Here is a 69,677-nt window from a genome sequence, read left to right on the forward strand (position 1 = left end):
ACTGTCCCTGGTCCCGCCTAGTGCTTGAGCCCATTTCCTTGGCCAGGCTGTTCTCTGTCCCCCCTAGTCCCTACCCCGGGCCCTTCCCGGTCCCGCTGTCCCGGTCCCGGTCCCCGCTCCCGCCAGAGCCCTCACGAATCGTGGGCGTGGCCTTCCTCAAGGGGGCGTGGCCATGGGCGTGGCCGCAGGGCGCTTTCCTCACCGCGGCGCGCCGCCTCTCCCGCTGGCGTCATCGCCGCGCGCCGCCGCCCTCCGCCATGTCCTTGTGGGTGTCCCGGCTGGGCCGGGCCGCGGCCGCCCGGGGCCGCTCCGCGCCGGACAGCGGCTCCATCCTGCTGAGGGTGAGTGCGGGCGGCTGGGTAGGGCTGTGTCCGGAGCGCTGTCCTGCTGGGGTGGGCGGGCAGCACAGCCCGCGGCCGGAGGTGCCTCTCCCCGGGGCTGGGAGCTGGGAGAGGCGGAGGAATGCGGGGCAGGGTGGAACAGAGGCCGGGGAGGGGAGTGCGGTGAGCTGCGGTGGCGGCTGTGGGCAGCGGTGCTGCGGGGAAAGGAGTGTTAGATAGGGATGGACGCCGCTGTGTGAGGGAGATCACTGCGCCGCTCGGAATGAGGTTTGTAGGAAGGCGCTCAGAAAGGCCCTGCCTTCACCTCATAGCTCTCAGGTGGGTCCCTCTTGCCACCTCTCAGAAATTGTGCAGTAGTTAAGGCTGGAAGCGGCGTCCGAGCTTTTCCCCACTAAGCCATGTTGAAATGAAGCTGTAACTCTCCTGAGAGCGAATTTAGTGTTATTACGTGCCCCAAACCACGCAAAATGCAAGCAAAACTCTAATGTGGGGTCTCTCTTGGGAGCTCTGGGTGTGATGTGTGTCTGGCCTTCAGAGTGGAAGTTGTTCCGTGTTTTCTGCCTTCTCAGCCTTTAATTTCATGAACAACTTCCCAGCCTAAGCACTGCTGCAGCTGCTCAGCTGAAATGACAGTGCCGAGGTTACTGAGCAACAATTCCTTGTATTAGATATATGAGTGTGTCCTGTGTGTGTCTTTAGCTAAAGAATCCCTCCAAATCTGCTGATTTCTGTGGGCTTTTCCTCCAGGCAAGAATCCACATCAGCCCTGAGCAGAGCCGGCAGTATGGGTGGCTGTCCTACATCCTGGGAGAAAAGACCACCAAGAAGTTCACAGAGCACAGCAAAGTCTTCACAGTGGAGGGGAATCTGTCTTCTGGGAAGGGCAAGCTGGCCAAGCAGTTGGCAGACAAACTGGGTACGAGTCACTGTGGCTGCTTCCCTGAGGGCTGACAGGGTTTGATGGTGGCTCTCGTGCAGAGGAAGCTCACCAGGGCAGCAGCTCCTGCCTGGGGAATGCTGGAGGGAGTGGAGAGGGTCTGTGGGTGGTGCTGGCGAGGCTTGTGGTGGGGATTTGTTGTGAGTGAGGCTTCAGTTCTGGTGGAGCCTGTGTGCTCCTGGAGAGCGTGGGTGTTCCGCGTGGATGTGCTTGGAGCGGCCCAGCTCTCCACGGGCTGGGGCAGAGCTCAGAGTTTGGGTTCTGCTGTGGTGGGCACAGGGGCTGGGGCTGTCTGGGAGCTGGGCAAAGAGCAGGAGCTGTGTGGAAGCTGGGCAAGGAGCTGGGGCTGTGTGGGAGCTGGGCAGGTGTCACTGCCTGGGGGGTCTCTGCACAAATTACCAACGGGACAGGGCTGCTGTGGAATGTGCCTTGAGCTGTTTTATTTTCCAGCATCAGTCTCATTCCATGGTTATGGCAATGGGAAGATGCCAGCAGCTCACAGCCCTGGCACCAGACCAAGAACTTCACGTTACAACTCACTTTAAAAGTTTTTTGACCAATCACACAAAGCAAAAGCACATCGTCAGTAGTTCTGTCCGACCACTAAGCACACGTACCTTCAGTCAAACAATATTGCTTATTTTGGATACAATACCTGCTTGTAAGCATTGAAACACAGTGGACAGAGCTCCATTATTAAGCTTAGAACTTCCTAATATCTCAGATATACTTTTCTGTAGCTTAATGAGTTATTCTAGCCAAGCATTAACACACAGACCCTTTTTCTATTTGTCCTTATTTTTTTACTTTTTACATAATTTTTCAGCCTACCAATCTCATGGCTACTGCTTAGCTCTCATCCCAGTTCTGCTGTCTCTGAGGCCTGCCTTTTGCAGCTTTCCCAAACCCCTCTGATTTTCTGGATTCCCACAGGCGACGAGCAGCTGTGCGCTCCTCAGCTGGAGAGGCGTTGGCTGCAAACAAACACAGCTCATTCCCGCTGTGGGTTCCTTTTCAGGAATGAAGCACTTCCCTGAGGCGGACATCCACTACCAGGACAGGCTCTCAGGGGATGGGCAGCTGCTGCCTGAGAGGTTCAGTGGTTTCTGCAGCCTGGAGAAGTTCTACAATGAGCCCAAGGCCCCCGACGGGCACTCGTACCGCCTGCAGTCGTGGCTCTTCGGCAGCCGCGTCCTGCAGTACGCCGACGCCCTGGAGCACCTGCTCAGCACAGGTTGGGCTCGGGGAGGGACTGTGGGGTTTGTGAGGCTTCCAGCATGAGGTGAGGGAGGAGAATCTGACCCCATGGTCTCAGAAGGCTGATGTCTTATTTTATGATATGATATTATATTAAAGGAATGTTATGTTAAAACTGTACTAAAAGAAAGAGGATACATCGGAAGGCTCAGCAGGAGTGAAAATGAAAGCTTGTGGCTGACTCAGAGTCTGACACAGGACTGTGATTGGTCATTAATTAAAAACAATTCACATATGTGACGGTGTTCACAGGGGCTTTTGGTTGAGGGAAGAGACAAGGATCTGACTCCATGTTTCAGAAGGCTTGATTTATTATTTTGTGATATATATTACATTAAAACTATATTAAAAGAATAGAAGAAAAGGTTTCATCAGAAGGCCAGATAAGAATAGAATAGCAAAGAGTGATAGCAAAGGCGTGTGGCTCGGGCTCTCTGTCTGAGCCAGCTAAGCTCTGATTGGTTATTAATTACAAACATCTAACGTGAGCTAATCAAAGATCCACCTGTTGCATTCCACAGCAGCAGATAATCAATGTTTACATTTTGTTCCTGAGGCCTCTCAGCTTCTCAAGAGGAAAAATCCTAAAGAAATGATTTTCCATAAAAGATGTCTGCGACACCCATGTTTGGATAAACAATCTCCAGACCACATTCTAGAGTAGCGAAACATGGAGAAGCTGAGGATTCTCATCTTCCCAGGAGAAGAAATCCTGGTGAAGGGATAGATGGTAGATCAGAGAAATTCCTGGTGTCTTGCAAACGTGGCATTGCAAGTACACTGTGTGGAAGGCAAGCTGGTTAACAGCAGGGATGATCTCCATGGAATTTCCCAGGAGTTTGGAGCGGCTGTTTGCCCACGCACTTGTCTGGAACTGTGGACATAGATGCAATAGATTTTTCAAGGAATACAACAGTAACCAAGGACCTTGCAGCTCCTTCTGTTCCAACCTGGAGCCTGTTCTCCCTTGCAGGGCAGGGCGTGGTGCTGGAGCGCTCTCCCTACAGCGACTTCGTGTTCCTGGAGGCCATGCTGAAGCAGGGATACGTGCACAAGAGATGTGAGTTCCTGCCACCACAGGGAAGCTGCTTGGCCATAATCTCTCACAAGTCTGGCAGTTAACTTTGCTTTAAAAAAGAAAAAAAACATTCCTGCTTGGAAGGAGGGGTTTCTTGAAGTGTTCGGTGTTCGAATGTTGCTGGGTTGAGCTGGTGTGGTTTTGGTGGCAGTGAGAGGACAGAAGATAAAGGGCATGAATTGAAATTCAAAGGGGAGTCAAACCCTGGAGCAATATCACCTGGGATCTCCCCCTTGGAGATACTTAGAGTGCTGTGGGTGGAGTTCTCAGCAGATTGGTTGAACTGGGTGATCTGGGGATGTTCCTCCCAACCTGAGGGATTTGCTTTGGGGTTATGGGCACTGAGCTCCTGCCTGTTCTTAGTAAATCTGTTCTTTGAGGTGGATGTCACTTTTCTGTACTGTCTCCTGTTTTTGCTGTTGGATTTAAGAGGTGTGTATTTGTTTTTTGCCACCTGCTCTAAGTTACTGGGTGACTTTGGGAGCTGATTATAATATGACCTGTGTCTGCATTGCTGAGACAGCAAAAGCCCAGCAACCCACAATTTAATACAAAATCCCAGTTTGGGTTGTACTGGAACCCTTAGGGAACAAACATCTTGATTTGAGCTACTGCTGCTTATTGTCTCTAAATGGTGGAGGAGAAGCTGAGATTCCTGTAAACCTGAGCCAGGAATAAAGTCCCTCTTTGATACAACTGGGTTGAGATTCTTAGATCTCAGTGCATGAAACTTCTCTGGAGATTAGTTTTTCTGTAAACTTCCTAAATTCTGTTTGAGGAAGAGCATTAAGCATGACCTTAACTTCCTCTGTGAGCCCAGAGGAAAAGCCTACAGATACAAACGTGGGGAATGTGATTTATTTGTGTTTTACACAGGCCTTGATCACTACAACGAGGTCAAGGAGATCAGCATTTCTGAGTTCCTGCCACCTCACTTGGTCATTTATGTGGATGTGCCTGTCCCAGACGTGCAGAAGAGAATTCAAGAGAAGGGCAAGGTAATTTGATCTCTGATTATTGCCTAATTATCTCTTTATTGTTACTTGTCTCTCACAATTGCTGCCTGCTAATGTCTGTGAGATCTGGGTGGTGGTGGTGACTCTGTGGGTATTCTCTTATGCTTGCATAAAAAAAAAAAAGGCAAAAAAAGAACTTTTTTGTGTGACTGCATCAATATGTTGTCATTTGTGGAATGAGAAATTGTTTTAAGAGCAGGTGAATTTTTATACCTGGCTGTGCAGCTGCCACTTGAAGAGCTGTGGGCAGGTGATGTGCTGCTTGCAATGCACTTTGAGGTGATTTATTTCCCATTCCTGAGTGCCAGGAGCCCAGCTGGGCTCCCTGGCTCCTGCTTCCCAGTTGACTGCTTCCTCACACCTCTGATGGGGTTCATCAGCAGGTTCACTTATCTCCCTGACATCCAGCAAATCACTGCTGGGTGACTGCCTTATTGAGCTGGTCTTGGCCCTGGAGAGCTGCAGGGTGCTTTTGGGGAATGACTAATCTGAGTAAGGTTTGTAATTTGGGGTTTTTTTTACCCTCTTTCTTTGATACTTAGGTGTGTGCTTGTGTTTGCAGATGTGTTGTGAGGATTCAGATATAACACAATTTGTCTTGCCTCGTTGAAAGGCTATGGGAAATGCAGTTTAACTCTGGAAAACGTGGTAGATTAAAAGATAGCTTTGATTTATTAGAAAAAAGTTCTCAGTTAAGAAGTTCTTCATGTATTGGGAGAGCCTGTGAGTTCTTAGCCCTTCTGAGCATGAAAATCAGTGGCATTTTTGAAACCTGTGGACAGAAATTGCTGATGTAACTTGTGCCTTTTTGGGTCAGTGGCAGTGCTGAGCTCTGTAGGAGTTGTTTGGGGAACACAGGGTAGATCAGAGAAATTCCTGGTGTTTTGCAAATGTGGATTTGCAAGTACACTGTGTGGAAGGCAAGCTGGTTAACAGCAGGGATGATCTCCATGGAATTTCCCAGGAGTTTGGAGTGGCTGTTTGCCCATGCACTTGTCTGAAGCTGTGGAGATAGAGAGGTGCAATTTTGGCCTCCTCGTGGAAAAGGTGGACTCAGACAATCTTCTCCTGTTTTCTGGGTGGCTTTTACAGCTCCCTGGAATGTGGAGTTAGCAGGGATGAATCAGTCCTTGGATAGCTGGGGGCTGCTCTAGAGTATTTCATGGCATGTAAGGAATTCCAAACACTCCAGATCACACTCTCAAATCTTTGGAACTTTCACTGATGTGCACGTGGTTCACTTGGATGTTTGGCTGCTTATCCCAGAGTGAGCCCTTTGGCAGGTGGTGGAGCAGACCTTGGGGTCTGTGCTGGTGGGAAAAGATAGAAATATAATTCCACAGCTTTTTCTGTTTGTTTCTTTGTAGCCATATGAGAAGAAGGTGTCTCCTTCCTATCTCCAGAGCATTGAGGATGCTTACAAGAAGACCTTCCTACCAGCAATGAGGTTAGCAAAGAAAAATGCTCTGCCTCTTAGGTCTTTGAGCAAAAATGGGTGCAAACCTTAAAATCTGTGCCAATATCAACAAATCATGTGAAGAAGCCCCTGTTGTGCTGCAGGGCACAGTAGTGTGCCCCAGTGAGGGGGTGCTGCAGTCACAGCATGAGAACTGAGTGGAGTTAACTTCTGCCAGCCCTGATGCCAGGAGCCTGATGCCAGTGCTGGAAGATGAAAATGGGTTCAGGAGTGGTGTGCACAATGCCGCAGCTATGGCTCTGTGTGTCTGCACAGCCTGAGGAGAGAGTGAGGCAATTCAAGCTTTTCTCAGGCTTTTTTGGAAGGCTTTAGGGCTTTTCTCTCCTCAGAAAGTCCTTTCGGTTGTCACAGAGTCCCGGAATGGTTTGGGTTGGAGGGACCTTGAAGCTCATCCAGTGCCACCCCTGCCATGGGCAGGGACACCTTCCACTGTCTCAGGTTGCTCCAAGCCCTCTTGGACACTGCCAGGGATCCAGGGGCAGCCACAGCTGCTCTGGGCACCCTGTGCCAGGGCCTCAGTGCCCTCCCAGGGGACAATTCCTTCCCAATATCCCCTCTAACCCTGCCCTGTGCCAGTGGGCAGCCATTCCCTGTGTCCTGTCTCTCATTGGTTTCCCCTGGCTTCCTCTATCTGGTAAGCAAAACCACGTGCCCTGTAAAGCTGGGATGAAACAGAGCCTCCCAGTTCTCCCAGTTCTTACAAAAGAGCTCTAGGAAAATTAAAACTGTTCCAAAATCTAAAAGCAGAATTGTGGTCCCTCATAATTCTGGGAGGGAAGCTCTCAACGGGTATCAGATGCATTAACTGTGAAATTGATTGTGAATGGGTTAACTGTGAAGCTGTGTTGTGGTGTGTGCAGAAGGCTGATATAAATCAGAGTGGATTCCCAGGTGCTTTGTAGCCTGCCAGTGTCCCCCTGTGCTTGCTCCATCTCCACAGGTGGGTCAGTGGGTGGCTCTGCCTGCTACTGAAGTGAGTAACTCGATGTTGAGCTTGTCACTCATGCAGGCAGGGCTGGGTGCTGTCACAGATGGCCAGTGGCCTCTCTGTGTGTCCCCACAGCCAGCACGTGGCTCTTGGAAGGGAAGGGGAAGCCTTGGGAATGTCATCCCCTGAGGGCAAAGTGCTACAGTCCCTGGTGGGAGCCAGCTGCTGCTGTTCTCTGGAGCACAGCCAGCCCTGTGTGCATCTCATGGTGCTCAGCCAGGCTGAACCTGCTGTGATTTCACCTCCTTGCCCTCTGTGTGGGCATGGGCAGTGCTCCTGGCAGGCAAACCTCAGCATCCTGGCAGGGTTTGGGCTCCCAGCAGCCTGGCACGCTGAGTGGGCTGTGTGGTGTTTTCTGAGACCCCCGTGGAAGGAGGGAATGATGAATCTGACTCCATGTTCTTAGAAGGCTAATTCATTATTTTATGATCTATGTTATATTAAAGAATGCTATACTAAAACTATATAAAGAGAAGAAAAAGGATACAGACAGAAGGCTGCAAGATACTACTGAAAACTCATGACTCCTCGGAGTCCAACACAGCTTGGCTGTTGTTGGCAAATAAGTCAAAACAATTCACATGCTGGATAAACAATCTCCAACCACATTCCAAAGCAGCAAAACACAGGAGAAGCAAATGAGATAATATTCTTTTCCTTTTTCTCTGAGCTTTCTCAGCTTCCCAGGAGAGAAATCCTGGGCAGAGAGATTTTTCAGGACATATGACTGTGACAGATCCGTGTCTCTGTGCCCTGGCTGTGGGGAGCTGGAAGTGTGTGAATCCAGCTCTGTGCACCTCAGGGTGGCTCTGTCTGGGGTAAATGCTGAGGCCACAGCTGCCTTTACTGTTTGTGTGCTGGCAGGGCTGCAGGGGCTGTGTTCATGCCCAGCTGTTACCTCTTACCCTGCCTAGTTTGATTCCCTGACTCCTGGTGATGCCCAAAGTCTGGTCCAAACAGGCTAGAAAGAGTTGTTATAGACTGCTGAGCAAACTCCTGCATGCTTTCCCTGTTGAAGTTTGTTTGCTTGCTCCTTGAAAAGCAGTTTGTTACTGGGGAAAACTCCTGTTATCTTGTGCTGTTCAACTGGAGCAGCCTGGTGCTGCCTAAAGTGGTTTACAGTGGGTTTTTGCTTTAAAATTGCTGCTTTCTTTCCAGTTGACTTGTTATGAATGTCTTTGATGTTTTTATGTTGGTGGTGAGATTTGTGAGCTGGGTGCTGTGGCAGGTTCTGCCTGGTGATTTGGAGCAGTGTTTGGGTTCTGTTTGCTTTTTCTCTTTTCCTGGAGCAGAGCCTTGAGATTGCTAATGTTCTCTTTCACATCCAGCACTGCTTCCACTGAGCAGCTGTTTTCTCTTGTGGAAAGCTCTGATAATCTGCAGAGTCACTGAGCAGCTGTTTTCTCTTAATGAAGCCCTGATAATCTGCAGAGTCAAATCAAGAGATATGGGATGAAGTGATTTGATGAGCATCCTTGAGGCAATTGCTGGTGAAGGTTGACCTCTCCCTTGGGCTGATATTGAGGAGAATCTCTTATTCCAGGTGCCTGCCCCATCCCTGGAAGTGTCCAAGGCCAGGTCCTGCAGGACCTGGAGCAACCTGGTGTGGTGGAAGGTGTCCTGGAACAGGATGAGCTTTAAGGTCCTGTCCCACCCAAACCATTCTGGGATTCTATGAGTTTCTCTCCATGCTCCTAAACTTTGCTGTGTGATGTTTGATTTCATGTCCACATTGGGCAGCTATTCCAGGGCCTTCCAGGTTTTCCAGCTGGAAACAGCTCTTGCTGAACATGTGAGGTGTGAAAGGTTCATGTAGGAGCTCCTGTTGTGGTTCTGCTCTGAAGGCAGCTGGCTGATTAAAAAAACCATCTTCTAACCAGGAAACATTGTCTTTTAAAAATGTTTTTACACTTACAGGCCATGCTGCCTGCATTTGTATTCATTCAGCTAGCTCAACCTGAGTAAATAGTGATAAATGAATGCGTTCTTCTCTTGAGGTGAATCACAGCTAGTCATGCACTTGCAAAAAAGAAAATCTACCACAGTTTTGGGTTGCACTGAAAATTTCACTTATTTTCAGGTAGATTGGGGCAGTTGTAATAGGGGCAAGTATCCACATTAATTAAATGAAAGCAAATTCATGTGTGTAGTTTTTGAATTTTTTTTTGCAGCTGAAGTTATGTTGATATCCAGACCATTTGCCCTTTAAAAGCAACTTTCCAGCAGCAAAGAAGGAGCTCACAGGTGCAACAGGAATTCTGTTGCAATAGCTAGGAGCCATCTAAAAAATTGCAATCATTCTGGTTCAGTGTTTATGCCTTTTAACTTCATTTCTGTTCCTTTTGGAGCTGGTGGGGAGGATGGGTAGAGCAGTTTTATCAGGGGAATTAAATGTCTGTGTTCTTTGCAGTGAGAGCTGTGAAATTCTGCAGTACACAGCAAGTGCAGCTGAGGATGTGGAGAAGGTGAGTTTTGCTTTTCTGGGAGTAAGTTTAAAATATTTCCCTTGGTTCAGTGAACTTTTTCCCTCATGGAGATTACTGGCAGGCTAACAGAAGCCTTTTGCTTGATCATTATTAACTTTCCTCTCTGTTGTTCCTTAGGGAAAGAGCACCAAAGTTTTTGAGACTCTGGACAGGTTTTGGGCCCTGTTTCCCATTTCAGTTCTAGGGATAGATGTCTGTTAAGAGCAGTAATATGATGTTGACTGGATAATAACAATCCTCCATGGAAGCTTGCCAAGGAATCATCCCCACTTGGGAGGAGGGAGAGCAGACTTGCACATGGGCTGTCTCCAAGGGCTTTTTGGGACTTCATCCTAGTGAGGTGGCATTTTTACCCTACTTGTACACAGTCCAAACTCCCTCTCTTGTGTTATGTGCAGTGTGATCTTGGCAGAGTGTTGAGTAATATATACATATGTGTGGTAGCCTGTGCCTCATTAAGCTTATTAGCATATTCAGAGCATGCATTTTAATATTTAACTGCCCCTTAACAGACTAGAACTACATTTTTGCCTGAAGTGTCCTTCAACATTCTGGTTATGACTGTGTGAAGCAGAAAATATTGATGAGGACTCCCCTGGTCCTAAAATTAACACTCCATTTTCCCCCATAGGTGCACTGCTGCTTGTCTCTAGGCCTTTTGTTCCCTTAATAAGGACAGGGTTGTGTGCCACATTCTGGGTCCTCTCCTGTTGTGGATGGATTTTTTTTTTATCATTATCATTAATCATTATTATTGTTATCATTAGTAACCTTTATTGTCAAGTGCAGGTTATCATCAATAACCTTTAATAAACCACACTCTGGGACAGTGTGGGTTTATACCCCTAAAAAAGGGCTGGTGGCTTCAGTGTGACAGCAGATAATAAATAGAAAAATTACACAAAAAATCAGGCTGATATGAACAAAAAAGCTGAGGTTGTGATGTGAATATAGAGAATATAGAGCAATTAATTTGCTTTTTCTGGGTAACAACATAGAAGCAAGGATAGGAGTTGAGGGCTGTGGTGTTTCAAGATGGATACTTGGTGAATGAAAGGAAAGTTGTGATGGGGGTTAAATGCCTGTTTTTTCCCTGTCCTTCTCTCTGGACACATCTCCAAGTGATCAGAATAAAGCTGGTTGTTTCCTCCTCAGATTGCTTTTGTAGTAAACCCCATTGCTAAAGATTTGATTTAATCCTTTCAATCAGGGTTTAAAGTCAGTTAAAGCTCTTATTGTTCAAGCAGTGGCTCTCCTGAGCTCAGCAATCTTTCCATTGCTCTAAATAGGCTCATCAGATGCACCAGTGGATCCTTAATTTGCTTGGACAAATCTGGACTTGGGGAAGGATTATTATTTGGAAGTTAAAGTATAATGCCACAGAATGATTAAGGTTGGAAAAGACCCTGTAAGATTATCCAGCCCATGATGTCATTGTTGGGTGTTGGTGGTAGATACTGATACTTGGAAGAATTCAGTTGTTTTTTCCCCTTTTTCTGCTCAGATTGCTTCCCTTTGGGATGACGCAGAAGAAATTTGGAAATAAGGGCTTTGGCTTGTAAGGTGTGTGTTCACACAGGTTGACAGAGAGCAGTGTTCATTAGCCCACTCCAGTCTGTTTGCTTAGGGATTTGGGAGCTGAATTTTTTTATGGCCTTAGAGTTTAATAACTTTTGGTTTGCTCGGAGCACACATACACAGCTTGGAAACGACTTTTTAAGTGTCCTAAAAAGGTCAGTTGGGGCTTCCTGTTGTAATTAACTTTGGTTGTGGTGGCTGAAGGGGTAATGAGTGCTGAAATGAGCTTCATTAGGATGTTTCACACTTGTTTAGCTTGAGGGTAAAACTGGGAATACAAAGTTAGCTGTATGTTTAATTTCTTTTAAAGCCTTGGATATTTGTTGATAATTCCTGGGGATTGGCAGGGCATTCCTTATTAATTAAGAATTTGTTCTTTTGTCCTGTTTGGGAAACTAATGCCATTGTTAAGGAGCTGCTGGGAGAGAGATCTTCTGATGTGATGTTAACAGTGAGCAAAACTAATTTGAATACAGATTCCTCTCCCCCTGTAGCATATTGTGAGCCTATTGTAGCAACTCTGATTAGTGCTGTGACCAGGTTCAGAGTTTCCAAAGCTTTGCTGTGGAGTGGAGAAGGAATTGCTTTTGTTCAGCTTGTCAATTAAATAATTCAAAGAAATAATGGCTGTTTGAACAAACTTAACTTACACCTCTTGTCCTGTTATCTTGGAGTTATGTTGTGCCTCAGAAGTGTTTATTCACTCATGTCCAAATAATTATTTCTTACCGTGAAAATTCTGCTAAGATCTTTATAGTCAGAGCTGCTTTGTAATAGCACTTGGTTATCATTTTTGAAGTGGTAATAGCTGGGATTTAGCATTTGCAGGGAATAATTGCCTTGCATTTAATGTAAAGAACTCAAGGATTTTTTTGTTGATCATTCTGTCACTTCATTGTGACATGTGCTCACCTGTCAATGGGTTGACAGTGTGCCATGAGGAATTTGGTCATGACCTCAGCTTTATCCTTCCCCCATGGAAAAGGTCCCTGGCAAGGGATGTTTGGAGCTGTAACAATCCACTCCTTCCCAGGTTGCTCCAAGGTGCCATCTCCACCTCATCAGGCACCTGAAGTGCATCTTCCTGACACTGGGGCTGAGCTTTCCCCTCAGCTCCAGGCAGCCAGGTGTGATAAGCAATTACCTCCTGGAGCAGCAAAGAGCTGTTTCCAAGTGGAGCCAGGCTGCAAGTGAAGCTCAAACCAGGGATTGATAAGTTTGGGGATGCTGAAGGAATGATTTGCTGAGCTGGCATTGTTTATTTGAAGGGTTCTGAGCTGTGAGTGTTACCTTTCCTTTCATGCATGGCTGGGTCCTGGTGGCTGGTGAAATCCTGAGCCCTTGGACTCCTCTCTGCAGCTCCTGAGTTTCCCAACCTGAAATGTGCCTTTGTTTCTGTGCTGTGACCCACACAGCACTGAGGCAGATGCCACACCTGCTCCCCTGCCTCAGAGAATGTGTTACTGGGAATAAAACTGACCAAACTTTATTTTTGTAACAAAAAGGAGTTAAATTTAGACTTAGCTCCATTTCCTCCTCGTTCTCCCTCAGGGGTGAGCTTGTACCTTCTTGGCTTTTCAGCCCCAGTTGGCAGGTTGAGGAAGAATGGCTTGGATCTGGTAAGAATTTGGCAGCAAGGCACCTCTCTGCCAGTGGATTCCCTGCCATCCAGAGCTGAAAACAGCACAGTGTGTGCCCAGTGCTCCTGGCAGGGTTGCAGCCTCCAGGAGTAGGACTGGGAGATGATAATGTTGTCTCTAGACATTGACCTTGTTACCACAGCTTCGGCAGTGAAGCCTTCTTCATTTGTTTAATAACCTGTTCTGATTATTTCATTGATTTTTTTTTCACCCCTTAGTGAGCTTTCTTTTCTGATTCCAGGTCGTTGAAGACATTGAGTACCTGAAGTTTGACAAGGGGCCATGGGAGGAGCAAGATGATGTTTCTTTCCATCACTTGAGACTTTTGTAAGTGTGACTTGTGTAAGATGTCATCCATCCACTGAGCAATCAGATCCCAGGGAAAATCGTCAAAACCATGAGTTTTTAAAAGTGGGGTTACATTTTGTAATATTGGTGCTTGCACTGGATTGTGGTGTAGCATTTTTGCTGTTGATTGTTGAGACAAGAAGCTCCAGACAAGTTTAGGAGTGGTTTTTGTCAAAGATTCTTCTGTGCCCAGTTGGAAGAGATCAGACTCAGACACTGGAAAATGACTTGTTGGAATAGAGTTTAATTTGATTTTAATAATTCTTTGCAAATGCATCATGTTGAATTTTTTTTATATAAAATACAAAGATGTGTATAAACAATATAGCTGCACTTTTAAGGCTGTTAATGCCAGAAGTGAGACAGGCTCCCCATTTTGCTGCAACTTCATCTCCATATTGAATGTGCAGGTGGAAATTTCTGTGTAGTTATATTTTTAAAACAAAACGTGAGAGTTATTTTCATTATTTCCTGGTCATCTCACAGGTTAATAGAAACACAGATTTTAAATTGAGTATGTGCCCTTAAGTTTGTGTCTTTGTGACAGGCATCAGAGAAGCAAGTTAAACTTTTTTTTTCAGAATTGTGATATTTCTTGCATTTTACTTTTCTGTGCTATTACTTTAAATAACTCCTAAAAATAGAGATAATGCTCCTATTGTATGGTTTTTCTATCAAGGAATGAAGCTAGATTGCAGAAGAGCAGTGCTGGGTGGTGTCTGAGAGGAGCAAGTCATGATTTGGGTGCATTTTATGGGTCAAAGATGAGGTTTTTCTGTAGTAGGATGACATCTGGTGAATTAGGCCCTAAAAAATGATCACAATCAGACTTCCTTTGAAAGAAGAAATAAGTTGCTTGTTTTCCTGTAGCTCCACACTACTACTGCAGGTATTAGGAAAGAATTATTAATTGTGATGAGTAGGAGGGAGTTGAAAGAAACCTTACAATTAGAGCAGTGTGTTAAGATACTGTATGAAAATTCTATTTCACAGTTGTAGAAGGGAATAAATTGCTTTAAGGACTCAATTTTTCATTAAACCTTGGAGGAGGGTGAGTCTCCTGCCCAAGGCTCTTGTCACTGAAGGTAATAAGAAATTATTTATTCCTTTGGCAAAAACATGGCTGTCGCAGACATCTTTTATGAAAAATCCTTTCCTTAGGATTTTTCCTCCTGAGAAGCCTCAGGAACAAAATGTAAACATTGATTATCTGCTGCTGTGGAATGCAACAGGTGGATCTTTGATTAGCTCATGTTAGATGTTTGTAATTAATAACTAATCAGAGCTTAGCTGGCTCAGACAGAGAGTCCAAGCCACAAACCTTTGTTATAATTCATTGCTATTCTATTCTTAGCTAGCCTTCTGATGAAATCCTTTCTTCTATTCTTTTAGTATAGTTTTAATGTAATATGTATCATGAAATAATAAATCAGCCTTCTGAAACATGGAATCAGATCCTCATCTCTTCCCTCATCCAAGAACCCCTGTGAACACTGTCACACATGGGGTTGTTTCAAGATCCCACAGTGCCATAAACTGGTTATTTAAACCACAGACTCATAAAATATCCTGTGTGGAAGGGACCTACACTGAGCATTGATCCCAGCTCCTGCAGTTTGCTTTTGAATCTTTTTTTGTGCTGGGCTGCCAGAGCATGAATAAAGGGGTGACAGCACGTCCTGTGCCAATCTTGAGCTCCTGCTTTGCTCAGCAGAGTGAGGGAATCCTGGACAGTGTCTTGGGCAGCCTGGGAAGAGCCTCTTAGCACAGGTGTGTGTTTGGACCTGCTCTTTCCCCATGGTAACCCCAGAGGGGCAGGGAGCCTGCTGCAGGCCAGCTGTGCTGGATTCAATGCCCAGCCCAGGTGTGGGTCCATGAGCCCTAAAGGTGATGCTTGTCTCCCTTTTTCCAATGCCCAGGGAGCCTGTGATCCCCTCAGATGGGCAGGTATCCCGAGCCCGTGTGCATTGTTCCTTTGGAAAGGGCTGTTCCTGCAGGCTCCTGTGGTCCCTGCAGATGGGCAGGTGTCCTGAGCCCACGTGCATTGTTCCTTTGGAAAGGGCTTTTCCTGCAGGCTCCCGGTGTGCAGGCACACGCTGCCCTCTCCTGGGTGTTCCTGGCCGGCTCCAGCAGCCATTTAGGATCGTTTAGGTTGGAAAAGCCCTCTGACATCATGGAGTTCACCATTCTCCCAGCGCTGCCGAGCCCATGTCCCCAAGTGCCACACCCACACGGCTCTGGAGCACTTCCAAGGACAGTGATTCCACCACTGCCTGTTCCAATGCCTGGCCACCCTTCCAGTGAGGAGATTGCCCCTGTAACAGTGTTCACAGGGGTCTCAGGATGAGGGGAGAGATGAGAATGTTGACTCCATGTTTCAGAAGGCTCGAGCTATTATTTTATGATATATATTACATTAAAACTATACTAAAAGAATAGAAGAAAAGGTTTCATCGGAAGGCTGGCTAAGAATAGGAAAAGAGAGAATAACAAAGGCTTGTGTCTTGGACAGAGAGTCTGAGCCAGCTGACTGTGATTGGCCATTAATTAGAAACAACAGCATGAGACCAGTCACAGATCCACCTGTTGCATTCCACAGCAGCAGATAATCAATGTTTACATTTTGTTCCTGAGGCCTCTCATCTTGTCAGGAGGAAAAAATCCTAAGGAAAGGATTTGCCATAGAATGTGACATTCCCCTAATACCTAATCCAAGTTCTGCCCTGCTTGGTTTGCCATCTGCAGTTGCTTCCTTTGCTGACCTGTCAGCCCTGCTGTTCTCTTCCAGCCTCAGCTTGTACCAGTGTGTCTGGGGGACAGGGCTGGGTGAGCAGGGCTGAGGAGAACTTTTAATTGCACATGTATAGGGTGTAATGCATGGAAACCCCAGCAGGGCCTCTGAGTGTTTAATGCAGCTAATCAAACTGGTGAGCCCAGCCCATGGGCAATCAGTGGCAAAATGATCTCTCTTCTCTCCCTGCTTGCCCTTACTGCTCTCCCTTGCCCTGACAGCGTGGCTGTGGGATCTTGGGAACAGGTTAAATAGGGCTGCATTTGTGGCTTTGGAGCTGGAGGTGTGTTCCAGAGGATGTTCTTCACATCTTCCCTTCCTCTCCAGCTGCCTAGTCCAACAGAAACCATTCTGGCTTTTTAAATGTCTCAGGGAGCTCCTCTGCTGCCACTGCGCTGTCTCAGGCATGTTTTTTATCTGGGCCCTCCCCAGTGACATTTGTCTGTCTGCACATATGGCAGAATAAATGCATTTGGGAGGAGGAGCTGCAGGCTGGGTGGCCTTGCCTGTGTTTCTGATCAGCTCCTGGGGGAGAACTTGCTATGCTTGTTGCCTCAGACAACTAAAGCTGATCTGTCCCTGCAGCTCCTTCAGAACCTGGCAGCTCTGCTCCCCAGTGTGCCTGTGCCTGGCTAAGGGAAGAAGTGTCCCTGTTTAAATGGCTGATTGCCAACAGCAGGACTAGAGAGGCTTCCAGGAGATGTGTTGGACCTGGCTTGGAAACTTCTGTCGTGGAGATTCCAAAAGTCTCATGAACTATTAATTGTGATGGTGCTCACAGGGGTCTTAGGGTGAGGGAAGAGATGAGGATCTGACTCCATGTTTCAGAAGGCTTGATTTATTATTTTATGACATATATTATATTAAAACTATACTAAAAGAATAGAAGAAAGGATTTCATCAGAAGGCTAGGCTAAGAATAGAAAAAGAAGGAATGATAACAAAGGTTTGTGGCTTGGACTCTCTGTCTGAGCCAGCTGACTGTGATTGGCCATTAATTACAAACATCCAACATGGGCCAATCACAGATGCACCTGTTGCATTCCACAGCAGCAGATAATCATTGTTTACATTTTGTTCCTGAGGCCTCTCAGGAGGAAAAATCCTAAGGAAAGGATTTTTCATAAAAGATGTCTGTGACAATGAATTGTGGAACTTCTGGTGCTAGAAGCTGTTTTCTTTAGCACCCTGGTTCTCTCTTCACCATAAAATCACAGAATGGTTTGGGTTGAAAGGGGACCTTAAAGCCCATCTCACCTGTCCCCCTGCCATGGGCAGGGACACCTTCCACTATCCCAGCTGCTCCAAGCCCTGTCCACCCCATCTTTTTGCTGCAGTTAAAACACTTATTTTGTGATTTCTGCTTTGCAGTGGCTTTTCTAGGTCTGAAGAGCTGTTGTTGCACCTTCTCCCCTGTTCTTGCAGACCTGCTTTTTTTTGGAAGTACTTTTTTTATTGTTGATGTTGAGTGTTTGCTCACCAGGGGAGTGGCTGTGCCTCACCTTGGCCGTGCCATATCTGTTCTGCCTGGCTAAATGAGGGAATTGGAGTCCCTTTGGCAGAAGGAGTCCTCTATCAACCCAGAACTTATCTGAAATGGTTTTGTGATGTTGGCTTTTAGGCCAGTGAATGCTTTTAGGTCTCTCTTGTCACTTGAGTTTCTGTGACTATGCCAACGTCAGGCGTTGAGAAATCACAGCCCAGGCTATGCAAACTCAGGTGGATTTTGTTGCGTTGCCTGGCTTATTTATTTTTTTCTAACCAGTTTCCTTCCCTTACCCCACCTTGCACTTTTGGCAAGGTGCTGCATGCTGAGAGCTCCTTCAGGAAAGTCTGGTAAAGGGTCAGAAAAGAACAAATAGTGATAATTTTCTACTGAGGGACAGAAAAAAAAGAAAGAAACATAAAAAGTGTCTGTAAGTGCTTCCTGCTGAGCAGGGAATTAGTCCTGGCAAGCGGCTGTGGTTTTGTGGTTAGACATTGTTGTGGCAGGTGTCTTTGGGTATGCTTTTGCTTAGTATTCCAAATGATTTCTGAAGGTGCAGAGAACCCAGAGAAGCCATCAGTAGCTTTCATTATTTTCTTGTGCAAAGAAATTTTGGGAGCAGCAAGTTTGTCATTTGGCCCTTAACTAAAATGAATTGTACCTGGGAATTGTCCTTTCCAAGTGGCCACTTGGCTGAGATGTGGGAAGGAGTGGATTCAGTGCAGAGTGGATGACCACCAAACCTTATTTCTTTTGTGCCTCTCAGCATGTGAAATGCACATTTAATGTTGTAGAAGTTAAATATTGTTGTAGTTAATAGGAAGCATCTTTGGTGTTGATCCTGATCTTGGAAGAGGGGATTTATCCTCACCTTCTCCCATCTGAGCTTCCACTGGGTTATTTTATTTCCTTACAAGTCTGTCTGTACTGGGATAGTTTGCAGAGGGAATATCAGGGTATGTTAGCAAACCAGTTCACTTGCTGGAACTCTTCACTGCTGGGAGGAAAGGTCCCAAAATTTATGATTTGGGGGGTAAAAATAATTGCTCAAAGATGATGAACTTTGCTTTGCTCAGGGAATGTGCTTGATGTGCATGTCAGCATTTGCTGAGCAATGTAATTCAGTGAAAGCAACCCAATTAGCAGGGTTTCTGGTGTTGGATGTAGGGTTTGGCCAGTGCTGACTGGATTGGGATGTGTTTTTGCCAGCCACGTGCAGGTGGCACTGTCGGCCCGTGGATAACCACAGGCAGCAGGAGGCTTTCTAGCAGTTTCTCAGGCATTTTAAATTTGGGATATCTGAAGTGCTGGTGCTGTGCAAAGTGGTGGATTCTGAGATCCATCACTGGAGCTGCTGCGGCTTCCTCCAGGTGTTCCAAGGCAGGATGCTGCCTCCTTCCAGACCCTCTCACTGTCTCAGTGCTGCTCCATTTAGCATGGGAATTTAGCAGGATAGTGTGTGGCATTCAGTAAAACCACTGGTTTTTACAGTGCTTTCATAGAAAGAAAAAAAAGCCAGAGGGGGATTCATGGAGAACGGTCCCAGGAATGATGGAGCATCTCCAAGGAGGGGAAATGGAGAAGCAGGAAGTTGGAGCAGGGGCAAACTGGAGGCAAGGATGAGGGGCAGTACCTGTTTGGAAAACAGCCCAAATCTTTGGAAGCTGTATTTAACACAAAAGTAGCTCTTTAATCATAGATGATGATAATGAATCCTAGAATGGTTTGGGTTGCCAGGGTCCTTAAAGCCCTGCCCGTCCACCCCTTGCCGTGGGCAGGGACACCTTCCACTGGACCAGGTTGCTCCAAATAGCTTGGCCTGGAATAATTCCAGTGATGGGGTGGGTGCAGCACTTGGCTGTTGGTGGGGCAGGGTGTGACCTGAGTGCTGCTGTTCCCCTCAGCATGCAGGACAAGGCTGCAGTGATGGACACCGTGTCCATCCCGCGCTTCATCCCCGAGATCACCATCGGCGGCACCGAGTTCGACAGGATCTACTACGAGTACCGGGCGGTGAGTGCTGCTGGGGACACCTGGGGACAGCTGGGGACACTGCTGGGGGCTCCTCACTGCTGGGGGCATGGCTGGGGGGGTCCTCATTGCAGGGGACATGGCCCAGGGGTCCTCGCTGCTGGGGACAGCAGTGTCGTGCTTTTTATAAGCTACGTGCGCACAAAATTTGGTGGATGATTGATTGATGATTTGTGATCATGGTTTGTGTTTTTGTTTGGTTTTTTTTTGGGGGGGGTCAGTTCTGGGGTTAATTCTCTGTTTGTTTAGGGGTGGTTATGGAGTGATGATGGCGGTTGGTTATTGGTTTTGACACTAGGAAATATAGAGGGAGGTTAATTGGAAGTGTATTGATGATAAATGGTTTGGATCATGTGGGGATGTATGGTTTAATTATTTAATAAAAAAATAAAAATGTCAAGATTAAAAAAAAATGAATGCGTTAAATGGGATTTAAATATTAGTTCCTAATAAATGATAAAATAATTATGTCCAGCAACCATTGCATTATCTGTTGTCTAGAGGTTGGTAGCAGCCAGGGGACTCCTCACTGCTGGGGACACCCTGCCTGCCACCCTCCTGCCCATTGCTCCTGGGAACTTGTGCATTTTGCCCAAATCCCCACCTTTTTTGAAGTCTGGCTTCCCCCACCCAGGGGAATAATGAAGCAAATGGTTTGTTTCCCAGGCTGATTTTTTTGGTTTTTGGGTTTTTTCATCTTTAGATGTGGACTAAAGGATAAATGGTTTTCATTTGTTTCTGTTTCTTGTGCCCTGATAAGTCTGTGACCTCTGAAATCTGAGAGAGTCCCTTAAGTCAAACAAGAAAATTGGGAGCCCATGGCGAGTCCTTATCGAATGCTGAGGGAGGGGGTGTTTTTTCAGAGGAGGAATGAATGCTGCCTCGCTTCCCCAAAGTGCTGTTGCTTTAAATAGAGTGTTTCTGCACGTGGGCACACATCCAAAGCCTGTTGTGCCCAGTGCTCTCATACACCTCATGCAGGCTCCCACACAGGGTTTTAATTAGCTCCTGCCTTGCTGCTTCTGGAGACAGCAGCTTCCAATCCCCCCGGAGCTCTGCCCTCGTGCTGCTCAGTGCTCCCCTGCCATGGGGTCCTGTCCCTTGCCTAAGGCCCAGGTATTGGAGAAGCTCCTTGGAGAAGTTGTGGAGCTGATGGTAATTAATGCTGAGTGGCCAGAGTTACAGGTGAGCCTCTGTTCTTATTATTTTCCAAGCAGTCCTGAAGACAAAGGGAGGAGTATACAATATAAATTGTTAGAAGCCATGGTTTGCATCATCCAAACCCTATCATTTTTCTTTTCCTGGTAGCATACAGTCTCTTACTGAGATGAAAATGTAAGCTACAGATTTATGGACTTGTTTGGAAACTGATGCACCAATGTTTTCTTCTGGAATGGACAGAATATTCCAGTAATTTGTTCATCCTTGGCTGGCTGTGTAGTGGATCCTGGGCTCACACTGTTCTGCCTCATTTGAGATGTGACCTTTCCAGCTTGTAAAAGGGGCTAAAGCTAAAGGTTAAAGTAGCAGAAAACATCTGAGGTTATCTAATGGATTTGAAAACTCCCTGGTCCAGCTGAGAAATTGCTCTCAGAATTTCCTCCTCCTTGCTGTCACATTCTTAAATCCAAAACTTCAAGCTCAGGATTGTTGGAGCCCTCCCCTCCAGGAGCTGCCTGTGCTGTGCACACAGATTTGAGCAGGATCTGCTGCATGACTCGTCTCTAGCTCACAGCATCCATCTGCACTGCCTGTGCCTTTCTTCCCTGAGATGAGAGGGCTTTTTTTGGGGCTGACATGTCCCTTTGCAGTGGAGCTGGGAATTACTGAGGCTGCCTGACACACAGCTAGATGTGACCTCGGTGCTGTGTGCTGAGAGCCTGGGGTGAGACTTCTGAGAGGCTTTTTTCCTCTGCCTCTACAGCAGCACATGCTCTTTGTGCTGGCAGGAAACTGAGAATGTCCTGGCTCATCCACTAGCTGGCTGCCAGGAGAAATTTTTTTTGACTTGCCTTGCAGATGTAGCAAAGGGATGCTTGGGAGTTGGGAATCTGGGTACCTGGGAAGGAAAGCTGTGCTCTTGGATGGCTCTGCTCCATGCCAGTTAGTTGACAGCTGAAGCTGAGCAAAAAAAACCACCATTGCCAAAATATAATCTCCCTTCTGCAGCCTTGTTTGTAGGCCCTGATTCAGGAAAGTGCTGTGGAAAGTGATAATGTCCTTTGGAATCAGGAGGAGTTGCTTGTTTCAGGAAGTATTCTGTTAAATTTAGACTACTTTAATACTCATTTTCTCTCTCCTAAATGCTTGAATACTCCTTCAGGGCTGTGGGGGGTATACAGGGATGGTGCACAATGCAAAAGATGCTGAGTTTTCCTGTTTTCCATCAGCTACTGGAAGGGGAAGCACAAAGCCAGCCACACCTGCTGTTTTATGTTCTGAGGATTGCATTCTTTGTGCTGAAACTTTGAAGATCTGGGGGGTTTTTTTTGGGTTTTTTTTTTGGTTTTTTTTTTTTTTTCCTTTTACCTTCCAACTTTGTTTAGCAAATGAAGGCCTGAATTTTTTTTCTCAGGCAGAGGTGATGGAGCAAGAGGCCAAGCAGCACAGGCACAGAGAGCAGATGAGCTTCCAGACTCACAGATTTGGGCTGGGAGATTGTTTGGTCTGTAAAGAGGGAATCACTGGCCCCTGCCTTGCCCATGGCTGTGCAGGAATGGTCCCAGCTGTGCTGCTTTAGAACTTGAAAATAAAGGGCTTAGGCTCACTTGTAAGTAAAAGTTTAGGCTGACTTGTAAGCAAAGGCTTAATTATGGGATAATTACAGAAGTTTAACTTTTCCTTGTGGGAAATGCCTGCTTTTAAAGTTGGTGTAATGATGTTTACCACATAAATACAATGCTTTGCATAGGGGATTTTCCCCCCTGTAACTACTCCTAAATCCTTGATCTCTCCAATAGGCAGCAAACTGCTGTGCTTTTCAGAGCTCCATGCACACAATTCATGCTGCCTAATAATGGTGGTTTTCAGGGAGTTACAAATTCCAGGTAGAAGCTGGGTTTTGTTCAAAATATTCATTAGAAGCAACGAGGAAGGAGGAGGAGGAGGAAGGAACACTCTTCAGAGTTCAAGATTTTAGTATGTGTGCTTTTCCACAGAATAATGAGATGACCACATACAGCTCCAAATACTCAAAACTCACCTTTTTTTTTTAATGTATATCCTCTAAATTTCTTCTCTAAGGGCTCTTTTCATGTGTGAGAAGGTGGCTTTCTGCAGCCTTCTTATACCATGAAGTTCTCAGGCAGGGTCCAGCAGCTCTGCTCAGGCATTCAGAAACTTCTAAGGATGCTCTTCTGGCAAGGGAAAAGCAGCCTATCAGTGAGGTTCTGTAGATCAGAGATAAGCACGTTCATTCTTCAGGGAAGCAGCATTATTTTAGGAGCTGTCAGACTAGTAAAGGCTTGACTACCTTTTTTTTTTTTTTTTTTTTTCCCTTAACAACTGCTGTATCTCTGTGCCTTTCTTCCAAGTGCACACAATCCCCAGGGATTAATGCTCCAAACTCCGTGTGTGTGCGCCCTGTGGAGCTGGAGAGCTGGAGCACTTAGGCAGATGTGTTTGCAGTGGGGATGAAAACAAATGGCTCTGTTTAATGGAATCAGTGTACTTAAATAATGTGCTGATGTACTTCACACTCCTGCTGCATCTCCTGGAGTGGGGAGAACGGCGGCTCTGACGTGCGTGTGCTTTTCTGTGTACATAAAAGTGCAGCTGTTTGCTGGAATTTGCAGAATCAAAGAATCGCAGAATGCTTTGGAGTTGAAAGGGACCTTAAAACTCATCTCATTCTCACCCCCTGCCATAGGCAGGGACACCTTCCACTATCCCAGGCTGCTCCTGCTTCCACTATCCCAAGGCCAATGTCCAGCCTGGCCTTGGACAGGGATCCAGGGGTGTCGCAGACATCTTTTCATGAAAATCCTTTCCTTAGGATTTTTCCTCCTGAGAAGCTGAGAGGCCTCAGGAACAAAATGTAAACATTGGTTATCTGCTGCTGTGGAATGCAACAGGTGGATCTGTGATTGGCCCATCTTGGATGTTTGTAATTAATGGCCAATCACAGTGAGCTGGCTGGGACAGAGAGCTGGGACAGCTGCCTTTGATATCATTCTTTCCGATTCTGTTCTTAGCTTAGCTTGCCTTCTGAGATGAAACCTTTTCTTCTATTCTTTTAGTATAGTTTTAATGTAATATCTATCATAAAATAATAAATCAGCCTTCTGAAACATGGAGTCAGATCCTCATCTCTTCCCTCAACATAAGACCCCTGTGAACACTGTCACACAGGGGCGGCCACAGCTGCTCTGGGCACCCTGTGCCAGAGCCTGCCCACCCTCACAGGGGAGGATTTCTTCCCAATATCCCATCCATCCCTGCCCTCTGGCAGTGTGAGGTGATTCCTCCTTGTGCTGTGCCATGGAAAGGTAAGACAAGGCTCTCATTTTAATTCCCTCCCTGTTTTCCTTGGTGGAAGGCTGTTTTTGGGATATAGGGATGCTGAGCACGAGGCAAGGAGAACTCAAGCAGATATCAAAGTCCTGGCTGCTGCTGGGAGGTGCAGTCCAGCTCCTTCCACAGCAGCTGCACAGCTCAGCTGCCTTGCCTTGCTTCCTCTTTGTGCCCTGCTCCTCATCCTCCTCCCTCCTGCCTGTGTGGCTGGCAGGGCCTTGCAGTCCTGGGTAGCAGCAAGCAGGAGAGAGGGGAATCCCACACTCTTTTCCCAGGCTTTTCATCATTCCTTTCCATAAGGATGCAGCCTTAGGGGGCAAAATCCTCCCATGTCTGCCATGCCTCCAGGCTGGAGGGGCTGCAGGGCAGTAGCTTTGAGTGGTGGAAGGTGAGGCTGCAGCATGAGTCAGCTCTGTGCCACAAGCCAGCACGGGGAGTGCTGGAAGAGCTTGTGCTTGCAGTGGAAATCCCAGCCAGCCCCAAAGGGAGGGTGTTGAGGGAAGGCTCTGCAGGCCTGAGGGGCCCCAGAGCTGCTCTGGCCCTTCCTGGCAGCTGCGGGGCTGAGGGTGGCCCCTGGCAAGCACAAGGCCCTTGGCTCCCCATCTCTGCTCAGGGACCTCTGCACATGAAAATCTCCTGAAGCAGCTACAAAAGGAATGCTTGAGCTTTCAGAAAGCCAGAGTCTGGATCAGCAGCAGGATCAACTCCGGCCTTTGCAGGAGCAGGGAGCTTAGGATATCTCTCATTCTCCATGTTTGCCATCGTTGCCATAGCTGCTGCCTTTGATAGAACCTTCTGTTTTCTCTCTCCTGCCATTTTTTTCTTGGCTTGATGAAGCTTTCACTCTTTTTAGGACCAAGATCTCCTTTCCTAATTCTGTTTTAAAGGAGGTGTTTGGCAGCTGTAATGCCCAGCCCTATCTGCTCTTGAATCCAGGAAGGAATGAAAACAGACACACAATAAATTAGAAGAGGATTCATTTAAGGGTTGTTTTTTTTTTTCCTGTTTTATCTCTGCAGAAATATTTTTGGCCCTTTCTAAAGTACCAAAATGTTGCCTAGCTAGGTATCACTAAGACCAAAGGAATAACAAAAACCTGGGAATGACAGAGCTGTTGCTCAAGGATACCTGGATCTGCTCCTCTTCCCACCTTCCCACTTGTCCTCTGCTCTCACCAATGCTGTCCATATGGGGAGAGTGTGAGAGCATCCCCTCTTTAGGAACAGGCAGCTTTTCTACCCTGCCTGCCCTGAAAAGTATCAGGACAGTTGGCAGGGATATCTATCCCAGAAATCGTAGGGGAGGAGCCTGACAGACCTTGTAACAAATCTTGGGTTTGGTGGTTGTGTCTGTTTTATTTTAGGGGTGTCTCTGTGAATCAGGAAGACAGTCAAATCTCACTGGCATTAAAAATAATCCATTTTCAACTTGATAGTCTGTCCCTGTGAAAGGAAACGCTTTTTTATGTGGGAGAACATCCCCCTCCCCAAACCCCTCTTAATCCCATACCTGTGGAGGCATGTGATCCCCAGGGCAGATCTCTATTAAATTAAAATTAATTGGAATATAATTTAATAGAGGGGTAGCATCTCCATGGATCTCACACTGTGAAGTAGAGTCAGTTTGAGGTGTTTAACTGTGCTGTGTGGCTTGGATTAGTTCCTTGGCTTTTCCCTGCACTCTCTAGTGGATAACTGATCCTCTTACGGGCACTTCTCTTTCCAAAGGATTTTTATTGTCTGTTTTTTTAGTGAATGAATGAAGGGCAGGACAGCAGTCATTGAACAGTTCCAGCAAACTGGAATTGTTTTAGCCTCAATTCAGCAAAACTTTTGGGTGCTCTTGATTTTTGGGGCTGTGGTGGATGTTAAGAGCATTGAGGGCTTTATTTGAGTAAGGGGTGGCAGGAGTGAGGCTGTAACAAACACCTGAGCCAGGCCTTTGGGAGGCAAGCCATGCACACCTCAGGTGTGTGTTTGGAGGGGAAATTGTTCCCTTCCTTGCTTTAACTGCTGCTCTGGAGCACAGGATCAGTGGTGTTGGAGAAGATCATTGAGTCCAGCTTAAACAGCCCATGTCCCCAGGTGCCACATCCACATGGCTTTTGAATCCCTCCGGGGATGGGGACTCCTGGGCAGCCTGTGCCAAGGCTCACAGCCCTTTCCACGAAGAATTCTTCCCCTAATACCTGATTTCAATGTCCCCTGATGCATTTTGAGGCTGTTTCCTCTTGTCCCTTGGGAAGAGAGACTTGACCCCCCCCCCCAGCTGCAGAGGGGAACCAAAGGAGGAATAATAAGGAGCAGTCAGGAACCAAAACCCTCCCAGAATCCAGCCAATACCTGCATCTCCATGCTCTCAGATTCTCTCAGGTTTTAGCTGTGTGCCCACAGCACTGTCAGCCTTTGGAAGGGAGGATTTCTCCTGTAGGAAGCAGGAATGTGCTCCCAGCAGGGATGGCAGGGGCTGCTGTTGTGGCTGTTCTAAGCAGCCTTGGGGATATTGATGAATGAGCCCAGCTCCCAGAGCAATGACTCTGCTTTTGAGAGCTCTTTGATCAGTGCTGCTCCAAGCAGGCTATTTATAGAGCTCCTGGAGCTGTGGAGCCCAGCCACCAGCACAGAGCAGTGCAGGAATAGCAGGCAGTAATGGCAATTCTGTTGGTTCCCCAAAGGCTGCAGAACAAGGCAGGCTCCTCCTCAACAGCCTTTCCAGGTGGGTAGAGCCCTCCAGAGCTCTACCTGCACGTGCCTGCTGTGGAATGGTCTGGAGCAAGCAGCTCCAGCTGCTCTTCCCCAGCCTCTGCTGCTTTATAGGGCTTTTCATCATGTTTATGGTCTTGACAAGCACTTCTGTGGCAGGTTCTTAATTTAACTGATGAGAGGGTCTTGTTTTCATCTCTTTTCCTCATGCTCTTTTAAAGCTGAGCGGTTTGATGCCTTTGAGCTGGCTCTGCCTTTGGGTTCAGCTCATTTCAGGAGTTTTTGTGTGCTCTTGTGTGGTGGATTTTATCCCATCCCTCTGGAAATAATCCTTGCTGCCAACTTTTGGGCTCTGTGGAGTGTAATGCAGCAGGCCAAGGCTTCATTCTCACTCAGTTTCCATGGAGTGGAAAAATCTGTTCCTTGGTGACCTGGCAGGAGCTCAGCCTTGCCTCCTGCTGCAGGGATGTGGGGGAGCTCTTGGGGCTGCCTGGTGGGACCTGTGTGATCAGAAAATTGTGGAATGGGTTGGGTTGGGAAGGGACCTTAAAGGATCTCAGCCCTTCTGCTGACACCTTCCACCTCCAGCCTGGCCTGGGACACTTGCAGGGAACTTGTACTGCAAGAGAAGGGGAATATTCAGTCCCTCTCTGTTGTCTCAGCTGCTGGCAAGTCCCACAGAGCTTTTTCCTGTCTCCTTTCCATCATCTCTTGCAGCCAGGCTGCCCAGCCTGCACAAACCCACACGGCCTGATTTCCATCCCTGCCCTTGTGCTGGCCAAGGGCAGCCTGGCAATTTCAGCTGGGGGCACTTTGGAGCACCAGCCTACCCCGAGCCAGCACATCTTCCTCCTTGTCCTGCATCCCCACACCTTCCCTGCTGCTCCTGTAACTCCTCTCTGCAGAATCCTTCCCTGTTCCAACCTTTACTGCAGTTACAGCTGGAAAATGTGGGCTTTGAAGAGCCTGTGTCATCAATTCCCATCCTTCTGCTTCCTAGGTAATATGGGAGTTGTTTACTTCCCACTTCCCTTTTTTTTTTTTTCTTTTTTTTTTTTTTTCCTTCTTTTTGGCTATTTTGAAAGCTTAGTTGTAACAAATCCCCAAACTCTCCTGCCTTTGCCAAGGCCCACTGCGAATGATGGAGTTATGGATGAATACTTACAACACTTGCTTTGATGTCTTGCATGTCTTTAACCAAAGGCACACAGGGAATTTGTTTTGGACGATGAATTTGAGTTCTGTTGGGGTTGAATATTGTAGCTTTTTAAAGAGGGCAGATGTACCCAGAAACAAAACTGTAAACTGCTGTATTTTCCCAGAGATCTCCTGTTGCTTTAATAATCTACTTATCTGGGAATCTCTTCAAGTATCAAAGGGCCAATTATGTGCTGCCTGGAGAGGACCAGGGAGAGCTGTTTTTGTGTCACAGGAGGTCTCATGTCCTCCCTGGCTCACTGCTGGAAATCCATGGGGCAGAGGCAGTAATAATTTATTTTCATCTCCCATCTCCTCTTTGCTCAGTGGGGGCAACTCTCAACAGGCCTGTGTGCTTTCTGCAGATGTTTAGACAAGGCATTAATTGAAAAAGCTCAGAAAAACTGCTCACAAATGGTTTGTGACAAGGCAGGGTGGGGAGTGTCTTGTGGAGGAGGTCAGGCCTTCTGTCAGCTTGATTTTTAGGGAAAGAAGTGTCTTGTTTTTTGACATTCAAGTGAGTATAAACACAGTTCCCCTTCCTCAAAACAACAGGCTTCATCTTTTATTAAATAGTTCGTTTTTGTGGCCTGAGGACAGATTTTATCAAGAGTGCATCTTGCTTCTCTCTGCGGGGGCAGCTCTCCCCGATAGGATCCTCTTACGTGTTTTTTTGGAAAGCAAAAATCCTCAGGACAAGTCTGGGGTCTTGTGTGAGACCAGTGTTTGTTTGGAGACAGAGCAGATGATCTGTGCTTAATTACTTGGAGAGGCTGCCAGCAGATAGCTTATTTTTAAAGGAAGGGTTTGATTACAGCATCTTTGCTGCCTTCAGCCTTTCTCACCAAACTCATTGGGTTTTTCTGGTGCTTTGCTTCCTGGGCCCAGTATTGGAGCTCTGAGGTGTTCTGTTCCGTTTCTTTTTGGCTCCTGGAGGTAGGAATGGATGTTCTGGAGGTGGATTCTGCTTTTGGAACCAGGATCTCACCATCTCTGGCATTCCAGGTCATGGCCAGTACCTTCCAAAGGGTGCTGCTTCAGCACTGAGACTCACAGGCTGCTGCTTAGGTCCCAGGGTCCTTGAAATTTGGATAAAGGCTTCAAAAATCTTTGGGTTTTTCCATCAAAAAGTGGTTCCTGACTTTGCTGATGAAGGCAGGCAGATACTGTTTTTGCTTTAATGAAGATAAGTTCAGCTCTTGAAGGCTAAATCTGCAGTTTCATTTGAACAGTTTAATTTAACGTGGTAATTAACTCAGGATCTCATGCATGAAGTATTTCATATATTTAATAATGTGTGTGCCTATTTTGGAATGACATTCAGTTCCTCTCCTCCATGATACAGTTTGGGGAGCCATCTCACTCAGGCTGGGAGGGGCTGGATGAATCCAGGTGGAATGTGGTGCTAAACTCATTGGCCTCATTTTCATACATCTATTATGGCTTTTGTGTAGTGGCTTTTGCAGTCCCTCCTTCAGGTGCATGGCTCAGCCTTTTCTGAGAGCCTGGTTTTTCTGTAAGTTTGATCATTACAATGTCAGAAGAGTATTTCATGTTGTGTAGATCCCACTTTAGACTTTTAGAGGGGAGTGGGCAGAGTTGTGACTGAGCTTTCTGCTTTCTTCAGCTCCCCGGGTGCAAGTACGCGCCAGGCTACAACGCGGACGTTGGGGACAAGTGGATCTGGCTGAAATGAAATCCTGTCCTGCTGGAGCCCTGGCCAGGATGGACCACGGGACCTGAGGGAAGAGGAGCCACGTTCAGAGCACCAAGGAAACGCTGCTTAAATCATTTCCCATCCCCAGCAGAAGGGAGCAGACTCCCAGAAGGAAAATCACTTTATTCTGGTTTGTTTTTCCCTGAGTTCCTCAGGGATGTGTGATAGTCAGTGTGGGGGGTGGCCAAGTGAGCTGGGGCAGGCTCAACATCAGAGCTGAATTGTCTCTTCCTCAAGGCTGTGGCACATTATTATCCAGGATTGGTGTTGTTCTGCTGATTCAAGAGAAATTAAACCTGTACCCTCCTGGCTCTCACAAACTTCATTTCTTATTCTGTCATGTGTGGTGTTCTGTGAGGTTCATTAGAAGCAACAATGTGTTCTGAAAGGCACTGACTGGACCTCAGCAAAGCATAAAAAGTTCATTGAGACATAGAAATAAGTTATCTCAGTTAATACAGCAAAAATCTCTGCTTAAAATTCTAAAAAACAGTCAAAATAATTTCCAGCAGTTGTACTTGCAGCTTCTTGCTTTGATTCCACTATAGAGTGAAATGTTTGTTGGGTATAAAAGACGAGTGTAATTATTATTTTTGCAAGTCCCTCAAAGTCCAAGTTGGAAGGGTTTTTTCTAGAAGAAATTATTCACTTAGTACTAGTCACAGAAATGAGGTGCCTTGGCATTGGTTCAAGCACCACTGTCCAGATTTAGGCTGCAGTTAATTTTGCATTTCCAGCACGGGGCTCACTGCTTCAGTCACTGAGGAGAACGGCTGCCAGGCATTCCAGAATTTAGGGCAGAGCCTTGGAGTGAAGCAGCCAAGTGCTGCTTGTGCCCCTTCCTGTATCAAAAGCAGTCTGGAGAGTCCCTTAATGAGAGCCTGGGGGCTGCTGCAGGAGCAGTGGGACACAAGTGGGGCTCTTCCTGCTGATCCTGTCGTGCTTTGCTTCCGTGTTTCATGTCTCATCCCTCTGTCCCTGGGAAGGGATGCCTGAATCCTTCAGGGCTCCCAGGCAGTGCAGAGAGATCCTGAGCAGTGTGAGCCTCCTCCACCTGCCCAGAGCACCATCTCCCAGCTCTGAGGGGATGAAAGGAGCACCTGCTGTGCTTTGGGGATTCCTCTGGAGAGTGCAGCTCTGTTGGTACACGTCTCCTCCATCCTGGTGTTGCTGACTTCTCCGGGTGCTGGAATTCACTTGGCAGTGTGTGCAGCCCAGTGCCAGATCTGGAGAGGTGTTTTGTGTCCCCAGTGCCAGATCTGGAGAGGTGTTTTGTGCTGTGGCTAAAGCTGGGGGGGCTCACTGAGGTGCAGCTTTAGGAGCCCTCCCCACCCACTCCAGCAGCCCGGAGGGCTGAGCTTTGGACATAAGAGACTTTAATTCCAGTCAGGAAAAGCAATGCTGGCAAGCCCTGTGGAATGACAACATGCATCTCAAACACACTTTTAAAAATGTTATTCAGACTTTAACTCTGCTTTAAAACTGTTTATAAGCTAAATCTGTGAAGGAAATAACTTTCTCTCCCCTTGCTGTAGGAAGGAGTGCTAGCTTTTCTCTTCCCTCCTCTGTGTTTTTCTCTTCCCTCCTTCCCACTCCAACACCTCAAGCAAAATCTCTTAGCAAACCAGCTGTAAAGATTTGGGTTTTGGATGCTATGCTGTGCCAGTTGGATGAATCCATCTCCAGTTCTTACTTAGATTGGAGAAGATAATACAGCTCAAGTCCTCTCCGAGCTTCTGTGTAGGGGCATGTGTGAAATCATCTGCAGTCTGTCCTCTTATCCCAAATTCCCATTCCCTGGGCTTTGCCTCTTGTCTGTCCTGTCCTGTGCTTGGCTCTGCCTGCTTTCCCAGGGCAAATTCTCTGGGGAAGGCCACATTTATGGGCAAAGCCACCACCAGCTTTCCCTGTGGTCACTCCAGTTCAGCAACAAGCTCCCCCTTGGCTTCACTGTGCACAGGAGGGGAGGAAAGAGAGGGGGGATGAGTGACTGGGGCTGGTCTGTGCTGTCCCAGTGTGTCTGTTGGCAGCTTCCCCCTCAGCTGGGGCAGGCTAGGACCATCCAGGCTGTGGGGATGCCTGTGCATGGCTGAGCTGCTCCATGAGGAATTGGCTCCTCAGCAGTGACAGCGAGCCTGGGGCTCCTGTCCTCCTTCACAGTGAAATTTTGATGTTTTAATTACAAAATGACAGAAGGGGATTGGGCTGGAAGGGACATTAAAGCCCATCTTGTCATGGGCAGGGACACCTTCCACTATCCCAGGTAGCTCCAAGCTCTGTCTGGCCTGGCCTGGAGCACTTCCAGGGCTGTGGCAGCCAGAGCTGCTCTGGGCAATGCCGTAGCAGGGAGGTTTCAGTATTAGCCCTGCTGCCTCAGTTCTGTTGTGCCCCCACCACAGACAAAGGTTGGAGTGAATCCCTTCTGTGGAAGAGCCTGCTGAGCAAGTGGAATTTAGGTGCGCAACAAATGCCAGCTGGCTTCCAGCGCTGCTCACAAAAGCAAAATGAATCAGTTTGGTGCAGAGTGAGTGGAAGCAACCAAAGCAGAGGGGAGATGGGATGGCACAATATCACCTGATGGGCTGCTTCCCAAAAATGTGTCTGTGCAAGTTTAGTGTGAGCTGAGTGTTTATGGAGAACCCCAGAAGCCATCTGTGTTCAGGGAGGGCTTGGGGGAAAAAGAAGGTGGTCTGGAGATCAAGGAAAAATATGGACTCTCCTCCTTGGGGTGGCCTTCTGTTGATTTGCATTTGATGTGAGGGTGACAGGAGAGGACATCACGAGGGAGAGCAGAGCTTGCTAGAGCAGCAGTGGCTGCCCCTGGAAGTACCCAAGGCCAGCTTGGATGGGGCTTGGAGGAACCTGGGGTGGTGGAAGGTGTCCCTGCCCATGGCAGGGGGATTGGAGTAGAGCTTTAAGGTGCCTCCCAGCTCCAGCCATTCCATGGTTGTGTGATACTGGCCAGAGCTCCTTGGGAGTGCCTGGGAGCTCCCATCCGTGCCGGCCAAGGCTGATCCCATCTGATGACGTCTCTCCCTGTGATCCTGCTGAGCTCTTACACCTGGCACCATGGGTGGCAGGATGCCATGGAGCTTGCTCTGGTTCCCAGCCCAAAGGCTCATTCCCAGCGAGCCCAGCCCGCTGTCTGTGATTGCTGTGCAGATGCTGGAGCCCAGCCTGGCTGCTGCTATCTGATGGGACCACTCCTGCTGTGCTCCCTCCCTCCTGAGCCAAAACTGCAGCTACAAATGAGGTTTCAGTTCCCCGTGCCTGAGAAAGCTTTGTCTCAATTAGCTCAGAGCTGAGCACTTTCAAAGGCAGCCGGGGCGGGAATTGGCGGCGGGCGCTGCGCTTCCCTCTGGGAGAGGCAGGCACCGCTCCTCATCCCTCCACCTGCTCCTGGCGCAGGGAGCACGCCTGGGAACAGCTCCTGGGGCAGTGGTGCAGTGCCAGGGTGGCCCAGCAGTGCCCCTCTGCAGAGCAGGGCATGGGGTTTAACCAGTGTGCTCTTTTCTGCTTCCTCTCGTGGCTGCTCCAAACATTGATACAGATTTCTTTCTCAGGAACCAAGTGTGGCTGCTTCGAACATTGATAGAGATTTCTTTCTCAGGAACCAAGTGTGGCTGCTCCAAACATTTATACAGATTTCTTTCTCAGGAACCAAGTGTGGCTGCTCCGAACATTGATACAGATTTCTTTCTCAGGAACCAAGTGTGGCTGCTCCAAACATTTATACAGATTTCTTTCTCAGGAACCAAGTGTGGCTGCTCCAAACACTGATACAGATTTCTCTCTCAGGAACCAAGTGTGGCTGCTCCGAACATTTATACAGATTTCTCTCTCAGGAACCAAGTGTGGCTGCTCCGAACATTGATACAGATTTCTTTCTCAGGAACCAAGTGTGGCTGCTTCGAACATTGATAGAGATTTCTTTCTCAGGAACCAAGTGTGGCTGCTCCAAACATTTATACAGATTTCTTTCTCAGGAACCAAGTGTGGCTGCTCCGAACATTGATAGAGATTTCTTTCTCAGGAACCAAGTGCTTCGGTACAAAGCTCGCAGGAGAGTTTCTGGTGTATGAAAGGAGTTGATGCATGCAAAAAAAAAAAAACAAAAAAAGGCACAAAATGGCACTAAGATACAGCAGGCATGACCTGTGCAGCCCTGGCAGGGTCCACAGCAGCAGGGTCTCCCTTCACCTCTGGGTGCTTTGGGAGACAAGGTTGATTCATTTCATGTCACAAAAGGTGAGGGTGTCAGAAACTGGGCTGAGATTTGCTGTTAGGACACAGACTCCGTTTAATCCTTTTTGGGTTTTGGTTTCTCTTGCTTACAGGAGACACTCGAGGCTGAGGGAGGGAGGTACTTGATGAAATCAATTTCCACTTTTATCTTTGGGTATGGGTAAAAATTGAGCTCCCATTGCCCTCAGTGGCAGCTGAAGCAGTGCTGGAAGTCAGGTTGGTATGGGCAGGGACTGTACCTTCAGTGAGGAAGGGAAACCAAAGCCACCACAGACTCCGAGGGGTCTCTAGTTCCCTCTGACTTCTCTCTGAGGTGTTGTCAGCCAAGAGAGCTGCTCCCTGGCCGCAGGCTGGTTGTGAGCTGGTGCTGCAGGCAGGAGCAGGGCTGTGAGCAGACCCTCCTGGCAGTGCACTTGTTCTGTAATTCGGGAGATGGGGCCCTTGCTGCTCCCACAGTCCCCGTGGTGTCACACAGGTGTTGCTCTCCAGGTGGTGATGGAGAGGAGCAGGGTGGAAGGCTGTGGTCAGTGCTGGGAGTTTGGCACAGTGCCTCAGTCCCTGGGCTTTCCTGGTACAACCAGCCCTGTTTCTCCTAGCCATGCTGGTTTCCATCCCACATCCATCTCTGGAGTCCCTGTGGAGTTGGTTTTCCCTTCAGTGTCTGCCTGCAGGCAGCATTTTGGCAAGGAGGCAGCTTTAACTGGACAACTGCTTCCTCAAGGAGCTTAATATTCAACGGGCTCTGCTGGCAGGAGCTTTTATGAGCTGTGGGAGGCAGCGAGGGGAAAATGACTTTGAGACCCAATAAAGCTTCTCCTGGGGTGCCCAGCCAGATGTGGGTGGTGATACCACTGGGTCAGGAGCAGCTGCCTTGTTCCCTGGCACAGCTCTGGGCACACAAACCTCTCTCTCGGTCCTGCTGGCCCCTCTGATTTGTGTCACAGAGCCGGGGGTGGCCCGGGCTCCTGCAGCGCCCCCAGGGCCCCGGTGTCGGTGCTTTCCAGCGGGATGCTCGGGGCTTTCCCAGCGCATCCCATTAGATGGCAATGCAGCCTGCACTGAGAAAGGGGCTGCAGCCTCCGTGGGGTGGGCTGGGGTGGCCAGGGCTTTTCAGTGTGTGCAAAGGGCTCTCAGATCTGTGCTTATAACTCTATTTTGGCTGCTGACACTAAGAAGGACGCTGGCATTCCTGCCCTTCTGCCTTTGAGGTGCTCTGTATCGTGTAGTGGTGGCTGTGGCCATGCTTGGGCCAACTCTCTCCCTTGCCTGGGCTACACAGGTTGTGTTTGCAAGTGCTTTGCCCTGTTGCTTTATTCCCTGTCATTTCCAAGCAGGAGAAAGCACCCAAGTGCCATCAGGGCAAGAGGGACACTTGGCACCTTCTCTGGGCTGACCAGCCAGCAGGACACCTCCTGCTCATGTGGCTGCCTGCCAGAGCCAGCCCGAGCTCCAGGCAGCACCAGGCTGCTGCTCCCTGTGCTCCCAGCAGCATTTCCCAGGCCTGCAGAGGATGCAGACACCTGCAGTGCCCTTGGCCACGGCGCTCCGGGAGCTCAGGAGCCGAGTGAGTCAGGAGCTCACCTGGGCAGCGCTGGCCTGCAGCCAGGGGCTTCCCAGGCTGAGCATGGGGCAGGCAGCAGCAGGGCCCAGGGGCATGGCTGGGGGAACAGCCCTGCCTCCCAAACGGGGCTGGAGGCTCCATGAGTGTGGGTTAGGCATGCACTGAACAGCCCTGTGCCTGCTGGGAGCCCCCAGGTGCAGCCCCTGCTCCATCCTCCTCCTCCTCTTCCTGAGCTGTGGAGGGCCGTGCATCCCTCAGCCTGTGGACAGGGCCGTGCATCCCTCAGCCTGTGGACAGGCTGTGCATCTCTCAGCCTCCCTCTCCTGGGTTTAACAGGGACAGGGCTCTGCATCCCTCAGCCTGCCTCTCTCCTGGATTTAACAGGGACAGGGCTCTGCATCCCTCAGCCTGCCTCTCTCCTGGATTTAACAGGGACAGGGCTCTGCATCCCTCAGCCTGCCTCTCTCCTGGATTTAACAGGGCCAGGGCTGTGCATCCCTCACCCTGCCTCTCTCCTGGATTTAACAGGGACAGGGCTCTGCATCCCTCAGCCTGCCTCTCTCCTGGGTTTAACAGGGACAGGGCTGTGCATCCCTCAGCCTCCCTCTCCTGGGTTTAACAGGGACAGGGCTGTGCATCCCTCAGCCTCCCTCTCCTGGGTTTAACAGGGCCAGGGCTGTGCATCCCTCAGCCTGCCTCTCCTGGGTTTAACAGGGACAGGGCTGTGCATCCCTCAGCCTGCCTCTCCTGGGTTTAACAAGGACAAGGTTGTGCATCCCTCAGCCTGCCTCTCTCCTGGGTTTAACAAGGACAGGGTTGTGCATCCCTCAGCCTCCCTCTCCTGGGTTTAACAAGGACAGGGCTGTGCATCCCTCAGCCTGCCTCTCTCCTGGGTTTAACAAGGACAGGGTTGTGCATCCCACAGCCTGCCTCTCCCTGGCTCACCTGGGATGTCACCTGGAGCTGAGGGAGCGCTCAGGTCGGGATCTGGGGACGGAGCAGCGTTCCACAGCAGCCCAGGCACGGGGAATGAAGCAATATTAAAGTGCAATATTTCATTGCTCTGTAATTAACTTCAGCTGCTTTCAAGCTGCAACAAATTACCCTCAAAGCCCGTTTTTGTACCGAGGAGAACTTTGAACTGCGTTCGCAGCCCTGTGTGCCTGGCAGGGAGGAGAGGCCGCTCCTGCTGTCTGTGGCTGCAGCTCCGTGTGTGGTTTGGGACCAGCCCTGGGCTGGCTGTGCTGGGCTGCCGTGTCAGCACAGGCACGAGTGCTGGGGCTGGCATCAGCCCTGCTGGGGCTGGCATCAGCCCCGGGCATGGGAAACTGCTGTGGTATCCCGGAGAGCCTCTGGCTCCACCTGGAGAGCCTTCTCTGCTGGGATGGATCCTGCTGCACCCAGATGCATGCTGCCATCCCAAGGCCTTCCCAAAATACTGTGGGCAAATTAATGCAGGGTGTGAAACTTCAGCTTAGCTGCCTTCTGGCCTCCTTCAGCAAGGACCTGGTGATCTGATGGCTTTTGGGGAGCCACCGATGCTCCTGAGTGGCTCAAAACACAGCTCTGCATTTCCCAGCAGGACCCTTCCTGCTCCAGCTCCCTAAATTCCTTGGAGAATAGGCTTGTTTGTGTTTGCTTTCCATCTCCCATCTCCAGCAGGATCCATGGAGATGGCCCGTGCGGCCCAGGCCTGGAGAGGTGGCACAGGCTCCCAGCACACCTGGCCTGGCCATGGCCTGGCAGATTTCCAGGCAGAGGCTCTGCCTGGCCTGATGGTGCCAAGCCCTTCCCATCCTGCTCTGGAAAAGCAGAAAGGACTCCCAACAGCTTCTCTGGGATGCCTCAGCCAGGGGCAGCTTAATTCCCTCTGATGAATTGATGAGCTCATGAAGCCAGAGGAAGATGGGAAGCATTCCATGGGAGCCGAGGGCTGGGGAGCTGTGGCACTGCTGCCACATCTGCCACAATCAGAGGTCTCAGAGTGCTCCCATGCCCTGGGGAAGGGCTGGCTGTCCTCTTGGATGCCCTGAGGAGAGGAGCAGGGAACTGTTGCTGCTCTGGACCTCTCTGCCCACCCATGTGCCCGCAGAGGAGGTGGTCACAGGAGTTTGAAGAGCTGCTCAGTTTCTGTAGATGATGATGGTGGATGATAGTGGATGTGAGTCATTACTCTGGATGTGTTAAAGCATGAGGAGCAGACAAACCTTCAGCCCAGGGAGAAAGCCACCGGCCCAGGCCCCGTTGTGGCACCCAGGGATGGCTCAGTCCCCAGGGTAACACCTGCAGTGGGGTTCCACCCCCTGGCTATGGCATGGGAGGGGTCAAGGGAGCTTGATCCATGGACGAGCCTTAAATAAAGAGGGGGAAGCTTTCACCTCTGTTCCCAGTGATGCCCAAGGAGCAGTGCTGGAGCTCAGCAGGAGGAGATGTGAAGCAGTGACACATAGCCAGACTTTAATTACCCTTAATTACCCAAACCTATCCCTCCTAGGTCCAAATCTGGGGATTGGACCCAGATTTGCATCCCACTGGGACATGGGAGCTGGGAGACCTGGCATGGCCGTGATGGAGCTGCCTTTCCTGGGAATGCCATTTGGTCTGGATTCCTCTGGGATGGCTGCAGCCTTATCACCTTCAGCTGGGCCAGTGGAGTAGGCTAATGATTAGATTTATCATAAAGTGATCTAATGAGCAGCAATAGAGCCAAGTGCTTTCCATTCAGTGACACACATCCAAACCTTAATAAGAGCTGACAGCCTGACCCCGGGACCGTGCTCTGGCCAAAGGAAATCAGCCTGATGGCTCCCCAGAGAGAGCAGCTGTGGCTTTAAAGTGTCTTCTGAAAACATTTATCTGACCAGCTTAAAAAAACCAGAAGACCAAAAAACCTGAGCTGCACGGTTGGCTTATCTCACTCTCTTCCCCATCTCTGCAGCTCGAAAAGCCTCAGCCTGGGAATGTGCTGGGGTGCCTCAATCCAGCAAGGAAAGCTCCAAGAGCATCCCAAATCCTTCCCAGGCTGTGCTCTCACATCTGCATCACTGCTACCCAGGGGGAGAATTAACATGCTGTGAGTGCTAATAGGGAAACTTCAATAATTGAAGGTGTTTGGAGGCTTTTGTTGGCAAATATTTGCTGGCATATTTTGGAGGCAACCTTCTACTGTAGCAGCTCTTCCTCTTCTCTAAACCTTTCCCTCCCTCTGCAGTCTAGAAGGGAAGCAACCTGCTTTATTCCAAGTTCCCAGGGCAAGTCTCTGTGCACAGAGAGGCTGTGGAATCTCCATCCCTGGAAGTGTCCATGGCTTGGAGCGTGCCAGGACAGAGCAGGGTGTTCCTGCCTATTGCAGGGGGTGGGATGAGGTGAGTTTTCAGGTCCATTCCAACCCAACCCATATTCCATGGTTCCATGGTCTGAGCACTGGATGCAGCTCCTTGCGTGACATGTGCAGAGATGAAGAGGAGGGTCAAGCCAGGTGTAAGGAAAATCTCCCAGGAGTGGCTGGAAGGAGAGAATCCTTGGGTGAGAGGGCTGTTTGCCACTGTGGCTAGCCAAGGGGTTTTACTGGCTCAGCAGCTGCTGCCAGGAACCTCAGGGAAAGCTGCAGGGTGTCCTGCAACCTTCATCCAGGCTTCTCCCAAGGACCTGTTCCCAGCAAAGGTCCTTAGGAAGTCTTCTTCAGCGTAGTCCTTCAACAGCCTGAGTGATTTCTGCTGCTTACACTCAGGGAGTTTTCCCCATCTTTAACATTATTTATTTTTCAGTGTGAACAATAGCAATAGCCAGGGCTGGCTCAGCAGTTGTTTGATCCCACAAGTCTCTGCCCTTGGCCACGTCATATGACACGGAGTTCCTCGAGGCAAATTGTGTGAAAAGATGCTCTTTTTTTTTTTTGTCCACCACTTCTGGGTTTGCTGTCCCTTCACTGCCTCTGAATGGCCCGTTGTGTGCAGAGCCTGAATACGAGCTCTGTCTCAGAACAAGCATGGCCCCATCCACTGGGCACCAGAGGACCCCAAGGAGGTTTTTCCCTCAATGTGCTGGTTTTCAGAGGAGCCCTCCAAGGCAGGGCCATTGCTCTTGCTTCGTGTGACACCCCTCCTCCAGGAGATGGCCCAAGAGGAAGGTGGTGATGGTGGCAGTCAGCAGACCCTGGGAGCAGCGAGGGAAGGCAGCCAGCTCCAGTGGGAAGAGCTCTGAACCCCTCTTTGTGCTGCTGGAGCAGTGACCCCATCCATCCTCTGCCCTTGCCTCAGTGCAAGTGCCTGGGAAGCCCTGGCAGAGCAGGGCCTGGGGGTGGTGGGGCTGGAATTGGGCTCATTCCCTCCTCAGCCCTTCCTGGGGCTGCTCTCTGCCCTTTGGTTTTCTTCATGCTGGATGTGTTCCCTGTCCCTGGAGTTGTCTGAAGGAGCAGAGGGTGCTTCCAGGTTTGGAGGTGTTTTCTCACCTCGGTGAAAACAAACAGGGCTGATTTGTTCCCTAACTGCTTGTCCACGGGAGTGGAGTGGGAGCTGGGAATTGCGCTTTGTTTGGCGTTTGATCGAGTGCTCTCCTGCTCCAGCTTCAAAGCTCTCTTTGCTTTTCCACTCCCTTTTAAGTCCTATCTCTTGAAATTCCAGTCCTGCACGAAGGCACAAACCCAGGACAGCTGAAGGCTTCCAAATGCAATTATTTTCCAAAGCATTTCAATAAATTAGCAGCTCGTTCCTTTGCCAGACAGCACTTCCCTTCCCATTGACCTGTCTGTGCAGCCTGCCATGTGCCTTGGACCTTTCTCCTCTGGGATGTTGGCTCAGGAGGATGCAGCCAGGTCCTCTCAGTGATTCAGACCTGGGCTGGGACTCTGGGGAGGCTGGCACAAGCATCTGCAGATATTTTTTTTTTTTAATAGCCTTTTATTTATGAAGCTACTTTGGAGTCTGATTCCCTTGCTTTGTTCGATATTTATTGGTACTTCACCCGTCTTAAACTGGGAGCCATAAGCACTTTGATAAATGGATTTGCCTTTCCTGGAACCGCGTCCCAAGCTCAGCTCATCAGCATCCTCAGCCAAAGTGCCACTCCTGTAAATCAGGGATGGTGAGGAGAAAATCCCTGAGCAGGGCAGGATGGCAATCCAAGCCCCAGTGCTTGGATAAGGGATCACTCCAGGTGACTGAGCTCTCTGTTTAGTTCAGGGAGGAATTCTTTCCCAATATCCCATCTATCCCTGCCCTCTGGCAGTGGGAAGCCATTCCCCCTTGTGCTGTCACTCCAAGCCCTTGTCCAAAGTCTTTCTCCAGCTCTCCTGGAGCTCCTGTAGGTCTCTCTTCCCTGTCCTGTCACACCACAAGCTAAAAGGAGTTGGGTGCACATAGGACACTGTCAGGGTAGGAAAGAGCCTGGAAATACCAGCTAAAGGTGAGTGGCTGTCATTGCTGCATCCTGCAGCCAGGATTTTCCCTGGAAATGCTTCTCTGGGGTAGGGAGAGGTGGCGTTTAGCAAAGGCAGTTTTGGGATCTATAGTGAATGTCTTGATGTTGCTATGGAGAAGCTGGATGGAGGCCACCAGGAGAAAAGGAGGCTCAGGGGGGACCTTCTGGCTCTCCACAACTCCTGACAGGAGGGAGCAGCTGGAGGGGGGTCAGACTCTGCTCCAGGGATCAGGGACAGGAGGAGAGGGAACAGCCTCAAGCTCTGCCAGGGGAGGTTTAGATTGGATGATGAAAAAATTCCTTCACCAAAAGGGTGGTCAGGCACTGGATCAGGCTGGCCAGAGCTTGGTGGAGTCCCCATCCCTAGAAATGTCTGAAAGATGTGTAGATGTGGCACTTGGTGACACGATTTGGTGGTGGCCTTGGTGATGCTGGAGTTGGGTTCAAGGATCTTGGAGGTCTCCTGCAGCCCTGATGATTCTGTGATTCCATGGAACAGCACATGGCTGGAGAGGGGCTGCGGCCCCAGGGAGATGTTCCAAGGGAAGTTCCCACTTGCCCAGGTGGCTGCTGCTGGGCACTGGGATGGGCTGGGTGCCCAGGGCAAGGCCATGTGGGTGGGGGGACCAGCACTGTGACAAGGATCTGCATCCACAGCTGTCCCCTCTGCACGGGGAGCTTTTCTTTGAAAATAATGACCAGGAAAAAAAATCCCTGTCACTTAACACAAACGTTTCAGACCTTCTGGGTTTTTCCCTGTGACTAAGTCTAATGAGAAGAGACAGCAGAGGATTTATCAGTATCTGCTCCCTGATTTCCCTCTGTGCTGGCAGGAGATCCAAGGCTGTTACTCCTGAGCAAGGACTTCATGCAATGTGACCTGATGGCAGAGCTGCACCCTGACCCTTCCTGAGGTGTGGAGAGCGGGGAGGAAATAAAGCAGCAGGATAAATTGGGATTCAGGAAAAGATGTGAACCTTGGCAGCATTGCCATGGTAACGGGGGACCTGCCAGTGCCTGCTGCAGCCTGGCACAGGCAGCATGGCACTGTGGGCACCGTGGCACGCTGTGATCCAGGATGGAGAGGGCTCTGCTTTCCCTTCTGGAAGCCAGCAGAGGCCTTGGGAAGGTGCTCTGGAAGCTGTGGCGGGGTGAGAGAGAGGCAGCAGTGGGACATGAGAGATTCCTGAGCAGGACCCAGCCTCCTGTGCCTCCCTTTTGCCCTCCATGCCCGCAGTGCTGGGTGAGCACACAGCCCCTGAGGCAGGTTAGTCCTGCTGCTGGCAGCAGGGATTCCCTCTGGGAAAGAACACCGAGGAGGCTCGGGCTGTGTGTGAATTCCCCTGAAGAGTGAAACCCTTTGTATGTGTCTGATCCCAACCAAACCCATTCAGTGTCCTGCAGGCTCCTCTGGGCCAGCACCCAGAGCCTCCTCCCTGGCCACAGCAGCTCCTGAGCATCCCAAGCCCCTTTTCCCAGCTGCCAGGCTTTCCTTTGAAGGCAGGGCCAGGCACACAAAGCTCTGTCCCAGAGGGGCCGGGCAGTGCCCCAGTTCCTGCCCTGCCGGTGGCTGTGCCGGCTTTGCTCCCAGGCAGCTCCCAGGATTTCCTGCTTGCTCCAGCCCCCGTTGCCTTCCCGTGAGCCCGGCAGAGACAGGGACAGCAGGGACTGGGTCCCTTGGGGCAGCACCAGCGGGAAGGGGACGTGTTTGTTGCGGATACCCCTGGCACTGGGGGCAGCAGTGTTGGATGGCAGCGAGCTCGCCGCGCTCTGAGCGAGGCTGGGAGCGGTGATTGATTAACGATTGATTAACGATTGATTAACTGTGCTGTAATTACTGCCGGCGTGTTTGCCCCCAGCCCTGCTGTGCTCTAGGGGGAGAACGTGTCCTTGCAGCCGCTGCCACCCCTCCCCGTGCAGCCATGTGAGAGGCAGCGCAGGCAAGAGGAGCTAAAAATAAACCTGGGTAAAAATAGTCCCACGTGTGCTCGCTTTTGAGGGGAAATGAGGGGAATTTTCATCTGAAGGAGAAGAAAAAAAAAAAAAAAAGAAAAGAAACTGAATTTATTTTCCCGGCTCGCCCTCTGGAGGAGGAGGAGCTGTGTCCAGGTGGGGGAGAAGTGGATCGGTGATGTCGGGGTCGGGAGTCCATCTCAGCCTGTGCTCATCCACAAAACGTGTCAGCGCACCTCTCCCCTCTGCCTTGCTGCCTCTCTCTCCTGCAATTTCTCTTAGCAGAGGGAATTTCTCTCCTTTCTGCCCAGCTCAGCTCGCGGTGCTTCGGCAATGCCTCGGGGCTGACTTAACTACCTGGGAACAGAAGGATCCATCCTTATTGCACCAGTGGGGGAAAAGTGTTAATGGTATTACATGGAAACCCAGCTCCGCTGAAATTTCTCTGTGCCCTGGGATGTGTGGGGCTTCTCCCGGCTGCTGGGGCTGTGAGTGGGCATCCTCTGAGAGCTTTGTCCAGGGAGAGCTGCTCGCAGCCATGGCAGGAGGCAGGGACAGGCAGATCCAGACCCTGCCTGAAAAGGGAGGGCTCCTGGAGCTCCCTTTGTCATGTAAACATGAAACCACAGAATGGTTTGGATTGGGAAAGACCTTAAAACTCATCTCATTCCACCAAGGAACACCTTCCACTGTCCCAGGGTGCTCCAAGCCCTAATATCCAACCTGGCCTTGGGCACTTCCAGGGATCCAGGGGCAGCACAGCTGCTCTGGGCACCCTGTGCCAGACCCTCACAGGGAGGAATTCCTTCCCAAAATCTCATCGTGGCTCCTAATTGCTGGGAAAGCGTCTGAGCTCAGTAAAAGCAATATTGTTTAAGCTGAAACAGAGGAAAATAAATGGCCATTACAACACATCCCAGGCTGGCACGTGCTAGGGATGTTCTTAATTAGTGGCGCGGCGGCAAGGAAAATGAAAGGGGAATGTTAAAGCGGGACCGTGGAGAGATGCAGAGGAGGAGCCCCGTCAGGGAAGATGCCCACAGTGCCTCTCCAGGCACACATCCTCCGAGCTGCTCCCGGGAGAGGACGGGGCAGCCAGAGCTGCTCCGAGCTGCGGCAGGACGGGATGGATGCCTTGGTGCCAGCCTGGGGACGCGGGCGAGGACAGGGCGGCAGCGGGCAGCCGGATGGAAATGGAGCGCTGATGGATGTGCCGGAGGAGAGGTGTGTTTGAGCTGCTGGCCAAACCCCGCTCTGCCGGGGCAAACCCGAGTCTGCGGGCTGGGAAGGTGCTCCCCAGCTGTTCTTTATCCCCCGTGCGCAAATGAAGGAGGAGAAACGGGGAAGAGACCCTTGGACAGCTCATTCTTCACCTTTTGTGAGGATAATCTTCCTTTTCAATGCCAAACGCGGGCTCTTTGCAGCGTCTCTTTGCTTTGTTTGCTTGGAGAGAGCGCTGGCACACACTCCAGGAAATCAGCTCTTAACTAAAAGCATTTATGTAATTGGGGAGGGAGGGAGGGAGGGGGAGGTGAGTGCGCGCTGACTTTGGGGAAGTTCAGTCTACAAAAACAAACCTCGCCAACTACGCTTGGTTCTGATTAAGGAAGATAAATCTGTCAGTGAGGGGCTAAATTTACCGAGAGCGTAACCCCCTGCCCCTCGCCCCACCAGCGATGGTCAGGCTGCGTTTATTTCTGTTGGGCGCGCTCCAGAAAGCGCTGGGAGGTGAAAAACAATCCCCAGAAATGTGAAAAATGTGGAATGAAGTGGGGGCGGCGGGAGGAAAAGTGGGGGGAGCGCGCAGAGAGCGACCAATGGCAGCACGGTGGGTGCGATCTCGGCTCCGCTGCTGAAATAAGAAATCCCGAGATGCTCAAAGCTGGCGGGGAGCGGCTGGGAAAGGGGCTCAGCCTGGAGAAAAGGAGGCTCGGGGGGGACCTTGTGGCTCTCACAACTCCCTGACAAGGAGGGGACAGCCAGGGGGCTCAGCTCTGCCCCCAGGGAGCAGGGACAGGAGGAGAGGAAATGACCTCAAGTGGCATCAGGGAAGGTTCAGGTGCCTTCCAGTGCAAAGCATCCTGTGATCCGCGATCCTGCTGAGGATGACACCTTTGGGATGCCATCGCTGACGGCCCATGGGCTGTAGCCATCCCTCTCGGGCCTGCAGGTGCAAATGTGCTTCAGATGTGGTTATTTACCCAAATCCCTCATTGTACTGATGAATCAAGGAGTCACTGTCACCCACTGCCCATGAACCAGGAGAGAGACCCCCTTAGTTCTGGTTTTAGCCCTCTAAACCCGTGTTTTTGTGGAAGAAGTGCCGGGAGAGGGGGGAAAAACTCGCTTGCATGGTTGTTGACACACAGAGACCTCTCACTTCCCAGTTTTTGCTCTTGGAACTGTTTGAACTGCCTGACTCCTCCTGAGTTTTGGGGTAATACCAGCTGAGGAAGCCATCCTGAAAGTACAAGGAAGGTTTGGCTTCAGGAGAACCCATCACACCTTGCTGAACTGCTGCAGGACATGCTTTGATGACAGCCACGCGGCACTGTGGCATCTGAACCCCACCATTCTGGAGATTCATCAAGAGAAGCCCTAAGGAGGTGTCAAACAAACAAACAAACAAACAAACAAACAAACAAACAAACAAACAAACAAACAAACAAACAAACAAACAAACAACTGGGTCCAGCTGCTCTGTTGGTGTGAATGGATTGGCTGGAGCCAGGTGGATTGCTGCCAGGTGGGGCTCAGGTTCTGCTGCTGGAGCATCCCTGTGCTGCCCTGCTCAGCAGCCTTGGCTCTCTCTGCCGGTGTGTGCAGCAAGGACATGTTTTTATATCAGGCTTTGCAGCTGCCAAAACAAACCCACTCTCAGATGCAGCCCCAAAAGGCATTAACAATATTGGCATGTGCTCTGGCGGCTGCATTTCCTCCCAAAGCCCGAGCTGGACCTTGATAAGCCTGATTGCTTTGTCACTTAACTCTGCCTCCTCCTCCTCCTCCTTAATGAGCCTTCCACCGAAACCAGGCTGCCTTCCTGGCTGAGGGAGAGCAGGGCAGCTGTGCTAGTGGGCATCCTTGGAGAACTTTGTCCAGGGAGAGCTGCTCCCACTCATGGCAGGAAGCAGGGACAGGCAGATCCAGACCCTGCTTGAAAAGGGAGGGCTCCTGGAGCTCCCTTTGTCATAGAAACGTGAAACCACAGAATGGTTTGGATTGGGAAGGACCTTAAAACTCATCTCATTCCATCCGTGCCATGGGCAGGAATACCTTCCACTATCCCAAGCCTCAATATTGAACCTGGGCACTTCCAGGGATCCAGGGGCAGCCACAGCTGCTCTGGGCAGTGCCAGTAACTTACCACCCTCACAAGGGACAATTTCTTCCCAAAATCCAATTTAAGTTACTCCCTTTCAATCTGAAGCCATTACGCAGTGTTTAAAGGCATGATATATGTCCTGCCTTATTTCCCTTCTTCCTTGGCAAAGCCAATTGGATTAACATGTGAAGATGATTTACAACCCAGCCTTTGCACTGGTGTCTTCTCCAGGCAAGGCCAAGAGGTGTGAGGGTGCTGCTGCTGCCATTCCCTGAGTGGATGGCTCTTCATTTTCCAGATTGGCAGGGTGGTGTGTGTGGTAAAACAGGATCTCCTCACTAACCAGAGCAATGCCTGCCCTCCTGTGGGCTGCAAGGGCTCCTCAGGGTCACTCTGTGGTGTCCAGGCCTCCAGGAGCCGTTCAGAGCTGTGCAGTGCTGAGGGCTGGACAAGGCCACTGTGACCCCAGCTGCTGGGAGGGAATCCCAAAGGGAGCAGCCTCTCTTCAGGGACAGCCATTGGGATGCCCTAAATGGCAGGGAGCTGTGCTGCCATCCCTTGTGCCAGGGCAGCGAGGAGACTCTGCTCATTGACCCTGTCACCTTCTGCAGCCTGTGGGGTGGTTTGTGCTGGCACTGTGCTCCACCCAGAGCATCCCTTCTGTCCCTTTCTGTCCCTTTCTGTCCCCCTCTGTCAGGTGCACACTGCCCCACAGATGTCCTGTGCGGCCTGCATGGCCTCCATGGGGCCTGTGGGGCCATGGCGCCAGGTGAGGCTGCCGGGAGCACAGCTGGGCTCCAGCTCTGCCACCTCCCGGCTGCTGCTGGCCCCTCTCCTGACAAATGAGCTGCTGCCACCCTGGGGAGCGGCCTGGGGGAGAGGGGAGCACTGGGCCAGCCCCATCAGCCTGGGCTGGGCCCCTCTGTGTGGGGAGAAGGGAGCTCTGGGCCAGCTCCATCAGCCTGGGCTTGGCCCCTCTGTGTGGGGAGAAGGGAGCTTTGGGTCCCTCTGTGTGGGGAGAAGGGAGTTCTGGGCTAGCCTGGCAGCCTGGGCTGGGCCCTCTGTGTGGGGAGAAGGGAGAGCCTGGCCAGCCCTGGCAGCCTGGGCTGGGTCCCTCTGTGTGGGGAGAAGGGAGAGCCCGGCCAGCTCCATCAGCCTGGGCTGAGCCCCTCGGCCTGGGGAGAAGGCCCTGCTGGCAGGGCAGGGCCCAGCTCGTGCCTGGGCTGCTCTCCTGCAGAGCCCGGCTCCATCAGCACCTCTTGGCATCCTGCTCCAGCTCCCTGCCCGCCTTGGCCTGGGCTGCTCTGCCGTGCCAGGAGCTTCTCCCCTGGCAAAGGGTGTGAAGGACAGCACAGTGTCCCCAAACTCAGGGATTGTCCCAGGTACCTGCTGAGAGAGACGGGCAGGTGGTTTTCCATGTCTGCCCTGACGGCGTGTGGATAAAATGAGGGAAGAGGGGAGACTGGAAGGGAAACTGCATTTTGGCAGGGATAAATGAGTGTGCTGAAAGGGAAGGGGAGGGAGGAGCAGCTCAGCCCTTCTCACAGCTCTCTTGCAGATGGAATGAGATGTCCAGTGCCCCCCAGTACCAAATGGTCTCAATTTGCTCCTGCGTCAGAGGGAGCTGGTTCTGCCTTGGCTGGGGCCTCGGCAGGGCCGTGAGGATGTGTTTCATAACTGCAGCTCTTGTCAGGAACAACAACAACAACAACAGCTTCAAAAACCTGTTGAAACTGTGCTATGCCCTGAACAGAAAACACATGGCAAGAGGGAAAACTCCCTTCACCGAAAAGCCAACGTAATTAGCCCTGACAGGATCTGCAGGCCAGCGGCAGCAGCTGAGAGGCAGGAGGGGAGGGACAAACAACCCAACGTGGTTTTATAGGCAAATGTAAATGGGTCATTAGCTGTCTTCGAACAAAATGTTCCTTCCTGTGGAAGGCAGGGGACAGGCCTGGCTGGAGGAAATGTTGCAGAAGGCCTGGCGAGGGTTCCTGTGAAAGCAGCTTTGCTGGGATGCCGGGTGAAAAGGTTCTTGCTCTCACTGGAAGCACAGCTCCTGGGATTTTTGCCTTCCAGCAGGGTTAGGGTGGCAGGACACACGTACTTGTGGTACCTAAAGGCAGCTCTGAGCCTCTCAAGGTCACCTTCTGCATCAGCAGAAGCATCACCCTGCTCCAGGGTCTCCGGAACAGTTCCAAGAGGAAGCTTTTCCAGCTTAGGGAAAGTGCTGTGCCAGGTGCTGCACAGTCATTGGGGAAGGCACAGAGTCCTCTCCAGGTGTCAGAGCTCAACTGCAGGAGTGGGGGCAGTGGGAAGAAGAGGAGCATTGCCTGCAGACCTTGTCCAGAATCAAATCCCACCCAGATGAGAGAATCACAGAGTGTTTTGGGTTGGAAGGGACCTCAAAGCTCATCCTGGGCCACTCCCTGCCAGGGGCAGGGACACCTTCCACTGTCCCAAGCTCCTCCAAGCCCAGTGTTCAACTTGGCCTTGGGCACTGCCAGGGATGCAGAGGTAGCCACAGTTTCTCTGGGCAACCTCTGCAGGGAAGAATTTGAGAGAACTGAACTCCTCGCAGTGCCAAGGATTTCTCCTGAAGCTCCCTGCAGATGTTGCATTTGCCACTTTAAATGTTTTTGATCCAACCCAAGCAGCAAAAGTCAAAAGATTTTCCTGTTTGGGCTCCATCAGAGGTCTCAGATGATTTACAGCCTGGTCCTGGCAGCTGATTTCTGTTATTCACACCTTGGCTTCAGCCAGTTCAGGTCTTGGGTGACCCCTTTAGAATGACCACAGACTGCAATGAGCTTTTGGATGTGCTTAGCAGCAAAGGATGGGATGCACTTGGAGGGCTGGAGCACAGCTGGCAGGGAGAGGGGTTTTGTGAGGCAACAAATCCTCCTGTTTGATTGGGATGTTTTTTCCTGGTCTCCCTGTGGAAGGTCTGAAAGCTCCAGTTGACTTCTTACCCCAGAAGGGTGCAACAGCTGGATCCAGGTCAGGTGCAACAGCTGGATCCAGGTCAGCACCTCCTGTGGACCCTCTCTTAATAAATTCTGAATTGACACCTTGAATTGACACCCTGTGTGTTACTCAGCAGTGTTGTCACCAGGCTGTTTGCAAACCACTGCCTCTGAGAGCCTGTGGAGAGGGAGGGGGCAGAGCTGCCCTTTGTCGTTGTGCAGGAATGCCGAGGGATCATTTTATCCCTACTCCAAATTTCAAACAGCGGAGTGGCAGATGCCAAGCCTGGCTCTCTCTGTCTGACAAGGCCACACTGGAGCAGCAGAAGACCCAAATCCAGAACAGCCAGGATGAAAAGTTTCCTGGGCAGCTGTGTTAGCATCCCAGCACTCAGGGGAGAACCCAGATGCTTCCTCACATCTGAAACTTTCTGGGAAGTCTCCTGTGCTCCCCTGGAGTGTCCAAGGCCAGGCTGGATGGGGTTTGGAGCAACCTGGAATAGTGGGAGGTGTCCCAGCCCATGCCAGGGGGCTGGAATGTTAAGGTCCCTTCCTCAGCATTTCTGGGAACGTCAGGCTGGAGGAGAGGTGGCTCAGAGCAATGTGCCTCCAGGGAAATCTTGGAGTGGGGCTATTGCTGTGCTGGATGGAGAGATCCTGCTGCTGAGCTTGGAGTCCCTAATGCAGGGCTGGGAGTTTTTCAGGCCTCTCTGGGAATCAGGGACTGGGATCCAGTGGCAGTGGAGAGGTATTGGATGCATAACTCAGCGAAGGTCTGAAACCTCCTCTTTGTGTGTCCTCTGCAGAAAAGAGATTAATGTGGGCACAGAAGCCTGCTGGGGGGTACAAGTGTACAAGTCTCAGGCAGCCTTTGAAACCTTCCTTCACCTGCTTTTCTGAGTCCTTGATGCCTGAAGATCTGATTTGGAACAGAGTGGTTTAGTCCTCCCTCAGCTCTTTCCTCATCTCTGTTTCTTGCCTGGGGCGAGGCTCTCTTGGACTGGGCTGCTCCTTCTTCCTGACAGCGTCCCTTGGTGAAGGCTTCATTGGAAGGCAGCGCTTCAGAGGCATCTCTGAGCTTTTAAACTCAGAGAAAACTTCCATGGCATTATTTCCCACGGGCCAGCTCCGTGTGCGGGGAATCAGAGGGAACAGCAGCACAAACTTGCAGCTGTGGGTGTCCAGAGAAGCTTCATCTTCCAAAGCCCAGAAAAAGGGATCCTCAGAGCCACCCCCAGTGCACGATGCACCCTCCAAGTCTTCCCTTAATTTTCAGCAGGGGAAGGAGCTGTGAGCTGCTTGCAAAGAGCAGCACTCAGCTTCTTCACCATGTTCACAGGAGTTCTTGGATGAGGGAGGAGATGAGGATCTGACTCCATGTTTCAGAAGACTTGATTTATTATTTTATTATATATATTATATTAAAACTATACTAAAAGAATAGAAGAAAAGGTTTTATCAGAAGGCTAGGCTAAGAATAGAATAGGAAGGAATGATAACAAAGGTTTGTGGCTCGGCTCTTTGTCCGAGCCAGCTAGGCTGTGATTGGCCATTAATTACAAACATCTAAGATGGGCCAATCAAAAATCCACTTGCTGCATTCTACAGCAGCAGATAATCAATGTTTACATTTTGTTCTTGAGGCTTCTCAGCTTGTCAAGAGGAAAAATCCTAAAAAAATGATTTTTCATAAAAGTTGTCTGCGACACTCCCCTGCTTTACACATCCAGGGACTGAGCTGCTACTTCCAGACACTGTGGTGTGACAAATCTACTGCAGCCTCTTTGTACTGACTGCACCTCTTTGTGAGTAAAATTCCATTTAAAAACATAAAGGTGATGTTGGGCTCCAAGCAGGATCCTGCCCCTCCTGATCTGAGGATTAGCCTGCTGATATTTTGCTCTTGGAGGATGCCATCCCTCTGAGCCTGCCCACATCAATCTGTGGTGTTTTGCTCTTTGGGCTGCAAACTTCCAGGAATTTGTAGGTGGGAATCCGACTTTTGCTGGTGTTCTCAGAGCCTGGTGCTGGTGCTGCTCCAGCTGTGCTCCTCTAGCACGGGAACCTCGAGTTTAATAACAGCTCTGGAGTCAACTGGGAGCAGCTATTGTTCTCAGGGCTTCTCACATATGTATCACTTCAAGGTTTCCCCCTCCTTCCATTCAAAGTGTTTGGGGATAGAGGAATGAGGGAAGCAAGCTGCCAGTGCCTAATGCATGTCTCTTGGAGCAAAATGTATTGGTTTATTTTGTTTTAAACAGCTTATTGCAAATGGGGAGCAGCTGTGGATTTTGTGATGACTTTTTTTTTTAATTTAGTGTTTGGAAATGTGGGGTCATCTCCCTAGTATTCCATAACATGCTTGCTATAGACAAAAAAAAAAAAATCTAATTTTGAAGAATTTCAAAGCAGTTATTTAGACTTAACCAAATTCTTCATTCCCTGATCTATTAAAGCCTATTCAGTAATCAGCCTGATGAGGAGGAATGTGGAATTTCCTCAGGGCTCCCTCTTGCCTTGCCCTTCTGAGGCTGACATGAAGGCAGCCCACAGTGCCAGGCAGCAGATCCGTGGTGGGGTTTGGGTGTCCCAGTCCCAAACACGGCATTCTCAGGCACAGGGTGGGATTCTGGGCACTGCCCTGTGCAGGGCCAGGGGTGGCACTCCATGATCCTGGTGGGTTCCTTCCACTCAGAATGATGTGATTCTGTCAGATGGGCTGGGAGACTCCACCCCCAGAGGCATTCCATTGTCCCAGTGTCCTGTTTGGGCCTTCAGCCACACCTGAGTGTCCCCAGGGTGCCCGATCCGAGCATCCCTGTGCATCTTCTCCAAGGAACCCGGCCAGGGAGGATGTGGGGAGGTATTTAATAGTGCTGTGATTTGGGTTTAAGCACTTTTCTCCCTGAGAGCAGATGGAAGGATTGTTCCTGTTTGGATCTCCTGAGTGTGCTGTACAGCCTTGGTATAAGGTTGAGGAGGGAGCACAATTCCAGGGGAAACATGAGGTCAGTGAAGCTTTAGTTCCAATTTCACAGAATCCCAGGGTGGTTTGGTTTGGAAGGGACCTTAAAGCTCATCTCATCCCACCCCCTGCCATGGGCAGGGACACCTTCCACCAGCCCAGGATGTTTCAACCTGGCCTTGGACACTTCCAGGGATCCAGGGGCAGCCACAGCTTCTCTGGGCACCCTTTGCCAGGGCCTGCCCCCCCTCCCAGCGGACAAGTCCTTCCCAAAATCCATCCTTATTGCTGTCAGAGTGGCTGAGTTCCCCGTGTCTGTGTGTACAGGTGCCCCCGAGGCACATGGATTTCAGCACAGCTCCATGGATACAGACATCCCAGAACAAAGGAGTAGGCCCTGAGTATTTTGGGGAAGGGAGATAATAATAAGCCAGTTTGGCACAGCTCTTTCCTAAGCCTGGCAAGTCGACCCTGACAATGTAAACAGCTCTTTGGGGGTGAAATGTTGCTTTTCAGTTTCACAAATCTGCTGGCCGAGCTCTCTGCCAAGGCGTGGTGTGAATGAGGTGCCCTATATTTTCTTGCCCGCCTGTCCTGCCCTTTTCCTGCAGCAAGGAGATAACTGCTGGCTCTGCAGGGCTGGCAGCAGCAGCAGTGGTGTGCTGTGCTCCGCTCTCGGAGCCGCCCTGAGCGCCGAGGTGCGGGAGCATCTCCAGATCCCTCCTGCCGGGATCCTCCGGGATTTGCGCAAGTTCTGCTGGGGAGGAGGGGGAGCGGGGCACTTTCCTTCCCGGGGTTCATGTCAGCCCTCAGGAATCCTCTGCGCCCTTCAGCTCCACCCTGCACACCCCAGCTCCCGGCTCTGAAGTTTGGGAATGCTGACTTCTAACTCCTGACCTCGCGCACGACTCCAATTCCAAGAAACGATGCCCTATATCTGCTGGCAGTGACAGCTCGCTGATTCCTCCGGCATGGCTTGTTAAAAGATCTGAATCTACTAATAGGAATTGGCCTGATAAAAGGGATTTTTTTTTTCTAATTTTTTTTTTTTTTTTTACCTCCTCACTTAGCGGCTACACGCAGCCCGGGGAATCTAGAAATTAAATTGGCTTTTTGTCAAGCCTCTTCTATGCAACAGCAGTGGGACCCCTGCAGTGCTGTGCAGTGTTTCCAATTACATTTTGGGGTATGTTGCTAATTTTTGGCACACGGAGAGAAGCAGGCCAGGCAAATGGCAGGTGGCAGGCTGTTTTCATATTTCACCAGGAGCATGGGGGAAGGGAGAGGGGAGAAGGAGCCGAGCTCTCTGCCAATAAATGTGACCTCGCAGAGTGTGAGCAGAAGAGTTTTGGCACGTGGCGGAGGATGGAGGGCTGGGCAGGCACGGCTGAGCCAGTTTACATCCCCTCCTGCTGGGAGCACGCACTGAGGGAAGCAGGGCTGAAATAAACACTGCTCCAGCAGCCACAGCCTGCAGGTCTGGATCTGGGCACCTCTGGGTCGTGTGTGGCTGCGCCCAGGCTGGCCTGTCACGCTGGGGACAGCGGTGTCACCGCGCTCCGCCTCTCTGCCGCTCCGCGCTCCTCTGCCCCCAGCACAAAACCCGAGCTGGCTTTGGTTCATTCATTTGTTCCTAGCACAGCTAATGCATTCAGCATGGCACCAGCTCTGCAGGGCCTGCTGGATGGCTCCTCTGAGCTGTTGCACAATCTGCAGCTCACAATCTGCAGCAACGACCAGAAGCTGCTTCCCAGGATCTGCAGCTGTCCCAGGGGGGCTTTGCCCACCAGGACAGATCTCTGCAGGTGTGAATTTTAGGGGTCAGATCACAGAATGGTTTGGTTGGAAGGAACCTTTAAAGCTCATCTCATCCCACCCCCTGCCATGGGCAGGGACACCTTCCACTATCCCAGGCTGCTCCAAGCCCCAGTGTCCAACTTGACCCTGGACACTTCCAGGGATCCAGGGGCAGCCACATCTTCTCTGGGCACCCTGTGCCGGGGCCGGCCCACCCTCACAGAGAACAATTCCTTATTCCCAATATCCCATCTAATACTTGCCCTCTTTCAGCTCAAACCCATTTGCCCCCCTGCCCAGAAATGCTGCTGTGTTTGACAAGAGCACTCAGAGCTGGTCTGTGCTCACATGGACCAGGAGCAGAGCATCCACCTCGACCCAAGGGTACGTCAGCCAGGAGAGCTTTGGGGAAAAAAGCCCCAGGATTCAGCATGGAGGCCTCTAAATGCTTAATTTAGACATCAAATCCAAAAAGAAAATGGTGAATGCTGTGAAAGAGGGTTGTTATTCTGGAATAAGAGATCTTATTCCAGATCCATCTGGAGCTAGGTTTGTACTGAAGCTTGCAGGTATGGTTCTTGTTACAATTGCTGAATGTTGTTCTGATTGCTAAATGTTGTTCTGATTACTGAATTTTGTTCCACAGCAGTGATTTCAGTGGTAAATCCCAAAGCCCCTCATTTTGAAAAGACCGTAAGGCGAGACTGGAGACTGCAAACAAAATTTCCAGTAGAGGAAAACCACTGGTGAGCTGGACACGATGTCAGCAAGCACTTTTGTAGTACCTTTTGTAGGGGACTGGGCGTGCTGAGGGTTTATTTCGAGTTGGCTTTGCTGCTGTGTGCTGACATCTATTGCCAGAGGTAAATGTGGAATCATTAAGGTGGGAAAAGACCTCCGAGATCCTGGAGTCCAGCTATGAACCATGGGGTCATCATGGTGACAGAGTTAGCTCTGGCTGACAGGAGACTTTAAAACTCTTTTGTTAACTCTTCCCAGTGGTGAAGGCACCCCAAAAAAACACCCCCCAAATATCTCTGCTCCCCCATCCCTCTGCCTGTTCAGACACTGCCATTACATCCCATCCTCCTCTTCTCCCTGCTGCTGTTTTGCCGCAGGGATGAGCCCAGATATTTCTGGCACCAAGAATAATGTTAATGTTCTTGAAATGCCTTTGAGCTGATAGCGAGCCAGCCAGCCAGGGACTTGAGAGATCCTCAGCGACCTTGTTTCAGAGGAAAATTGTCAGGCTTTAAACCTGTTAATTTGCTTTCCTGCAACCTGCCTGAAGGGCTTGGGAAGCAGGGCCCTGGCCAGCTGAAATGCTGGCAGTGCTTGCAGGAGGAGGTGCTGCCTGAGGACACGGGATGGATGGTGGTGCTGCTGATGGCTTTTCCCACTACAGGTTTTTCCTGAGTGTGTAGCCTGGGTTCTCCTTGCTGTGGAGACACAGCATTTTGTGTGGAGACACAGAATGTTCAGTGATTAGGTCTGAATTAGCCCCAGGACAAGGCGCCTCTCACCTGGAAACAGCTGTGCATGATGGAAGGGGGAATGGCTTTGGATTGAAAAGGACCTCAAAGCTCATCCTGTGCCACCCCCTGCCATGGGCAGGGACACCTTCCACTCTCCCAGGATGCTCCAAGCTCCATCCAGCCTGGCCTGGGACACTGCCAGGGATCCAGGGGCAGCCACAGCTTCTCTGGGCAGAGATTTCCTTTCTCTGACAGTGAGCAGGATTAGGTTTTTTAAGACTATCCACCCCAAGAAAGCCAGATCCTTATTCCTACTGAAGGTTGTTCTAAACCCTGGGGCAAAGATGAGAAAAGAAGTTCAGTGAGCACTCAGGGAAACGTGAAGAGCAGTGTTAGCCCCAGCACAGCTTCAGGTGTGCCTTGGGCTGGGACACATCCTTTGCTCTCCTGCCTCACTCCGACCTGCAGAGAGAGAGCTGACACCTTGATATCTTCTCCAAGCTGTCCCAGCGTGGTCTGGGCTCTTGGGGCCGCTGGAATTCACCCAGGGCCCTCGGAACGGGAAGATGCTTTAAATGGGAAACATTGAAATGCGGCTTTCCAGCATCTTTATGTCCAGGCCCTTGTGTATTCCTGGAACAAATCCAAACAGAGCCTGTGGCATGGCCTGGAGCCTTGTGGCACAGTGGAGATTGGGTTACACACTTTCCTAGGGCTCATAATATCCATTTAAAATAAAGGCTGGGCACTTGGGAATTGTTTTGGGAGAACCAGTTTACACCCCCCATTCCTCCTCCTGATGAAGATCCTCACGGAGCTGTTAGGATAGGATGGAAAACATTTCTTGTCCTTCACCCGTGACTTGCAAACCTTTAACAATTTCGCAAAGCAAAGTGAAAATTGGGTAACTCCCCTACACAGCGCCTCTTTTTCTCAGTTTTGTTTTGTTGTTTGTTTTTCAAACTGCGATTGAAACTACGAAAAGCTCCGGCTCGGCTGTCTGTAAATGGTGTTCCGATGTTTATGTTGGCATTTGAACCAGAATCGTCTTCCTTGGGAAGCCCAGCGAGCTGCGGAGGGGAATTCACCCCTGGAATGATAAAAGCTAAGCGCTTGCCCACTAATACATTTAGGTGTTAATGCCTTGTTTTTGTGCTGTTTGGTTGCCATAGAGACGGGGGCCGCCTGAACTAATGAGTTTGTTGTGTGAAGTTCAATACACATTTGCCAAATGCTATGTTTCTCTTGTTACCTCTGTGCTTTTTTCTTCTTCTTTTTTTTTTTATTTTATTTTATTTTTTTTTTTTTTTTTTAATTTTTCGTCCAGTGAAGCAAATGAGTTTGGAAGCAAAGCCATTCCAGGATCCCGGAAAGGAAGCTCGCAGCAGGCTTTGCAGGGCTGCTGAGAGAGATGCAGGATGTGGTTTTAAAGAGGTTCTTGCCCTGTTCTGTACACCGAGGGGTAACAGGGGCATTGGCTCCAGGCTGTGTGCTCAGGGCACCTGTTTGCCCAGGCCTTTGTGGCACAGACACCCATTTCATCCCTGCACAGAGAGTTTCCATTGCTGGGCCCAGCTGATGGGCAGGATGTCTCACTGGGAGCCCCTGCTCGTGCACAGAACACTCACCAGGAGCATCTCCCCTTGGATGGACTGAAAATAAAATACCACAAATAGGTGGTTATTGTTTCGAATAATGAATTCCCTTACACCCTCTGCATCCCTGGGAGTGTCCCAGGCCAGGCTGGACAGGGTTTGGAGCAACCTGGTCCAGTGGAAGGTGTCCCTGCCCATGGCAGGGAGGAGAATGGGAAGAGTTTTAAGGTCCTTTCCAAACCGTTCCATGATTCCAACACCCTTCAATGCTACCTGGGAGCTGTCATTCAGGGAAATCACTCCATGAATCCATGTGTGGTCCTCCTGGGAATTTGGACTTGGATTCAGACCTTTTTATGCAGAGATCACTGGAAATCCTTGAGGGTTGAGGGTTTGGGGTGTTTTTTTGTGTATGTGTGTGTGAGATCCCCACTCACAGCACCAACGTGCGCTTCCATTTAGAAAGGCCAAAAGAACATCAAAACCCCAAAGCCCTGAACAATTTTTTATTTTTCAAAGCTTAAATGCTTGGTGCCTGCCAAGCACTAAACTGAAAGGTTTGTTGCCAAAATATCCTCTTCCAAAGACCTTATTTTGAAGTTCCTGCGAAAGAAAGAAAGAAAGAAAGAAAGAAAGAAAGAAAGAAAGAAGAAAGAAAGAAAGAAAGAAAGAAAGAAAGAAAGAAAGAAAGAAAGAAAGAAAGAGAAAGAAAGAAAGAAAGTGAAAGAAAGAAAGAAAGAAAGAAAGAAAGAAAGAAAGAAAGAAAGAAAGAAAGAAAGAAAGAAAGAAAGAAAGAGAAAGGGGAAATGGAGGAAAGGAAAGGAAAGGAAAGGAAAGGAAAGGAAAGGAAAGGAAAGGAAAGGAAAGGAAAGGAAAGGAAAGGAAAGGAAAGGAAAGGAAAGGAAAGGAAAGGAAAGGAAAGGAAAGGAAAGGAAAGGAAGGAAAGGAAAGGAAAGGAAAGGAAAGGAAAGGAAGAAAAGAGGAACAGCTCTAAAATAAGTGGCTTTCCCCCGGATCAAAGGCAGAGCCATTTTGCTGAAGGTGAGAATGGAGTGAGCCATGCAAGAGGACAATTCTGGGCGCCAACAATCCAATTGCTGATCCTTGAAGTGTGCATGTGCAGCCGGCTTTTGCTTTCCTAGCTGATCCTGCTGAAATTAGGGAAAAGCAGTGCTGGGTTAAGAGTTGGACTCAAAATCTTTGAGGTCTTTTCCAGCCTTAAGGACTCTGTGAATCTTTAGAGCTGAGGAGAGCGCCAGGATCTGTTTTAATCCGCACTGGCCAATGCAGCCCTGGCTGGTGAGGGGAATGTGACACCCGTGCTCCAGGTGTCACAAGGAACTCCTGATGCTGCCTCTCCCTCCCTTCCCAAGCCTGTGGCAGCATCTTTCCTGGGATGTGAGGGGATTTATTTTGGAGGCAGAGAGGAGAGGAAAACTGACTTGTCAGGAAACTTGGCTGGAGTTGTTTGAGTGAGGCTGACTGGAAAACAGCTGTGTGTGCACGGAGCAGAGACTGCACCCCTGCACTGCCAGGGTGGGATGGCAGGAAAGCCCTTTTGCTTTTTCTCCGGGTTTTTTTGGTGTTTTTTTGTTTGTTTGTTTGTTTGTTTGTTTTTTTAAGAAAAGAAATACAAGACCTGATTGGCAGCCTGGGAGGAGAAACCTGAGGTACCTGAGGGCCTGGACTCATGGGAGCATCCCAAAACACTCGTCAGTCCCTGGAGGTGTCTGTTACCCCAACAAGTGCCAGTCCTCGTGGAGCTGATTCAGAACAAAGCTGCAGAGCAGGTGTTGGAAGGGTCAGGTGAGTAGGGCAGAAGTGGCCTGCACTTAAAACCCCTCCCTTTTTTATGAATGTATAAATAAAATGATGTAAACCCAAACTGCCCGGCCACGCCAAGACCTTTGCTTGGCAAAGCCTTTGCCTTACTTTTGATGTTAGATGATCATCTAGTAAGCTTAATTAAAGTTTAATTAGTGTAAGTAGGGTAAATGTGGTAGGTCAGCAGGCACAGCAGATGTTAAAATACTGTTGGCAATAATCAACCTGACCATAAAAAATAAAAAGGGAAAATTCCCTTCTTAACAAAATAAATACCTCTAAGTGACTGGTTTAGACATGTCATCTCTCAAGGGTGTTTTTTTTCATTTTACTTTCTTTCCCCAGGCAATACTGACCAATCAGTTTCTTCACATCAGTGAAAAGAGGAAAAAAAATCAGTTTTTGTCCTTTACTGTGCTCTGGAATTTCGTCCCAAACATTTTCTGGAGTCTGGGCATATGCCACAGGGAGGTTTCTCACTGCTTTCTGCTCTTCTCTTCAGCTGAGAGCCGCACAGTGAGGGCTGTGACTGCACAGCCCAGCTGAGTTTATTAAGGATCTGATAATGATTTTTAAGGGCTTTCAGTGAAATTCGGGAGTGCATCACCAGTCTGGCTGGCCACTCTTGCTTAGGATGTCCTTGGCAGCTATGGGTGGTGTTTCCTCAACTTTGAAAGGGAATTTGGACGTGATTTGGGTATTTTGGCATGCAGGTATCTGTGTTTATCTGTGGTGATCCCTGTTTTTTGTCTGTTGTGTGCTGGTGGGAGCACAAGTGGGCCATCGAGCCCTGCCCATGAACCCTTGACCTGTTCTGGGATGTGCTCTAGGATCAGGAACCCCACTCTGGCCACAAGGCTCTGGTAAGCCACAGCATCTCACAGTCAGCTGCAGCAAAGATTCTCCAGCTCCTTTCTTATTTTTATCAGTCTCAATTGGATCATCCCTAAAAATAATCTGCAATGCAAGATACCGCAGTGCTGAATTCCCCAGCGGAGCCAGGGGAACGTGTCCAGAGGCTTCCTTGGATCAAAGACTCAGGGGCAAGAGGCAGGCTAAAGTTCAGGGGTATCCTTCAGATCCAGAGGGTAGCAGCACAAAAAAGGCTGCTGTTCTCCTGAGACATTGCTGGGCACTGGAAGAAGCTGCAGGGAACGTGGAATTTCCCCCGGGATTGGATCGTGGCTGGGAAAATGGAGAGGAGCAGCAAGAATTTAGGGCAATGGTCTGAGACACAGCAGGCTCAGGTGCTGTGTGTCAGACAAGAATTGCACTGCCCAGAGCCTGCTCCTGGAGCTCCCATGGGTGCCAGACAAGAATTGCACTGCCCAGAGCCTGCTCCTGGAGCTCCCATGGGTGCCAGACAAGAATTCCATTGCCCAGAGCCTGCTCCTGGAGCTCCCATGGGTGTCAGACAAGAATTCCATTGCCCAGAGCCTGCTCCTGGAGCTCCCATGGGTCAAGACAAGAATTCCATTGCCCAGAGCCTGCTCCTGGAGATCCCATGGGTGCCAGACAAGAATTCCATTGCCCAGAGCCTGCTCCTGGAGCTCCCATATGTCAAGACAGGAATTCCATTGCCCAGAGCCTGCTCCTGGAGCTCCCATGGGTGTCAGACAAGAATTGCACTGCCCAGAGCCTGCTCCTGGAGCTGCTGGAGCTTCTGTGTGGAGCCACTGGCACCGAGCACTGAAAGCCTGGAAAAATACACCAGCAAACTGCTAATGAGGGTGAATATGAGTTTTTGGTTTGTTAGAGAAGCCTCGAATGAAGGTAAATCTCAATTCTCAGATACAGAGAAGGAAAGACGCCGTTCTGGGCTGGATGGAGGCCTGGTCCAAGTTGAGTGGTTCTGTGACTGTATGAAATGGATGGAGGATGGGCTCTGGGCTTTTCCAGAGTGTTCCCAAACCCAAGCACAATGAATTTCTCCTGCCAGCTGGAGCTACAGGGGGATGTGTGCGCTCCCACAGCAGTTTCTGAGGAATACCATGGACAGGGAATGGTGGGGAAGCAATGGGCTGCTCTCTGGGGTGCTGCAAGGGCTTCAGAGCAGAATGCAGAGGGGGAGATGAAGCAGAGCCACAATGCAGAGGCTCCTCCTGGAAAAACAGGCCTGGCTCTCCCTCTGGGCCAGGGCTGCTGTGGCTGCAGTGCAGGGCTCAGCGTGAGCTCCAGAGCAGCCAATTCATGGTGCAGGGAAGAGCGGGACATGGGGTCTGGCCCTCCCTCATCAGGACATTCAGCAGTCCTGGCTGGGACACTTGGCTCCATTTCCTGCCCAGGCATCACCCCCTCTTTCCATTTGGCTGAGGGAACATTTAAGTGTTATTATTTTTAAACAGGGCAGTTTTGACAACATGAACTGATGCATCCCTGTGGGCACACGGGCAAGCTGAGGCATTTTCTGTGAACACACACCATTGCTCTTTTATTGCTGCTTATTGTTGTCACCTGCCTCAAACCCTGATGGGGAGAGGACTTTATTTTTTCCTTTTTTAAAATGAGCTGTTCAGTCCTCTGATTTCTAAGACTCTAAGAAACTTTAAGCAAAGTTAAAGCTTTGAGGTCAAATCAAACATTTGACTTTGAGCCAAACAAACTTTGTTTTTCGAAACCTAACTAAGGAATAGAAACTTTCAGTTTAGGATTAGCCTAAATAATTTTTTTCTTCTTTTTTTTTTTTTTCAGGTGTTTTTTTTTCCTTCCTCTTTGTAAAAATGAAGGGGGAAAGCTCTGCCCTGGGGTAGTGCAGCTCATTTTCCTGTTGTTCCATCCTGTTGTGGGGATGAGTGTCCTGAGAAGGGAGCAGAGCTGGGCAAGGCTCTGGAGCTCAAGGGATTGGACAAGAGGGAATGGCCCCAGGCTGTGCTGGTGAGGTTTAGAGTGGGAACTGGGGGAAATCTCCCCTCTAAAAGGTCAGGTATTGGACCAGGCTGCCCAGAAGCACCAATGCTGTAAATGTTCAAAAGGCATGTGGATGTGGAGCTCAGAGAAATGCTTTTGTGATCTTGAATTCGCAGTTAGACTTGATGATCTTCCCAACCCCAATGATTCTGTGATTCTGTGGTTAAAAGGAGGTGGAAGCACAAATAACAAAGGATTAATCTGCTGTTTGCAGTGCTGGGTGTGCTCTGCTCTGGGGACAGCTTTCCCCTCCCCTCCTTCCCCAAATGAAAACTCCAATCTGTGCTTGCCGCATTTTAGTTTTGCTCCGTTTTTACCCTAAAAAAAGTGCATTTAAAAGCATTTCCTTGCAGCTAGGGAGCCACTTCCAGATGTGTTTATCCTGAATGTCCTTACCCTGTGTGCCATTTGGTCATGCTGAGCTCAAAGGGAGCTTGCCCTGGACCCAGCTCAGAGGATATTGCTGCAGGAGCCACTGCTCCGAGCAAAGTGCTGTGAAAACATCCAGGAGATGTCTATTCCTGCCCTAATCCCTGAAATGTGTCCCTCATAAACACAGCCAAATGATTTGGGTGCTTTCTGTGTGCAGAGTGGAGAGACCTGCTGTGGGAACTTGGAGAGCTTGAGTGTCTTGTTTTGCATGTAAGTTCTCAGCACTGAAGTGCATAAATAGAGGGCTTTGCATCTCATAATTTATAATTCAGCCCAAGAAATGCACTAATGCCTTTATCAGAACTGGGAACGTCGCTCAAAGCACAAAAGCACAAATCACTGAGGACCAGGCAGACATTAAGGGCTGCTGTTCTCCCTGTGTCTGGAATAACAGCCAAGAATCAGTGAGATTTTCTCCTAAACAAATGTTTCACTGTTGTGTGTGTGAATAAATACAATTTCTCTCTCTTTCTTTTCTTTTCTTTTCTTTTCTTTTCTTTTCTTTTCTTTTCTTTTCTTTTCTTTTCTTTTCTTTTCTTTTCTTTTCTTTTCTTTTCTTTTCTTTTCTTTTCTTTTCTTTTCTTTTCTTTTCTTTTCTTTTCTTTTCTTTTCTTTTCTTTTCTTTTCTTTTCTTTCTTCTCTCTCTCTTCTCTTCTCTTCTCTTCTCTTCTCTTCTCTTCTCTTCTCTTCTCTTCTCTTCTCTTCTCTTCTCTTCTCTTCTCTTCTCTTCTCTTCTCTTCTCTTCTCTTCTCTTTTTTCTTTTTTTCTTTTCCCTTTTCCCTTCCTTCCCTTCCCTTCCCTTCCCTTCCCTTCCCTTCCCTTCCCTTCCCTTCCCTTCCCTTCCCTTCCCTTCCCTTCCCTTCCCTTCCCTTCCCTTCCTTCCTTTCCTTTCCTTTTCCTTTTCCTTTTCCTTTTCCTTTTCCTTTTCCTTTTCCTTTTCCTTTTCCTTTTCCTTTTCCTTTTCCTTTTCCTTTTCCTTTTCCTTTTCCTTTTCCTTTTCCTTTTCCTTTTCCTTTTCCTTTTCCTTTTCCTTTTCCTTTTCCTTTTCCTTTCCTTTCCCTTTCCCTTTTCCCTTTTCCCTTTCCCTTTTCCCTTTCCCTTTTCCCTTTCCCTTTTCCCTTTTCCCTTTCCCTTTCCCTTTCCCTTTCCCTTTCCCTTTCCCTTTCCTTTTCCTTTTCCTTTTCCTTTTCCTTTTCCTTTTCCTTTTCCTTTTCCTTTTCCTTTTCCTTTTCCTTTTCCTTTTCCTTTTCCCTTTTCCCTTTTCCCTTTTCCTTGAAGGGAAGGAAAGGAAAAGCTGAAGTGCCTGAGGTGCATTTTGCTCTATTCCCTGCCTTTGCTTAGTGCCACCTGTGTTTCCTCACTGCAGGGTAAGATCAGGAGGGCTGAGGATTTGGGATGGGCATGCCTGGAATAGGGGAGGAATTTCTTCACAGCTGCCCCTGGTCGTGGGACCTCTGGTTCTGGTGTAGGTTTGGTGGCCAGGCAGTGAAATCAGGAGGTCTGGGGAGATAAACCCACCTCATCCTGGTGGGAAGCTGGAACTGGATGGCCTTTAGGGTCCCTTGCCATCCATGAGATTCCTGTGGCTGGGAAAGAGGTGCTGGGGAAGCTTCTCTGTGAGCAGCACAGGTTGGTTTTGGGTGCCCCCTGAAGCGCTTCAGCTCAGAGTGGAAAAGAAAAAAAAAAACCCATTTGGGAATGCTGATGCGTTTGCCAGGGTTTCTGTAGCCACAATATATGCTGGCAAGCGTGGCACCCACCATGGTTCATTTACAAGCCCAGAGAACAGGAACTGCCCTTCAGAACCCCACAGAGGGAGCTTCTCCCCCAGTGCCCCGGTGCTGACACAGCCCAGCTGCACGGGGGAAGCTGCAAAGCTGCTGCCACGATCCCCTGCTGGAGCCAAAGGCAGCTGGAAGGCACTGGGGAGGCTCTCGGTGACCCCAGGGTGCTCTGAAGTGGAGATCCAGGCCATTAAACCTCCATGGGGACAGGCAAGGGGAGGGAAAATGCGTGGGAGTAGGACTGCAAGTCCTCACTGAAATTGTTTGTTCTCTTATTCCTAATCTCCAGCATCACTGGATGTGATCCCTCTGGAGGTGCTGCCAGACCATTGAGTGCTCCATCCCTGCCCTCCAGACACGCTCTTCCTGGAGGAAAGTCGGCAGCTTTGGGTTTATTCCATCTTTTCAGCCATGCCAAAGCCCATTTAATATCAGGTTTGCTGTGGGTTTGTTTGGGTTTGGTCCCACAAACGCCTCTGGGGCAGGTCAATGCATCTCCCAAGCCACCCTTTGGCTGTGCCTTTGGAGTTTGCAAAATCTCTGTTGTTCTGCTTGAACATCCCTCTCCAGCTCAGTCCCAAAGCATCAGGGAATATTATTGATAAACAATAGATGTCTGGTGGAGACCCTGGTGATTTTCCTGGTACAAAAGGCTGCTGCATCCTCTGTGATAATTCCCCTTTTTTTCCCCCCTCCTTGTTGGCTTTGTGGTTTTGTGATTTATTTGTGGGCTGGCAGGCGTCCACAGCCCTGCAGGAAATGGATGTCTGCTCTTGTGTTTGGGGGGGGGGGCATATAAACGTGTAATTTTCCCACTACATTAATTACAGACGTTTCTCCCTGGCTGGAGCAGCTCCATGGCTCCTGTGCCCCTTTGGTTTGCTCTCCCCAGCCCAGGCTGAGAGTATTTATAGGGAACCCCAGCTCTGACATCCTCAGCTGAGCTGGGGAAAAGTTAAAGGACTTGGCCACAAAAACTGTAGAGGGGAAACTCTGGAATTTTTTTGCTTGATAGTAACTCCAGGACAGCAGTACGGCCGAGTTTTCCCTGGCTATTCCTCCTGCTGACATTTTTCCTCAAGGATAAAAGTGGCTTGCCCTAAGAAAACAACCCTCTTGCTATGGAAAAGAAATTGTAGGGCAATTTACTTTGGAATAGCTGTGCTACCTAATTCCTGGCTCCTGGAGAGAGACCCAGCTAGACTTGGAGCAAAGAAAGGAAACCCGAGGATAAATTCAGTGTGGTTGAATCAGGTTTTGCTGGAGGAAAGGCTGGACAAGCCTCCCTGAGCCCTGGCATAGGGTGCCCACAGAAACTGTTGCTGCCCTGGATCCCTGAAAGTGTCCAGGGCCAGGCTGGATGGGGCTTGGAGCATCCTGGGATAGTGGAAGGTGTCACTGGAATGTCAGGGGGTGAAACTGGATGAGCAATGAGTCCCTTTCAACCCAAACCAGTCTGGGATTCTATGGTCTGGGACAGCAGTGGAGTAAAAAAATCATAATTTCCAGCAGATTGAATGTACCTACGGTGTCCCTTGGCATGTATCGTGGGTTCTCCATGGATTCCTGATGAAACAGGAATGTCCTGCTATGGTTTTTCTTGTTTTCATCCTGCCAGAAGTGAGAGTGAAGGATGAGGGATGTCTGCAAGGAACGGACAAAAACCTGAGCCAGCCTGGTGGCATGAAACCACCAGGGAGGGAGGTGAGAATCTGTGATGGGGACATCAGGGATGCAGAATTCTGGGATGTCACCTCCTGTCTGGAGTCACTGCCTGGCTGTGCTGCTGCTCTGGCTCTGCTGTGATGCATCTCATCCCTTCTGAGGCCGGGAATGTTCCACCCACAAAGTTTCTCCCAGGGGTCCCAGCAAACCTTTGAGGTAAATCCATCCAGATCCGCATAAAATTAATCATCTCACTGTGTTTGTCCTGCCTCATCCCCTGCAAGCCTTGAGCACCTTGCATGACCTCTCTCACATTTCACTTTCAGAGCGCAGCCCACGTGTGGGCCACGAGCTGCACGGGTCGGTGTGGGCTTGTGCAGGGCTGTTGCTGCATTCCTGCGGCTGAGGCAGCGGCTTGGGGCTGGGGCAGAGCCCTCAGGAGCCAGCTTTCCTTGGGAAAGCACCCACCTGACCGTGAGCACAGCGTGGCTGGGCCTGGACATGCAGGCTGCTGTTAGCTCTGCACCTGGTCTGGCCTTACTGGGCGGTGGAAACTCTCCCGGGGAGGGAAGGATGCCCTGGTGAAATCTGTTTCATAGAATCCCAGAATGGGATTGGGGTGGAAGGGACCTGCACACATCGAGTTCCACCCCCTGACATGGGCAGGGACACCTTCCACTGTCCCAGGCTGCTCCAAGCCCCATCCAGCCTGGCCTTGGACACTTCCAGGGATCCAGGGGCAGCCACAGCTCCTCTGGGCACCCTGTGCCAGGGTCTCACTGCCCTTATACTAAAGAATTTCCTTCTAAATCATCTCCCCATGACCTGAGTTTAGGCTCTGAACACAAACACCATTAGCAGCAACAGGCTCTGTGCTCTTCACTCCCTGCCCTGCTCTAAAAGCAGAGCAGCAAACATCCCTCCCTCCATGCTCCCAGTGCACCCCCTGCCCTCACACCAGGTAAATCTCACCCCACTCCCTTTTCCATGTGGCCAGTTTGGGAGTTCATTCACCATTTAAAGCCTTTCCTTTCACACGGTTTCACAAGGGTAGGGATTTATCTGGGCATGAATTCGCTGCCCTTGTGGGAGACAAGGAGGTGCTGCTGTGATGCTGACACAGCCAAACACCCCTCCAGGCCCTGCAAGGGGGGAAGGGGATCCAGGACAGGTGTAAAAGTGGGCCAGGAATGACATAAAAAAAGAGGAGGACAAGTGTGCTCTGCTTCCAGAGGCTGGGGGAAGGTGCTGAGCAGGAACTGCAGCAGGACATCAGGGTGGTGGAGGGAGCCAGAGGAACATCCCGTGTTTTGTCCTCTCTGCAGGGAGCTCAGGGCCAGCAGGGATTGGCCAGGAACTGGGTCAGGATGAAGCAAACAGAACTGAAGTGCTCCAGCAGGGCCCCTGTGCCCCTCCAGCGTCTTTGGCATTCCCCTTGGCACAGAGGGGAGGCAATGTCCACGTGTCCACCTTGTCTGGGAGGTGAGTCAAGAGAGCCCCTCAGCCAGAGCTGCTGCTGGTGTTTGGTCACAGCTGCTCTGGGCAGTGCCAGGGCCTGCCCACCCTGCCAGGGAACAATTCCTAATTCCCAATATCCCCTCCATCCCTGCCCTCTGGCACTGGGAGCCATTCCCTGTGTCCTGTCCCTCCATCCCCTGTCCCCAGTACCTCTCCAGCTCTCCTGGAGCCCCTTCAGGGACTCTGAGCTCTCCCTGGAGCCTTCTCCTCTCCAGGTGAGCACCCCCAGCTCTCCCAGCCTGGCTCCCTGAGCATCCTCTGGACCCTGCTCCAAGGCTGTTGGTACCACCACGAAATAGAGGAAATATTGCACTAGATTGCCCTGGGCTCCCATCAGGTCTGACAATCTGTTTTTTTCTTAAGTGGGGGAGAAAGAAAAAGAAAGAACACTCACACATACACACACACACACACACACACTGAGAGCTACAGCCAGCTCAAGTGTTTTCCTCCTGAAGAGCCCTTCCTCCCGGGAGCAGAGCAGGAGTCAAGCAGCGCCGTGCCTCCTCCAGCAGGCACTCAGCCCTCCACCTCCGTGCCCAGGGCTTCCTGGCAGCCAGGGCTGCTTGGGGAGAGCGCGGGGAGGGCATTGCCACCCTCCCAGCCGGGATCAGCGCCGGGCAGCAGCGCTGTGTGCCAGGGGCCTGCGCCCTCCACGCGGAGCCAGGAATGCCAAGGAGAATTAGGGACATGGCTGCAGGCTTGGAGCGCAGCGGGAAGCCACTGCTGTTCCTCGGCAGGCTGTGACCACCCAGCCTTGCTAATCAGCTTTCAGGGGATGCCGGGATGCTCGGCTGGCTCTTGCTGTTTTGGTGGCAGGGTCTGTGTTCCAGTGGGGAAGGAGGACGCTCCTGATTCCACGCCCAGAGAGCTGGTTTTGTTGGTGGAACGGGGGGAAAGGCCATTTGGAAAGCTGTGCATCCCCACCACGGCTCTCTGCGGGTCATTTGGGTGCCCCCTGAGGGTGCCCAAAGCCAGCCTGACCCTGGCAGCTTTGCTGGCCAAGCCGTGGGCACTTGGGCACTCTGAGCAGGAAAACCAACCACATCCAGCACCATCATTCCATCCTCACACATCTTCACCCAAAGCATCCTTCTGATCCCAGAAATTGCAGGGACCAGTCCCCGAGCCGAGGGAAGTGGGGATCCTTCACACCAGGCTTTAATTAGCAAAGGGCTCGTGTGATTTCTTTGGGTTTTTTTTTTGTTGCGGGGTTCGCTCCGTGGCGATTCCAGCGAGGAATAATAAAAGTTTCCTCGCATTCCCCAGCGCCCGGGGAAAGCAGCTTCCGTCAGCGCTGCCTGAGCTCTCTCGGCTGTGCTGGATATGGCAGGGCTATTTTTAGAAGCCAGGGTTGCCATGGCAACCCAGTGTATTTTTTATTTTTTTTTTTTTTCCCCTGTTAAATATAGCAGCTGTTGCAGGGAACTCTTGTCCTTCTGGATGGAAAGGCTGCGTTTGTGCCCTCTGACAGAGCTCAGGGTATTAGAGGCAGATGAGAGAGGATGATTAAATAAGTGGGAGCCCAGAAGAAACTGTGCATCTGTAATTACACGGAGGGGCTTTGGGATGCAGCCGTGTGCGTCTGCAGCTCCTGCATTGAAAATGGTGTGGGGACAGGGACAGGGGAGCTTTTCCATGTGGGGCTCCATGAAAGCACCCTGCCCCTCTCTCTCCCCAGCTGGCTTTGGCTATTCTGGTCTCTGCTCCTGCCAGGAGCCAGCCTGGTCCTGGCTGGGAGGAGATGTGGGAGTGCCAAACGGGCCATGCTATCCAAGGGGAGGAAGGAGCCTTTTTGGGGGGAAAAACGCCTACCTGCACCTCAGGAGCCTGAAGCAGAGGTGTGGGCAGCAGAGTTGGGGCTGGAGCTGCCTGCATTTCCTGCTGGGGATGGACACCTGAGTGGAAGCAGTGGGAGAGGCACAGGTCCCATCTCCGGGGCCAGGGATGCAGTGTGGGAATGCTGGGGGACTGTGTTGCATCCTAAAGCAGGAACATTCCCCAGCTTTCGGGTTCAGTGGGGAGCAAACTGACTCTGCTTCTTTATTTTTTAAATTTTTTTCTTGAAATTGACTGGATCCCTGTAAGGTGCCAACAAATCCCATCCCAGGGCTGGTTTCCATCTCCTGGGAGGAGGGAGGAAGAGAGGGGTGGGGAGCTCGATTGCTCCAGAGCCAAGGGCAGCCTGTCAGCTGGGAGATGGAGATTTTTATTTTTTTAATTAACTAGTCTTTCCCCCATTAAATGAAGAAAGAAACCAGAGCACAGCAGATATGAGCAGGGCTTGGGATCACTGAAAGTTTCCTTAAAAAGTGGATGCAATGACAAAGAACCAAATTTAAACCAGCTTGAGTTGAAAGTATCTGCGGAGGTCACTGTGACCAAGGCTTTGAACAGGTGACCAAGGCTTTGAACAGGAATAACACATTCCTGGGAGCCTTATCTGCTCCCTGAGCTATCGTGAGTGGCATCTATTGCTGGGGATGTTACTGCTTTTCTGAATTTAATAGCAGAAGCTGTGCTTAAGCAAGCAGAAAGCTGCAGGGGAAGAGCTGCCTCTGTGGCCGTCGGGGCTGGAGTTCACCCCAGGCCTGGTCCCCTGCAGGTTGGTTTGGAGGGATGGGGCATTTTGAAGAGTCAGGGATGATGGAGGATGGAGTCAGAT

At 50.1% G+C, this 69,677-nt stretch overlaps 1 protein-coding gene across 1 annotated transcript; it reads left to right on the plus strand.

Annotated features, from left to right (window-relative positions):
• Positions 1-246: 246 nt before the first annotated feature.
• NDUFA10 (NADH:ubiquinone oxidoreductase subunit A10) lies at positions 247-29,902 on the plus strand. Its single transcript, XM_063162695.1, has 10 exons — positions 247-341; positions 1,089-1,257; positions 2,297-2,512; positions 3,509-3,595; positions 4,490-4,611; positions 5,997-6,076; positions 9,505-9,559; positions 13,040-13,125; positions 19,328-19,436; positions 29,493-29,902. Exons 1-10 carry the CDS (start codon positions 258-260, stop codon positions 29,559-29,561), a joined length of 1,077 nt encoding a protein of 358 aa, XP_063018765.1. The 5' UTR covers positions 247-257; the 3' UTR covers positions 29,562-29,902.
• The last annotated feature ends 39,775 nt before the right edge of the window (positions 29,903-69,677 follow it).

Source organism: Melospiza melodia, chromosome 8 (genome assembly GCF_035770615.1).
Source record: "Melospiza melodia melodia isolate bMelMel2 chromosome 8, bMelMel2.pri, whole genome shotgun sequence".
In the NCBI taxonomy this organism is placed as follows: Eukaryota; Metazoa; Chordata; class Aves; order Passeriformes; family Passerellidae; genus Melospiza; species Melospiza melodia.

Bases quoted from the DNA above. Each gene is read 5' to 3' on its own strand.
- NDUFA10 (XM_063162695.1), top strand. From the start codon at position 258: ATGTCCTTGTGGGTGTCCCGGCTGGGCCGGGCCGCGGCCGCCCGGGGC. The intron at 13,126-19,327 runs GTAAGTGTGACT...TGTTCCCCTCAG, and splicing joins TTCCATCACTTGAGACTTTT to CATGCAGGACAAGGCTGCAG. The intron at 19,437-29,492 runs GTGAGTGCTGCT...TGCTTTCTTCAG, and splicing joins TCTACTACGAGTACCGGGCG to CTCCCCGGGTGCAAGTACGC.